Raw genomic sequence first — 72,089 nt, forward strand, 5'->3', positions numbered from 1 at the left:
GAGAGTATATTAGGGTTTCCTTGGTTTTTGAAGATGAATAAATGGTGATAAAATCGTGGAAAAAGTGATATATATGCAAGGGAAAAAATTAAGCCACCGACTATGCCCACTATTCCCGCAGCAGTTTGCACCCTTGGACGGAAATGCAAATATCTCTCTACTTCGACGTCATATCAATGAACGGTAAAACGCGCTAGAAACTAGACTCGTAGGCCTTCAACTTGATAGGTGGATCACCCTTTAACTCCAAGTATATTGAGAGAAAAGCTCCAAGACATCTGACCCAAATTTCAGTGAAATTTACAAACTTAACTTGCGACGCCCTTTGTCGGCTTTCGTATTACAACTCGTTTGACTTCCAAACTTAACAAGCGACCATTATACGATTCAAATACTTCATATCATTACTTGCTTAGCATGTGAAACACTCCTAATCTCACCCAAAAGTACAAGTTATTGTATTCCCAGCTTGCCGACTTTTAACGAAACTCATCCTTGTTTGATTCATTCACCCTCCAAACCTTCCGCCACTTACTAATATTATTTATAGACTCTTATAACCATTTATATTAATAAGCTCAATCCCTTTTAACCTCAAGATAATTTCTTTTGAACTTGCATCAACTAACTCATGATGCGACTTTAACGTGCGAAAATCCAGGGTGTAACACTAACTTAGCTAACTTTGTAATCTAAAGTTATGCCTTAAGGACTAACTTGGCTAACTTTGGAATCTAAAGTTATGCCTTGAGGCCTAACTTGACTAACTTTGGAATCTAAAATTATGCCTTATGGCTAACTTGACTAACTTTGGAATCTAAAGTTATGCCTTAAGGCCTAACTTGACTAACTTTGGAATCTAAAGTTATGCCTTAAGGACTAACTTGACTAATTTTAGAATCTAAAGTTATGCCTTAATGCCTAACTTGACTACCTTTGGAATTTAAAGTTATGCCTTAATGTCTAACTTGACTACCTTCGGAATCTAAAGTTATGCCTTAAGGCCTAACTTGACTAACTTTGAAATCTAAAGTTATGCATTAAGGCCTAACTTGACTACCTTTGGAATCTAAAGTTATGTCTTAAGGCCTTAAAGCATAACTTTACTAACTTTAGGATTCTAAAGTTATGTCTTAAGGCCTAACTTGACTAACTTTGGAATCTAAATTTAGGCCTTAGGGTCTAACTTGACCAATTTTGGAATATATTAAGGTCTAATTTGACTAACTTTGGAATCTAAAGTTAGGCCTTAAGGGCTAACTTGAGTAACTTTGGAATCTAAAGATATGTCTTAAGGCTTAAATGACTAACTTTTGAATCTAAAGTAATTTCAAGTAATTACCCTTGATTTTTGGTGCTGCCCATCCAATCAAAGATGCAAAATTTACAGCTTTCTTTCTCTTATAGTCAACTTCTTTGTTCTTCTTTAAGTCACTGAGAAAATGGAAATTTAGTAAACAATTTACATGTACATTACATAATTGCAACATTATAACTTATCTTTGACATTCCAACAACACTACTACACCCTAACCATGCCTTGACCAATCATAAAGGGACAGATAATTATAAGCATATTATAAAGAGTTGTTGTTGGTGAATATAATCATGTTAATGAGCTAATTTCCAACAATTAATCTAAGTTATAGTGTATTTCAATCATCAATAACTTATTTAAGACAATTGGAACCAACACTAACTACAACTAGTAGTGAAAATATTTAGTAAATCATAAGTTACTATCTATAATGTGCATCATCGCCTATATATATATCGCCTATATATATGTCAGTATCAATCATTGGAGATATTTTTCACTAAATAATGTAATCATGTCTCTCTGAGGTACTTCTATTGTTCTTCGAAATTTAATATGTGAAACGATTCTAATCTAACTCATAATAATAAAGATTATGAAAGGAATTAAAACTACTCAACCTACAAATGTCAGAAACTAAAACTTCTAAAACACGGTCCCATTAATTGTTATTGTTAAAGTGGCACTATCTCTATTGTGACATTTTTATCAAATACCAAATAGGCTTCTTATATTTGTCTAAGAAGAAAACATCTAAAGTAATATAGTATAAACAAATGCATTAGATTCAAACCAAACCACAAGCAATACAGTGAAAACGAAAATGATCACAAATGTACAGAAGTCCTAGGATTTATATGCATGCTTGTGGATAGGTAACTGGGTTCTCGTAGGTATTAATAATTGATGTGTCCTTCAACTTGAGAAAAATACACAAAGATTAAGAGTTTACGTATTTCCTCTAAATCAATTGTTACATCATGAAGAAAGGAAAGCCACCTGTTAATCTTGTAATCGGGTAATATCAACAGCAGTCTAACCAAGAAAAGGATCACTGAGATCAAACACTAAATTATGTCACCAAAATAAGTTTAATGAATCAAAATTAAACCCTGTTTCATATGATTACAAAATGAGTAAAAACGGTTATCAAGACTGTGTTCAGAATCGAAGGAAACAGAAACCAGAAACTGGAAAAAACCAGAAAGTAAAAGAAAACAGAAACTGTGTAAAGTTGGAAAAATTTTCAGAAACAAAGAAATATCCGAGAACACAGAATTCACTGTGTGTCCTTAAGGAATTTAATCCCCTCACTGTACCCGAGGTTATGGATTACTTCCTCCCAGGATAAAACGGATATACCTGTCGCAGGAGTAGCGGTACCTCAAACGCCTACGACTTCGACGAACTCAAATCAGGCAACGAACCACACACAGAGACTCGATAGTTTTATTTTGGAAAAGAAGAATGCAGAATTTGCAATGCAGGAAAAAATTTCAGTTGTCAAAAAATGAGGCATTGCCTCAGTTTATATAGCCGTGAAAAATACCTGTTCAGAACAGGTTTGGTGACTGTTCGAAAAAGCCTTGCCTTTTCTGAAAAAATAAGAACGTTGGGATTTATTTTTATTCCGCGAAATTAATAATAATTTTGGCGAAAATAATAAAAAAATATCAGAAAATGAAAATTGAATTTAAATAAATTTGGTCTAAAAAGATTATCAATCAATCATTTGACCAAATCCGAAGCCGAAGCCGAGCCGAGCGACGACGACGGTGCGAGGGGAGTCCCCCTTCTCAACCCTTTAAGAGCTAGAAGAAGTACTTTCTAATATAAGCATATAACTTTCCCTTTCTACCACCAATGTGGTACAAAACTCCTTTTCAAAGGAACTTTGCTTTAAACTTCATTTTCCTTCCATTGTCTTTTTTCCCTCCATTTCTCATTCACACCAACTTAGCTAGCTTCAATCATTGACTAGCTTTAACAATCCCCCACATGAATGGGGAATGACTATATGATGAAAAACATGCATGCCAAAAAACTGTGTGATTCGTAAGCAAGGATTAATCGCATCTGGATAAGTAGATTTCTCTTTGAACTTTCCGTAGTGAACATATGTCGGATATACTCGGTCAATCGGTAGATTTGATATCTTTGAACCGTTGAGCTTTGGTGTATACCTAGACAACCACATGTCACACAATTAACCCTTTAGCCGTGTTCTCATTGTTTTGTTTGTTTCAGCCATGAACACTGCCTGGTTCATAAGTGCGTAGAGAATTGGCCTTACAGAATTCTCCTTGAAGCGCCTTACACTTCACACTTACATAGGTGATTCCTAAATGTGTCATCCCGTAGATACACTATTTGATATACCCCGTATCAAACTTAGAAACCATTAAAAAGCCTTAATGTTTTATCCTGGTACTGAACGTTGTCTCATCACGAGAATGGACCAAAAGGTTATTGTGACAATGTTGAACCGTCATCAATGACTTTGTTTGATCTCTTTGAACCTAGATCTTGGGATCTCCAGTCTTCTAGGTAGAGTTACCGCCAAGATGACTTGTCCTCGGCCATAGTCCCATTCCCTTTGATAATCTTTCAACCACCTCTCTAGTTAGGCCTTTAGTTAGTGGATCCGACACATTATCTCTTGACTTAACATAGTCAATTATGATAATTCCACTAGAGAGTAGTTTTCTAACGGTATTATGTCTTCGTCATATGTGATGAGACTTTTCGTTATGCATAACGCTCCCGGCCCTTTCTATTGCCGCTTGGCTATCACAATGTATGCATATAGGAGCCAACGGTTTGGGCCAAAATGGAATGTCTTCTAAGAAATTCCGGAGCCATTCAGCTTCTTCACCAGCTTTGTCTAAAGCAATGAACTCAGACTCCATTGTAGAGCGGGCGATACATGTCTGTTTGGATGACTTCCAAGACACTGCTCCTCCACCTATGGTAAAAACGTATTCACTTGTGGATTTAGTTTCAGTTGAACCGATGATCCAATTTGCACCATTGTATCCTTCAATAGCTGCAGGATACCTGTTGTAATACAAAGTAAAGTTTTGAGTATGTTTCAAATACCTCAAAACTCGTTTCATTGCCAGCCAATGATTTTGGTTGGGATTACTAGTGTAGCGATTTAGTTTACTTATTGCACACGCAATATCAAGTCGTGTACAGTTCATGATATACATCAAACTTCCCAACACTCTAGCATAATCCAATTGAGAATGACTTTCACCTTTATTCTTAGCAAGAGAAAGGTTTATATCAATTGGTGTCATTGCAACTTTAAAATCCAAATACTTGAACTTTTCAGGTACCTTTTCAAAATAATGAGATTGAGACAAAGCTAGACCTTGAAGAGTCTTATGGATTTTAATTCTCAAAATTAAATCGGCAACTCCTAAGTCTTTCATATCAAACTTACTAGCAAGCATGCGCTTAGTAGCATTTATGTTAGCAATGTCGTTACTCATTATCAACATATCATCCACGTACAAACAGACAATGACGACGTGGTTCGGAGTGTTCTTAATGTAGACACATTTACCACACTCATTTACCTTGAATCCATGTGACAGCATCGTATGATCAAATTTTGCATGCCACTGTTTGGGTGCTTGTTTTAGTCCGTAAAAAGACTTAACTAGTCGACACACCTTCTTCTCTTTCCCGGGAACTACATACCCTTCGGGTTGTTCCATGTAAATTTCTTCCTCCAACTCTCCATTTAAGAAGGTTGTTTTCACATCCATTTGATGGATTTCAAGACCGTATACAGCGGTTAACGCTACTAACACCCGAATAGATGTAATCCTCGTTACCGGCGAGTATGTATCAAAGTAATCAAGACCTTCTCGTTGTCTAAACCCTTTAACAACTAGTCTTGCCTTATATTTATCAATAGTGCCATCAGCTCTCATTTTTCGTTTGAAAATCCATTTGGAACCTAAAGGTTTGTTCCCTGGAGGAAGATCAACCAATTCCCAAGTATGATTTTTCAATATAGATTCTATCTCACTATTGATTGCCTCTTTCCAAAATTGAGCTTCCGATGAAGACATAGCTTCGTTGAAAGTTCGAGGCTCATTTTCCAACAAAAATGTTAGAAATTCTGGTCCAAAGGAAGTAGACGTCCTTTGACGTTTGCTGCGTCTTAGATTTTCCTCATCGGGAACATTTTCCCTTGTTTCTTCCCGATGTCATTTAGATTCTTTGCTAGACGACTCACATTCCTTTTTATACGGATATATGGTTTCAAAGAAGTCAGCATTATCTGATTCAATTACCGTATTCACCTGAATGTCGGGATTTTCTGTTTTGTGAACCAGAAATTGATATGCCTTACTATTTCTGGCATATCCTATGAAAACACAATCAACGGTTTTAGGTCCTATTTTTACCCTTTTGGGTTTAGGAACTTGGACCTTGGCCAAACACCCCCACACTTTGAAGTATTCCAAATTGGGCTTCCTTCCTTTCCATTTTTCGTATGGAATAGATTGTGTTTTGCTATGGGGCACTCAATTGAGTATTCGGCTAGCTGTTAGGATAGCTTCCCCCCACAAGTTCTGGGGTAAACCAGAACTTATTGACAGGGCATTCATAATTTCTTTTAGTGTTCTATTTTTCCTTTCCGCAATTCCGTTCGATTGTGGCGAGTAAGGGGCAGTTGTTTGATGAATAATGTCATATTCCAAACATATTTGTTCAAAAGGAGATTCATATTCACCGCCCCTATCACTCCTTATCATTTTAATCTTTTTGTTAAGTTGAGTCTCAACTTCACTTTGTATTGCCTGAATGCTTCAATTGCTTCATCTTTACTATGAAGTAAATAAACGTAGCAATATCGCGTACTATCATCAATAAAAGTTACGAAATACTTCTTTCCACCGCGAGATGGGATTGACTTCATGTCACAGATATCTGTATAGATTAAGTCTAAAGGACTTGAATTCCTTTCAACAGACTTATAAGGATGTTTAACATACTTAGATTCAATGCAGATTTGACATTTTGATTGATTGCATTCAAACTTAGGCAATACTTCCAAACTAATCATTTTACGCAAGGTCCTATAATTGACGTGTCCTAAACGTGAATGCCATAAATCATTTGACTCAAGCAAGTAAGACGAAGCAGAAACTTTATTATTATCAACGACTATTACATTCAGTTTGAAAAGGCCCTCTGTGAGGTAACCTTTTCCTATGTACATCTCGTTCTTACTTATTACAACCTTGTCAGAAACATAAACACACTTAAAACCGTTCTTCACTAGAAATCCGATAGATACTAATTTTTTCCTAATTTCAGGAACATGGCAGACGTTGTTGAGAGTCACCACCTTGCCAGAGGTCATCTTCAGCAGTATCATTCCATAACCTTCAATCTTGGCCGTTGCAAAATTTCCTATATATATATGGTCTCGTCGGGCCCGGCGGGAGCATATGAAGTAAAGGCTTCTCTAACAGTACAAATGTGTTGAGTGGCGCCAGAGTCAATCCACCACTCTTTCGGATTTCCCACTAGGTTGCATTCAGACAACATAGCGCGCAAGTCATCAACTTCCTCGTTCGTTTCAACCATATTAGCCTGACCCTTCTTCTTTTCCCTTTTCGGAGCACGGCAATCTACAGCTTTGTGTCCGATTTTCCCACAATTGTGGCAGTTTCCCTTGAATTTCTTCTTGTTGGGGTAGTTCCTTGGTCCCGATGCCATTTTCCTCTTTTTCAGATTCGTTGGGGCAGTTTCAACAATATGTGCTCCCCCTATGGTTGATATCCCATTAGCCTTCTTCTCTGCTGCCTTGCTATCTTCCTCGATTCTCAACCGGACGATGAGATCTTCCAGTGTCATCTCCTTTCGCTTGTGTTTCAAGTAAGTTTTGAAGTCCTTCCATGAAGGAGGCAACTTCTCTATCACTGTCACAACTTGAAACGAGCCACTAATAACCAAACCTACAACAAACAATATGTAAGTAATGGCATCCTTAATACTTTTGACTGAAGTATTAATTAGACCTATACCTTCAGCGAGGAGATCGTGGATGATAACCTGCAACTCTTGAACTTGAGTAAAAACAGACTTGCCATCTACCATTTTATAGTCCAGGAACTTGGCAGCGATAAACTTCTTTAATCCGACATCTTCTGTTTTATATTTCTTTTCCAACGCATCCCATAGTTCTTTTGATGTTCCCATATTACTATAGACGTTATAAAGATCATCCTCCAGTCCGCTAAGAATATAATTCTTGCACGAAAAATCTGAGTGCTTCCAAGCCTCGGTTACAACAAAACGTTCATTCTGAGGTGTTTATTCTGGCAGAACCGGAACGACCTCTTTAATAAACTTTTGAAGGCTTAAAGTAGTTAAATAGAAGAACATCTTTTGTTGCCATCGTTTGAAAGCAATCCTGGTGAATTTTTTGGGCTTCTTTGCCGGAGCCGGTGCTGGTGCAGTACGACTGGAGGACGCCGCATTGCTCGTAGAACCAACCGCAGGGGTTGGTGTGGCAGTAGCAGTAGCATTCAAATTTGGAGTTGGGTCTCCCATTTCTGTCGCAAAAGAAACAACAGAAAGCTTTAATAAACGGTGAAGTTTTTAAATATTCGAACTGAATCAGTTTTGACAGCAACAAATATAATACACAACGGTGAAGATTTTATTTCTTCAAACCGAATCAAGTTTACACAAACAGAATTTAAAAAAACTTCAAACCGAATGTAGCAAATTGTATGTTTTATACTTGATGAAGTTTTTATATCTTCAAATCAAGTACCCAAATGAGTAGAAAGTTATGAAAACTTTAATCTCAACCGGAGTAGAAAATCCGAAGATTTTAGTCTCTAAACAACATACAAGTTCGTTATAACCAAACAACAAACATACAAGTTTCTTTTATTTTCTGGAAAGCACTGTTATTTCTTAAAGAAAAACTTTTTTCCTTTCTTTCTTTCTGATAACGTTCTGTAATATCCAAACAAAAACAGATGAACACAGAAATAATTATTAAATTCCTTGAGCTTGTTATCAAGAATGTGTTCAGAACTGTAGGAAACAGAAACCAGAAACCAGAAACTGGAAAAAACCAAAAAGTAAAAGAAAACATAAACTGTGTAAAGTTGGAAAAATTTTCAGAAACAAAGAAATATCCGAGACCACAAAATTCATTGTGTGTCCTTCAGGAATTTAATCCCCTCACTGTACCCGAGGTTATGGATTACTTCCTCCCAGGATAAAACGGATATACATGTCGCAGGAGTAGCGGAGCCTCAAACGCCTACGACTTCGAAGAACTCAAATCAAGCAACGAACCACACCTAGAGACTCGATAGTTTTATTTTAGAAAAGAAGAATGTAGAATTTGCAATGCAGGAAAAATTTTCAGTAGTCAAAAAATGAGGCATTGCCTCAGTTTATATAGCCGCGAAAAATACCTATTCAGAACAGGTTTGGTGACTGTTCGGAAAGGCCTTGCCTTTTCGAAAAAAATAAGAACGATGGGATTTAGCGAAATTAATAAAAAAATATCAGAAAATGAAAATTGAATTTAAATAAATTTGGTTTAAAAAGATTATCAATCAATCAGATCATTTGACCAAATCCAAAGCCGAGCCGAGCGACGAAATTATTAAAAAAAATCAGAAAATGAAAATTGAATTTAAATAAATTTGGTCTAAAAAGATTATCAATCAATCAGATCGTTTGACCAAATTCAAATTCAAATCCAGCGACGACTACGGCGCGAGGGGAGTCCCTCTTCTCAACTCTTTAAGAGCTAGAAGAAGTGTTTTCTAATATAAGCACATAACTTTCTCTTTCTACCACCAATGTGGTACAAAGTTCCTTTTCAAAGGAACTTTGCTTTAAACTTCATTTTTCTTCCATTGTCTTTTTTCCCTCAATTTCTCATTCACACTAACTTAGCTAGCTTTAATCATAAACTAGCTTTAACAAAAACAACAAACGCCAAATTAAAAATCAAACTAGCATATATCATTGTAAAATTGAAAATGAAAGAAAGAACAGAGCGTACTTACACCAATGCAATGCGGGTCAAAGAAAAAAATGTTCTATTTTAGGTTGGAGGGCTTTTTGGTCAAAAAAGATTCATTAAATGAAAGGAAGGCCAAAAATTAAAGACTAGCCCATTTGAAAGACAAAAATTAAAGACCAGCTCATTTGAAGGGCAAAGTGCGATTTTTTGAACTAAATATTGCACAGTTTGCTCTTCAAATAGGCTCAAATTAAAATTGAAGTAAGGGAAAACAACATAAATTACCCATAAAATCTCAAGGGGAAAGAATTACCTTTACCCTTCCATGTCCCCTTACTTTCATACCCCCAAAACTATTTACCCTTCTTACCCATTGAAGCTTTTGTATGTAATTGTCTCTTTTTTCTTCTTTTCTTTTTAATTTCTCTACTTCTTATCTTCTTTTCTTCTTCTTTTTTCATTTTCTTTATTTTTTCCCTTTTCTGTTCGTTTATTTCTTTCCCAAATCATACTATTTTTATTTTCTTTTTCACCATAATTTGATTCCATATTTAATTCTAGCTCCTTTATTTTTTATTTTTTACTATATTTTTTAATTTCATCTATTTTTTTTTTCTTTTTTATCTCCATAATCTAATTTCATTCACCTTTCTTGTTAGTTTTATTTATTCTTCTTTTTTTATTTCTGGTGATTTTTATTTGTTTTTTCTCTTTTTTTTTTATTTCATTTTTTCAAAAAAAAAAAAAACTTTAGTTCCTGTTTTTTTTTCATAATCTAATTCTACCTTTTGGCTTCTTTATTTTTATTTTTATTTTTTTCTATATCTCAAAAAACAACATATTTTAGCATATAGTATGCCAAATCAGTAGCAGTTGAAGTATACTATTGCAATATACTATGAGACCCACATGGTATATACCATATACCAACATCGTATCAAAGGGGACTGCCAATTCATTCCTTCAAGAAAAACACTCAGTCCTCTATGATACCCACATGATATATATTATATATAGATAAGATATTATAGAACGTTGGATCATTCCTTCAAACAATACTACTCAGTCTTCATTGATACCCACATTGTATATCATATACTGACATGGTATCATACAAGACTGCTAGTCCATTCCTTCAAGAAAACATTGAGTTCTCTATGATACCAACCTAGTATATCATACACTAACAAGGTATCGTAGATAGAAAAATCATTCCAACACTGCTCAATCCTCTATGTTGCCCACACGCTATATTCATATACTGTCAGGGTATCATAGAGGACTGGTTCATTTTTTCAAAAAAACAAAACCATCATCGGTCCTCTATGATACCCACATGGTATTTCAATTACCGTCAGGGTATCATAGAGGACTGGTTCATTTTTTCAGAAAAACACTTCTCGATCCTCTATGATGCCCACACGGTATATTCATATACTGCCAGGGTATCATAAAGGACTGGTTCATTTCTTCAAAAAAAAAAAAAAAAACACACCTATTGGTCCTCTATGATACCCACACGGTATATTCATATACTGCCAGTGTATTATAGAAGACTGGTTCATTTCCTATAAAGGACTAGTTCATTTCTTCGGAAAAAAACACTCCTCAGTCCTCTATGATACCCACACAGTATATTCATATATTGCTAAAGTATCATAGAGGACTGGTTTATTTATTCGGAAAAAAAAACTCCTCACTCCTCTATGATATCCACACGGTATATTCATATACTGTCAGGGTATCAAGGAGGACTGGTTCATTTCTTTGGAAAAAAAGGCTCATCGGTGCTCTATGATACCCACACGATATATTCATATACTCCAGGGTATCATAGACGACTAATTCATTTCTTCGGAAAAAACACTCCTCGGTCCTCTATGATACCCACAAGGTATATTCATATACTGTCGGGGTATCATAGAGGACCAGTTAATTTCTTCGAAAAGAACACTCCTCGGTCCTCTATGATACTCACACGGTATATTCATATACTGCTAGTGTATCATAGAGGACCAGTTCATTTCTTCGGAAAAAAACACTCCTCAGTCCTCTATGATACCTTCACAGTATATTCATATACTGCTAAGGTATCATAGAAGACTGGTTCATTTCTTCGGGGGGGGGGGGGGGGGGGGGGGGGGGGGGGGGGGGGGGGGGGGGGGGGGACTCCTCACTCCTCTATGATACCCACACGGTATATTCATATACTATGAGGGTATCATGGAGGACTGGTTCATTTCTTCGGAAAAAAAAAAGCTCCTCGGTCCTCTATTATACCCACACAGTATATTCATATACTGCCAGGGTATCATAGAGGACTGGTTCATTTCTTCGGAAAAAAACACTCTTCCGTCCTCTATGATACCCACACGGTATATTCATATACTGTCAGAGTATCATAAGGACTGGTTCATTTCTTCGGAAAAAAAAACACTTCTCGGTCCTCTGTGATACCCACACGGTATATTCATATACTGTCACGGTATCATAAAAGACTGGTTCATTTCTTTGGAAAAAAACACTCCTCAGTCCTCTATAATATCCACACGATATAATCATATACCGCCAGGGTATCTTAAAGAACTTATGCCCCACTAAGCATAAGTTCTATTTGAAGGACAAAAATTAAAGACCTGCCCATTTGAAGGGCAAAACTTAAAGACCAGTCTATTTAAAGGAAAAATAGTGCAATTACTTCAACTTAATTTATAAACAATGATAGTTCGGTATTTTAATTAATCGATCTGGTTTTCTGATTTTTTGAATTTTGTGATCGCCAGGGGTGGCTAGTAAAGCCTCAAACCTAACTTTTATATATTCAAAACCAAAGACCGATGGAAACTGATTCAGTCCGATTTTTTGATTTTTCTAATTTTGTGCCCACCAGGGGTGGCTTAAGAGAGGCTAGTAAACCCTTTCTTTAGGCCTCCAAAAATTGGAGGCCCAATTTTTTAATTAATAGTGAATTTTATGATTTTATTTTTGTTTATATTAAAGTTCGTAAAAAAGAAAATGAAATCATTATGTTGTATTTCTGACTTTTTTTTAATCATAAAACATGTAAATTATATGCTTACACTATTCACTTCTTTTTCTTGGTTTGTCCAAGACCAAGTGTTGATAACTCATATGGGAGGTCTCCAATTTCATATCAGTTTCTCAATCACAATTACAATCACAAGTTAAAGCATGATATGACAAATCAATAAAGTATGAGTTTTCAACTTCTATTCTGTATAAAATAAATACGTAGATTTTCTTATAACTTATACATATATTAGTTATGCTGTTTTCTAAGTTATAAACCTAACGCCGCATTAGGTTTATTGAATTTTATACATAGCAAAAAAATGCTACCAAACATGGTATTACTTATGCAGGATTTAATACATAAATAACTTAGCTTCCATCCAGCTACCAAATATGAGTATGATTTATGATTAGAAAAAAATATAATTATACAAATTATCTATATATTTTAAAGAATTAATGTAAGTTGCTTTGGCTTTCATGCTCTAAATTATACTATTCTGTTTTAAATATTTAGCTCTAAATAATTGTAGTTGACTGGTCTAAAGAGCCTAAAAACATGGAAAGGCCATTATATCTTACTTCAATCTATTTTTTTCGTAAAGTGAGATTGTGTTACTCTGTGCGAGGCGATCTAATCTCTACAGGTTTGGCAAGGTAGAAATGGGGCTATTTTTGTGTTAGGGAAGTGAAAATGACCTTTGACGACAGGGACATCCATTCCTCGAGTTTAGTAGGCGTTCCACCCTAAAAACCAAATATTTTCCATTTTATTTGAAAATTTTGAAGTTAGAGTCGAAGATAGAGTTAGAGTCGAAGATGGAGTTGTGTTTATTTATAGTTTTGTAAAGAATAATTAGTTGTTTAAATATATTAAAAGTGAAAAAAGTGAAAATAAGATTTTAGATGTTTTTCAAATTTCAAATACAACTTCATATTTTATTTAAAATTTTAATGATCAAACGTTGATTTTCAAATAAAGTGAAAAAATCCGCAAAAACCAATAATTCCCATGACCAAACGGGTAACACTGTGACTTGTGATTACTCCATATGTCCGCAATGCTAATGTCTACATTCAATGCATCTGAGAAAAGTTGGTGGATCTATACACGTGAGCCAAAAAAATATGTTGGTGCCCTTTAACTAACCCTTAGGGTGACTTCTGAACCAACAATACATTAAAAGATCCTAAATTATTCATATTTATTGTTTTCATATTTAGACTATTTTTTTTAAAATTATTTTTTATTACATAAGGGGTAGGGGAAGGGAAAATGGAGAGGGGATTACAACGTGGGGATTCGAACCCTCACCAATAAAGTGAAAGTTCAGACAACCAACCAACTGAGTTACTAGATCCATACATACTTAGACTATCAAATATTGCTATTTCTTTTAAAACATATTGTTTCATCCAAAGTGTTAACCGGGCACGAAGAGTGACTTCACACTCTTTGTCAGAGCTAAAAAGTACACCACGAAAACAACCACGTGGCATTTTTGCATTCATTTTTAAAATTAACTAGTTTTTTAATTATTTATTTTTCCTTTCTTTAATGTTTTCAAACAGTTGAATCATAACCTTAAAGTAGCAGTGACACCAAAATTAATTATCAATAATAATACCCAATAGCAAATCATAGTTAAATTTTATTAATAATGATAGACTTACATGAAAAGAAATAACCATAACTTAGTTCCTGGTTTGGTTCTTTTTGGTAATTAACGTCGTAAATCAAAATTGATACCGCTCAACGTGTCTCTTAATGTTTTTACGCGCTTCGTGAAAGAAATTATTTAATAATCTTAATCGTAAAATCTTATTTCAATTATCTTTTATCTTTTATACATCTCACATAATTAATACTTTCTCTGTATCAATTTATGTGATACATTTTGCATTTCGAGAATTAAACAAGAAAATTTCTTACCACGATTTATTTGTATATCCTTTAAATATTTTAAATTGATAACTATTGTGACTTATAATACTTTTTATGTAGTTTTTAAATATGTAAATTATTATTTAAAAAATCTTAAAAATTGTATGTAAGAATTCACGATCAAAATTTAACTCTCGAAATCCGAATGGTATCACATAAATTGAGATAAAAGAAATTAAAAGGGGAAAAGAAGGGTTATAGACAGTATTAGTAGGTGAAGCCCAAGACTTTTGTAACCCAAAAATAAATTTTTGGAACCAAAATAACCCATTAAAAAAAAAAAAACCGAAATAGGCTTTACGCACAGAATATGTGCGTAAAAGGACCAAAGTGTACTTTTACACTTAAGTCTTTTTATGCACAGATTCTGTGCGTAAAAACTCTTAAATATACGGGCTCCTTCTTCTTCCCCACCACTGGTCCCCCACGATCAAAAGAAAAAAAAAAGCCATTAAAGGTGCGTTTCCGAGGTCCCACGCGATCAAAAACATCGTTTTCTTGTTGATTTCCAACCCAAAAGTCAATATTTTTAGTATATTGAAGTCTAGGAACAAGTTTTTTCGCAATAAGGCGGCATATAATTCAATTCAAAAACTCAAAATGAAAGCTTCAATCTAGGTATTTTATTACGATTTTTCTATTACATTATTAACCTAACCATTACTATTGTGTATTATTTGCGGATATGGACCCAAAAAAAAAACTTTTACGCACCTTTTTTGTGCGCAAAATGGGGTTGTTTCTGCCCGTTTTTTTTATTTTTTTTATTTTTTGTTAATTTTTAATTGTTTATTAATTGTTTATTTAGTATTTGTTAATTGTTAGATTAGTTATTTCAATTGTTAGACTAGCTAATTATTTATTTAGTTTTTGTTAAGCCAATTGTTTATTTGTTAATTATTTGATTAGTTAGTTAATTTTTTATTTATTAATTATATGCTAATAATTTGTTAATTGTTTGAATGGTTAGTTAATTGTTTATTTATTAATTATATGCTCATAATTTGTTAATTGTTTGATTAGTTAGTTGATTGTTTATTTATTAGTTATATGCTAATTGTTTGCTAGCTAATTGTTAATTTTTTGATTTGTTAATTATTAATATTTATATCTTTAATTGTTAATTTATTTATTTGCTAATTAGAAATTGAAAATCCTTAATTTAGGATTCAATCCTTTGTATAATTTCTCGATAAAAGATTACATAACTTAGACTACGTATTAGAGATTAATTAAAAGAATAATGATTACTTTAAAATGCGTAAAAAATATACCACTTTAATCCTTACTTCATGTATTAATGATTAATTTAAAATGCCTAAAATAGATAGCACACCTCCATGGAGCCGGGGCCCTTCGACAACAGAGGGATACTTTATCTACAGCATGAGCATAGGTCCCAGTATGTATGGGATGCACTAGTATCCTCTAGTAGAGTGGTCCGTACTCGTGCCGGGGAGTCAGCATGGGATATTCTAGAGGTTATTCCCCCACATCCTCGTGTCATAGATATACTACGTCGGGGCGGTATCTATCGATGCATCGAGGTTGCTCGGCTTGTGCACGATAGGGCTCTAGTGACGGCCATGATTGAGCGCTAGCGACCGAAGATCCATACATTTTATCTCCGCACTGGCGAGGCTACCATCACCTTACAGGATGTCGAAGTGATTTATGGTCTACATATTGATGGACAAACATTGTATAGAGTGGAGCCTCCGCAGCTGCCGTATCGCCAGGAGTTGACTAGGCTCACTGGTTTCGTGCCTCAGTAGAGAGATATGCGTGGACGGAGTTGGTTGTTGCGGTCCTCCCTCCATGCTCACTTGCGCCTCGTACATCTGCAACATCGGATTAGCGAGGCGACGCCTCAGGCTGATGTTGACCGACGTGCTCGCTTATATCTTCTCATCATATTCGAGGGCATCATGTTCCCGAACACGTCGGGTGCGGATATGAACATGAGATATCTGCTTTTTATTGAGGATCTAAACCAGCTGGGATTAGGGGTGTTCAAACGAGACCGAAAAACCGATCCGAACCGATAAACCAAGTCAAACCGATTTAATAAACCGAAAACCGGCTCGGTTTGGTTTGGTTTGGTTTTAGATTTTTAAAAACCGATAACATTTGGTTTGGTTTGGTGTTACTCATAAAAAAAACCGAACTAAACCGAACCGAACCGATAAATATGTACATATTTAAAATATTATATATATTTATATATGTTAATATTTATATATGTTAATTAAACTTTATCTATTTTTTAACTTCTTCATAATTTAAGACCATTCCAAGAGAAAAGTCTAGCCCATGTTCCCCAAGCCCATTTACAGTTAAAGTAAAATAAAAATCTCTTACTAAATAGTTAACATAAATAAACTCTCCATGATTACATTTGTCTGTTAAGAGGTTTCTCTGCTGAATTTTCTTATTCTACTTTTTGGTAATCTTTTTTTTTTTTAATACAAACACATGCTAAATATTCTAAAAAGAAGTTGTGTTTTGTGAGTGCACCATGCACTATCTTTTGTTCCTTTTTTCTCTTTTTCATGATGTCCATTCTTGTCTGTTGTGGCTAGGCTTGTTAAGTGGTACTTTGTGTTGTTGCGTGCCAGCTTCACCACAACTCCACATCAGAATCATCATCAAGGCAACAGAGCTTCGTCCTTTCAAGATGAACAGCAACCGCTCTTGCCGGTTGGCTTGCCATTCTGTTCTTGATTGAAGCAGCCATAGCCATGAAAGCCTGTTCTACATTAGTGGCACTTTTTGCACTTGTTTCCATGAAAGGTATGCCAATTTCATCAGCAAAAGCCTGAGCTGTCTCTGTGGAAACTACCTTCTGTGCTGTGAGATCACACTTATTTCCAACAAGAAGTTTGTTCACATTATCACTTGCATATCGGTCTATTTCACTCAACCATTGCTTGACATTGTTGAAGCTCTCTTGGTCGGTTACATCATAAACCACAATTATTCTGTGTGCACCGCGATAGTACAAGAAGCTTTAATCCCTGTAAGTCTGTAACTTTTTCTTCCCTTTTATTTTTTGGTTACTTTTTGTATGTTCCCTACTCTTTGTTTGTGTAATTATTTTTCTGTCTTTGAAGTTTTACTTGAATGAATTGCTTCTCTAGTCTTTCATCTTGTATGTGTTTTTTATTTTATTTCTCTGTTATTTTAGATTTTCTCCACTGATTTAGATTCTGTTGATTTAGTTTTTATCTAATGATTTTGAATTTCTCTATTTATTTAGATTTTTGGATACTTTTTTTCAGATGGAAACTACAACTACTCAAAAGTGCAAGTTTGTAAATAAGTTTGTCAATTTTTTTGCATTATAAAATATATTATTACAACCCGGAAAAACCAAACCAAACCGATAAAACCGACAAAACCGATAAAACCGAAACCGATAGAATTTATACTATAATGGTTTGGTTTGGTCTGAATATTAAAAAAAACCGCCTTGATTGGTTTGGTTTGGTTTTAGCCAAAAACCGAGTCAAACCGGACCATGAACACCTCTAGCTGGGATGTTACAGTTGGGGCGCCGCTGTCCTGGCTTACATGTACAGAGGATTTGATCGAGCCTCTATGGGCGAGAGGCTTGAGGTCGCTGCATTTAGCCCTCTTCTCCAGGTAATATATTTAAGTGTGTGTAATAAAACACTAAATATATTTTTTCGAAACGACGACTGATAAATAATTTTTTTGATGACTATGACAGATATGGGTGTGGACTAGGTTGAGACCTTTTCAGCCCATAGCTGCTCACCCTCCCGATGACTATGTTACTGAGGATATGCCATACGCGCGGAGATGGTCGCGAGGCCGTACCAGAGGTGTGGAGACGCACTATGTCATTCTCTCGTTTAGGGATCAGTTAGACCGCATGACGGCGCCCGAGGTAAGTTTTTTTTATTTAACATTAGTTTGTTATTTTTGTTTGTTTTTATTGTTAACAAGTTGAATTCTTTTTATAGGCTTTCATATGTGATATGATCCTACTTGACACACCTCATTTCAAGACTTACTTCCAAGGCCAAGATATGGAACTTCAAGCTCTACAAGCGGCATGGATGATAAGGATGACGTTGAAGGCCTTTAGAGGCCCATACAAGACCCACAATGAGGCCTATGATATGTGGGAGGTGGCTTGGGTGAGGCTTGAAGAAGAAGCTACTAGAAAAGGGACCAAATGCGCAAAGTGGCCAAACGTGCAAATAGGGACATTTCTGCAAATTGGCTACATGTGCAAACTTGGACAAGGTCAGGAGTTGGCTATTTGTGCAAAGAAGGTTATGCTTGCAAGAAGGCCATGCATGCAAGGTTGATTAGAGGGCCATCTATGCAAGGAAGGGCGTGTTTGGCCCTTGAAGGCCAATTCTTGAATTGAAGACTACACTAAGAAAACTAGCCAAACAAGGCCCTTACTTCATTAAGGGTAGCATTGTAATTGCCTATTAGTCTTCTTTACTTAGCTTGTAAATATAGCTTGTCTTTCATTTCATTACCTAGATTTTGATGATGAATATTTGAGTGATGATAGGATTATCATAGTTTGTTTAGCTAGGGTTTAACTTAGTTTAGTAGATTTAATGGTGGATTCCATTGTTGGTCTTTGAACCGTTTATTTCCAGTGATTTCATGAAGATTGTTCGTTGGTGGATATCATCCAAATATCTTGCCTTGAATTCATATTGCTTTGGTTCTTTTGGGTTGTTGAATTCAAATTAGAAGGGTTAGGTTTCATATACCTAGATTTGTCTATAGGATTCCCCCCATTTGGGTCAAGTATTTATCCTTTTTTTCTCATCCTTTTTTTTCGTATCTTTAAATTCTGCGTTTTGGATTGATTTGATTTCACCCCCAAATCGATCCGTATCAATATGGACGCCGTATGATCAGATTTTGGGTCAGCTGCCGGTGTTTTGTAGGGCTGGTGAGCACATGTGGATGGCACGGTGTCCATTGATCCATATGGACATCGTTGAGCATCACGTGCCCGACCGCGTGTTAGGGCATGTACAGAACATACCCGCGGCTACACGTTGGGAGCACGCCCACTATACCAGGGACGAGCGTTCGATCGACAATATGGCATGAGGGGAGCGTATTGACTAGGAAGTTGATGCATGGAACGCAAGGATGACGACTCTAGCGGCGGTCGGACATGACACTCCGATCCATGAGTACATGACGTGCTACATGCATATCACTCGCTCCTTGATTGCCAACCTATCGACGCCTCGTCCTGATGGCCGAGGATATGCATCACTCTCAGGAGCGTATGAGGCGCTGGTAAGTTTTATTAGTCTTAAACTTAATCCATCGTCTTATTATGTATTACTTTACGAATTTATTCAATTCTTAAAATTTGCAAATATATGCAGCTACTGATGACTCTGATGATACGCCATGAGAGCATTCCCCTTACGGAGTCCACCTACCCCGGGATAGCGGCATATGCAGCACGGATAGTTCAGCTTACCGACACTAGTATGACACGGGCACAGAAGTGGCATCGTGTAGATGAGGATGTTCCAGAGCCTTCTCCAGATCCTGTACCAGAGGGTGTTCCAGAGGGTGGTAGGGCTAATAGCGGTGGTCGGGCTGATAGAGGTGGTCGGGCTAGCAGAGGTGGTCGGGCTGGCAGAGGTCTAGTAGATGAGCCTGACGATATAGCCCGTAAGGCTCTGTCGGCTATAGATATCCCGTCGACTTCTTCTTCCAGGCCGTCGACTTCACAGAGACCTGGATATACGCCAGAGATGTTCGCACATTATGATCCTTGGTCATCATTTCTACAGGTGGAAGTTAGTGATCTATATATGGGAGACGGACATGAGGACTTAGACTTGGATATTATTTTCGATGACTACTCTCTTCGTCATACAGCCAGGCCTACGGCACCATCTGCATCTCCGGCTCCGTGGGCCCCTTAGAAGCCCTCTCACATGCTATCTCAGGAGCCCGTCGACACACAGGTTTTTTTTTACAATAAAATAATGTATTAATTAATTATTTTATTAATCTAAACTAAATTATTTACATGTATTATAGGTTCATTCTTCTGCGCCTGTGGACCCGTCTCCTCTTGTTCAGATTGGCCCGTCTCCACCTCCAGCTACAGCTCCGGGTAGCGCTCAGGAGACCGTTGAGGAGCCAGCTAAGGAGCCCTCTGACCAGCCATCTCAGGAGACCGTTGACACACAGGTTTGTTTTTTTACAAAGAAATAATTTATTAAATAATTGTTTATATGTTATTTCATGTTTAGTTTATGAAACATTAAATTGTTTATATGTTATTTTAGATTCATTCTTCTGCTCCTGTGATCCAGTCCCCTTCGATTGAGTCATCTCCTGAGGCATCTAATGAGGCTACTCAGGTTTCGACCGCCGCCGTCTCCTACAGGAAGCATATTTTCACCCAGGGCCTGACGAAGGGAAGAAAGGATGATCATGGCATAAATCATCCTGTCACTAAGAGGAGGAGAGAGGATCCCGATGATAGTGAGGGTGGTGGGGTTAGGAGGATCCTTAGGCCTTAGGAGATTGTGTATTTGTAAATAAAATGTACATTTTATGTTAATATTATATATATTTTTGGGTATTATTTTTTTAATGATAATTAGTTATTTTAGTATTTATTATCGATTAATAATAACTCGTGCGACGTCCTATATTAATTAGAACCCTATAAAATATGACAATTAAACTTAAATATATCAAGTTTCCAAACTTACTTCGGAGCACTTTACAACGCCTAAAACGACGATCCAAATATATATGTATACTTGATGTAACGAAACAACATTATTGTACGCTAAAAAAAGGGAAAATACATAAAAAAAAACCCCAACGTATAGCCAGATTAATTATGAAGCACCCAACCTTTGCGGGCGACCTATTACCCCCCCCCCCCCCCCCCCCCCCGTCTTAATTTTTCAGTATTTTAGTACCATTTTCTGACTGATGTGGAAAAAAAAAATGAAGCCCAGTTGCACAGTGGAGAGTGTTGCACACTCTCCGCCACATTAGTGCCACGCTGCTGCCACGTCACTGCCATTTTTCCTTTTTTTTTTCATTTGATTTTTCTTTTATTAATTATATTTACGCTAATTAACCTCTAATTAACTATTAAACCATTAATTTTGTCTTCTTCATCACTAAACTCTTCTTCTTCATCACTAAACCCTTCTTCTTCTTCTTCTTCATTTCAAGAAATCCATCAATCCATTTTCTTCCTCCATTAGCACACACACATTCAACCCATTTTCTTCCTCCATTAACACACACACACACACACATTCAACCCATTTTCTTCCTCTATTAACAACACACATTCAACCCATTTTCTTCAACCCATTTTCTTCCTCCATTAACACACGCACATTCAACCCATTTTCTTCTTCCATTAACACACACATTCAATTTAATCATCAATCATAAAGAGCTTATTTTCAAGAAACATTCAACCCATTTTCTTCAACCCATTTTCTTCCTCCATTAAAACCCATTTTCTTCAACCCATTTTCTTCCTCCATTAGCACACACACATTCAACCCATTTTCTTCCTCCATTAACACACACATTCATTTGAAGGCAAATCAAACACCAAAATATTTTTAACCATTTTCTTCAACCCATTTTTAATATTTTATGTACCTCCTGTTGCTGCTGCGTTGTTGCTGCTGCTGCTGCGGAGGAGGCGGCGATGTGGCGGCGGCGGCGGCGGCGGCGGTTGAGGAGAAAGAAGAAGAAAGAGAAAAATAAATTGCATTTAACAATTGAAATGTGGAAGAGAGGGAGGGAAGGTGTCTTCAATGTCTTCTTTCTCAATTTTAAGCATCTGAGTTGCAACATTTCATTTTTTTCAATTCACTCGTCATAATTTTTTTTTGCCACGTCAGTCGAAAATGGTACTAAAATACTGAAAAATTAAGACTGGGGGTAATAGGTCGCCCGCAAAGATTGGGTGCGTCATAATTAATCTGGCTATACGTTGGGGGGGGGGGGGGGTTGGTGGTTTATGTACTTTCCCCTAAAAAAAATATTAAGCTCTATATAAAATATTTATATTCCGATGTTTTGAAACGTGACTACTCTTCGGTCAAAGTACGAAAAAAAACTTAAATATAACAAGTTTTCAAACTTACTTCGGAGCACTTTACAACCCCTAAAACGACGATCCAAATGTATATGTATACCTGATATAATGAGCCAATATTATTGTACACTAAAAAAAATATAAAGTTCTATATAAAATATTTATATTCCGGTGTTTTGAAACGTGACTAATCTTCGGTCAAAGTACGAAAAAAAGCTTAATTTTGAGTTTGATTTTCAAAGAATAAAGGCTGGGGGAGACCGGGGTTTCACGCACAAAATCTGTACGTGAAAGGGCCAAAGTGTAAATGTACACTTTGGCCCTTTCACTTGGTTCCTTTTTTTTTTTAACAGATTAGTTTGGTTGCAAAATTATTTTTTTTTGAGTTAAAAAAGTTGGGGACCCTAGTAGGTGAGACCGAGAATCCGAATATGCTTGGGGATCAAAGAAGGAAAGTTTGGAGTACATGCAAATGTGGCAAAAATGAGTAGTTTGGGGTCTGATTCACCAGTTTGGTGAAACAACTTTTGACCTGTTCAAACATATGACTATCATAATCATATCATGGAATATTGTCGAGTGAAGAAGAAGCAGATGGATGAAGCAAAAGCAAACCCCAACAAGTCCACCTTATCTCCACCTAATTCCTACACATCAGTAGTTCTTGGAGGTACTTTTGATCGTTTACACGATGGTCACCGCCTTTTTCTTAAGGTACCCTTTTCCTCCTTAATAATAATAATCTCATTCATCAAAACGAAAAATCTTACTAATAAGTTATGGGTTTTTCTTTTTCTTTTGTAGTCGGCTGCGGTATTGGCGAAGGATCGAATTGTCGTTGGTGTTTGCGATGGTCCAATGTTGACTAACAAACAAGTAATTTTCATGTTTATACTTAGTTTCTTTCTTAAGCTTTGCTACTACAGAATTATAAGCTGTCATGTGATTGAGTCTTGCCGTTTCCTCTATGTAAATTTTGTTAAAAAAAAAAAAGAAGTGGCTTTTACACAGCCACGTGAAGTGAGAATTGCGTCTTCTTGTTCTTTGTCCTACTATTCATTTGCGTCAAAATATCAAAGACCCATTTCATATTGAACCGAAATGAGATAACCCTTTTCGTTTGAGCTTTGGTGCTTTTGGCTAATGGGTATTGGTTTTCTTGACTTTTATTCAAGATTTAGTTTGGTGGTATTTTGCTCTTTCTCAAATGAAGTTTTGATTTTTCGTTAACATAGTGTGTCGTTGCTTGAGTGTAGATCAAGAATGTTTGGAATGATCAGAAATTGGTGTTGTGCTGTGATTGGTTGAGAAGTGTTTGTATATCTGCTGCAAATCCTCCAAAAGAACTTATTTTTCTGTGGTTTCGAGGTAGCTTGAACTTGTAGTCAATGTGATTATTGAGCATATTTTTGTGAGAATCAGATAGTTTAGCACATGAACCAATCAGGAGTATTTGTCTAAGTGTAATCCCACAAGTGGGGTCTGGGGAGGGTAGTGTGTACGCAGACCTTATCCCTACCTTGGGAGGTAGAGAGACTGTTTCCGATAGACCCTTGGCGCAAGGAAAAGCATTTCAAAGCAGTTTGAAAAAAGAAAATAACGTGAGTGAAGAAGCCATGGAAAAATACTAAAGAAAGCATGACATAACATTCTTAAAAAGGTAAGTACAAGAAAAGTTGCAAGAACTTCACTCTATTTCAGTAGATAAAACCTTCTGCTGTAATTGGGTCTATTCACATTCCTTCCTTAATCCATAGAAGTCCCAAGAAACGTTCTCAAGTTCTTATATCATTTAGTTCACATAACTTAGACAAGAAACCAACAAAAGATATACATAATGGATTTTTTTTTTTTAAAGAAATCATTACATACCAACTTGAGATTTGATAAAGCTTGATTAAGATATAGTATAAGCTTCAACTTGCCCTGGTGTGTAATCAATTCACTCCTCCTAACATTCAACTCCTCTACCTTTCTAGCAGAGCCTACCAAATTGTCATCCGAGAGCCTTATGGTCTCCTTCAATTCCGTTATCCTATCACACCCCTCAGCAATCTTTGAATTTAAATCCTCTAACTGCCCTTGTGCCTCGAAAAAGGAATTCGAACGCAACACAATCTCCGTGACAAGTGCAATTCCACTACATCGAAATACTGTGATAGCTTATCCTGCGTAACCGAATTTTCCACATTGGTCCTAAATGGGCACACAGCTTTAAAAGTGGCACAATCCTCTATCTCAAAATCCTCTCTGAAGTATAGCGCGGGGACTTCCTTCAAGCAGGCAACGAGGGCATTTTGGTCATTTTGATCGTGGAGGGACTCGAGTTTTTATGCTGTTGTGGAAATGACCTTATGGGTCGGAAATGGATTAGAGATAGGATTCGAAATTGGGGAGACGGGTATCGGATCCAGGTTTGGGTGATAAGGGAAGGAAGTCGGGTGTAGGGATAGATGATGAAGTGAACCACCACCAAAACCCGTCGGCTTTTCCGGCATGTGGGTTGTTGAGAATGGAGGCTAAGCTTTGGTTATGGGTGCTGGCATCGGAAATTGATTTGGTTAAGAATGGAGTATTGGTGATAGTAGTAGGACGACTTTTGAACCTTACCCAAAGTCAGGAGTATTTATCTGTTTCTGATAATATGAGATTATCTGATATGAGTTTGAGCTATGTACTCTTTTAGAAGTTGTGTTGATAATGATTTAAATTGGAAAGGACCTCTAGGATTAGCTGTGCTTGCCAGCTGAAGTGAAGGTAATATTGGATAACTCTGGCAAGAGGGTTTTTCTTAAGCAATCAAAGGTCCACTTGATTTGTTGTAATGGCTTCAATTAGAAGAGCATTGTCCCCACTTGACAGAGATGCGAAGGCAACTGTTGCTCCTTCTCTAATGGGGTTTCACATGCTATGTCAGGATAGCAACACATATGTTCATCATGTGTAACTCAATATGCTCATTCACATCTGCTCTGTTTTCTTGACGCTTTATTAATTTCCCACAGTAAAGAGTGGTGTAAGTAGACTCGGCATAACTTCCACCGTGAATGCTATATTTTTCCAGTTATTCACATTTTGATCTTGTAGTCCATTGTGCTAGTCAAAGATGCTATATGCTATATGTTTTATTAATTTTTTTTTTCTCTCTTTGGATATTTTGATTATCATACTCCCTCTGTTTCAATTTATGTGAACCTATTTCCTTATTAGTCTGTGCCAAAAAGAATGACCTCTTTATATAATTGGAAACAATTTACCTTTATGAAATGATTTATAGCCACACAAACCATATGTGACTCATTTAACACCACAAGTTTAAAAGTCTTCTCCTCTTTCTTAAACTCCGTGCCTAGTCAAATGGGTTCACATAAATTGAAACGGAGGGAGTATTAGTTTGCCGCATTTACTGTTACTTTTCTTCATAGTGCTTATCTATGCTATTTTTTCATGACTTCTTTATTTTCTTCAATTCTTATCTAACTTTTTTGTCATGCTTTCTCTTGAGCTGAGGGTCTTCCGGAAACAGCCTCCCTGTCTTCCAGGGTAGGGGTAAGGTCTGCGTACACTCTACCCCCCAGACCCCACTTGTGGGATTACACTTGGTATGTTGTTGATATTTTTAGTCCTTAATTTCTTCTTGTTGGGAAACAGGTATGAAACTGCTTATCAACTTATGATACTTTTGAAGTAAATACCAAAAAGAGGCTACTGTCTGCGGTGCCAAGTTATCCCCTTGATACCATCTTCAATTTTGTTGAATGATATTGCTTAGAAGTTTGTTATTTACATGGAGGAGCCTTTTACAGGATACATTTTATGGGACATCTCTTTATGTTCTCACATTTTCCTGTGTTCTTTGGCCCAAGGTTGTAGTTGCATCACTAGGTTACCATCACCTTCCTAGCCAAACATTTCTTTCTGCCTTATTATTTATCTAAACAGGACTTACAAAAAATTCCAAACCGTGTCCTTGCAAGAGGCGTTAATAAATTTCTAGGGCTTTTAAAGCTATTTCATAATCATCTCCATGGACATTTGATGAGCCAAGGTGTTAAAAATCCCGTGATTGATTTATCCAATAAGGACGGTTTTGAGTTTTAAGTACAATATTATCTTATGTTTTCAGATGAGTCCAATCCTCTTACTCTAACATAGTTAAATTTCAATGTTTCACTCCATTTGTAACTTTTTGTAGTCTTCCTCCCATCATAGCTCTTCATGCAGTGCTTAAATATTCATCTTCCTTTGGCAGTATGCTGATCTGATAGAGCCAATTGAGCTAAGAATGCAACATGTAGAAGATTACATCAAGGTACTTGAAGCTCAAAATTTTATGTTCATTTATTCTTCTATCAACTGGTTTGGAAAGTATAATTTGATATTGAATGTCATAGAAAGAGCCTTCTGTACTGGTTCAGCTGAGATAGTGGGTTTGAATGGAATATGTCCAATCTTTTTCTGTGTCGATGTGAATCTTGCCTAGAGCTACAAATGCTTTTTCTTTCTGAAGGCTTTGGCTGAGAAAAGTGTGCTGTAGCTGATGCTTTGGCTGTTAGTAGCATACTAGAGTTTGATTTGGAAGCAAATTAGTGCACCATCAAACCCACATCACATCATCCATCATGCAGAAGGCTTTTCCTACTTGTATTGTGATGACAATGACATGTTCCTTGCTGCAAACCGTACATCCAGTCTATAAAACCTGAGCTGATAGTGGAAGTAGAACCAATAGTTGATCCCTATGGTCCATCTATCGTCGATGAGAATTTGGAGGCCATCGTCGTCAGGTGCGTAAAAAATCTTTACATGTCTGCTTCTACTGATTTAGATCTGTTTCTCCTTTTTCCAGCGAAGGTTTAGACATGCATTCTCTTATACCCAGAGGCTACTATGGAATTGTTACCTAGGCATCTCATCATCAAGTTCTTTCTACAAATTATTGCATTTATATATTGCTTTTGAGTTTCCTCGCAACATTATGAAAATTTTAAGTTTTGAAATGTTGAATCTTATGAACATTGCTCTAGCAGTACTCATTTCGTCATTACCAAATTTAGTAAAGCATAATTTGACGGTGATAGCAAGTTGTAATTTCTCAAAATTACTTTGGTAGTTTTTTTTTGTTTTTTTTTGAAATGGCAAGTGTATTACTTTAGTGGTAGTGTTAGGTTGCTAATTAAAGTTATTTTGTGATAGCAAGGAGACATTGCCTGGTGGACTGTCTGTTAATAGGAAGAGGGCTGAGAAAGGACTCTCTCAGCTAAAGGTCCGACTCGTGCCTCCTAAGAGCACTGTCCTTTGGGTTACTGTATTCGGCTTTCTATCATTTGTTTTATTTTGTCAACTATGAAATTGTATGTTGAAAATGTTCTGCAGATCGAAGTTGTGGATCTAGTCTCTGAAGAATCAAGTGGAGACAAACTGAGTTCCACTGCTTTGAGAAAGATTGAAGCTGAGAAGATCAGGGAGGATCATCCAGAAAGCCAAAGTTAACTTTTTTCTTGTCTAGACTTCTGTCAAAGGAGTTTCTCTTTACTTTATTTCAATTTGCTTTGTTAGGATTCACAAGGAAACACTGTAGCCATCATAGATGTGAAATTGTCTTGGAAAATAATAATTTCTTCAGAATCATAATGGAGCTGTTTCCACAGTTGGTTGTCAATCTATAAAATGTGTTTATTGATTCGTGCGCCTACTCGCTTCCTCTCAACCCCCCAACCGCCACCTCTTCATTTTGTTTTTTCTCTGATTCCCCTTTTCCTTTCTATTTATATATACATTTATCTTCGGAAAGAGGAATGGGGATCCAACTATAGTAATTGGACTTTGGTGAGCTTAAGAAGCCAGTTACAGCCTTTCTCTTAATCGGACTTTGGTGAGCTTAAGAAGCCAGTTACAGCCTTTCTCTTAATCTTGAGAACCAAGAGAGATACAAGGCTTTAATGAACATCCAGAGAAGTTTGGACAAGCTTCATCAAGTCTTTCTTGATATGGCTGTTCTTGTTGAGAAACAGGGTGAACAAAATGATGATATTGAGCATAATATGGCTGCTGCTAGAAGCTTTGTTAGTGGAGGAACTAACAGTCTGTTCTACGCTAAGCGGATGAAGAAAAAGGAAAAGATGTGGCTATGTTGGATATGGACTGTGGGATTGATCATCTTACTGGTTTCTTCATTTCATTGTTGACCTATTGATATTTAGTGACTTGAAAAGAGAAGGTTGATTTTTGGTTAATATTTTTTGGGATTTTAGTCTATAACTCTTCCATTTGGGTTTTCTGAGGTCAAGAGATTTTCTGTTATACACTGAGATAGGTGGACATGTTGAACAGAAATCTCCTAATGCTTCGTTCATCTTATGACCAATAAGAAATATTTCATAGATAATTATCTTAAATTAATAATTGTAGTCAGTGTTGTCACGCCCCAACTCGGGAAACATGCGGGCACCTATCATTTTTCCACCTCGGTAGGCGAACCCGTCCCTTAAGCAACACCCAAACAAGTAAATGAAATCAACTCCCAACAATAATATAAATAAGTCTGATATACAAGTAATAATAAATGCAGAATAATACATGCCCAAATGAATCTGGTCTAACTCGTATAAGAGCTACTACATAGATGAAGTCTGAATACATAGTCTCATAATGAAATATTGTCTCAAGGATAGAAATAAGCCATCCGGACTGCAGATCTGCCAAGTGCTCACCCTGGATGCTAGTGAATCAGGCCTCGGGATCAGTCACGAGGGGTGGAAGTCTCTCCAACAGCGTACTCTGCACTCATAGAAAGAGTACAACAAGGTAGCATCAGTCCAAAACATGATATTGAGTAAGCATCATAGGCCGACAACAATTAGATCATGCATGCAAACAAGGAAATAGAAAGATAATCATGCTCATAGATAGATACAAGTCAACAAGTCCAAGTAGTACAATCAATTACCAATGATGTCTCAAATATTTCATGAGTCCAAACATAACCAAATAATCACCTAATAACTCAAATATCACCGAAGATCAATTTCAACCCAAATGACAGTAAGAACATGTAATGTGTATGCAAATGAAATGCAATGCAATGCAATGCTACACACATGCTCCGGGGGGACGATGTCCACCTCTCGACAGTCATGACCCACAGGGGACCGCTAAGTCCATGTACCGTCATTCCGTATCACACAACCTAGAATGACTCCTTGATGTGCCGTGAAATTATGGCACATCTAATGCTTTTTAACTCTAAGTTTTATTTGTTTTCGAGCAAGTTTGTGTTAGTTTGATGAGTTTTGTGTGTTGTGCAGGTATTCCGAAGTTAGAATGCTCGGAAAGCAAAAAATGAGGAAAAGAAGTGACCTGTTCTGATATGCATTAAGGACGGACCATCAACATGCTCGACGGTCCGTCGAGTTGCCTCGTCGATAAGTTCCTGCAAAGTCACAAAGTCATCAGATTGTCGACTTGCACCGTCGACATGATCGATGGTCCGTCGAAGTGCGTCGACGATAGAAGTCATGCAAAGTGAAAAATATGTCATCAGATCGTCGTCATGCTTGTCGAACATGTCGACGACCGTCGAAGTGCAACGACGACCCGTCAAAGTGCAAACCGAGCTGGAACAAGACTGGGATTGATTATTCCGAGTTTAACCTGTGTAAATACCTGTTTAGGTTTTATTTTTCGGACATCTGGAGTTTTAGAGTTGTAGTAATTACTTTTGAGTTGTTATTACTTTTGAAGATTTTCTAGACAAATTACATTCGTTACTTTCAAGTTTTATTCGAAAGTTCAATACAAAATTCAATTATGCAATCTTCAATCTTTTATTGTTTTCTTGTTGCCATGAGTAGCTAAACACCTTTACTAAGGTTGTGAACCCAAGGATGGGTGTGTTGTGATTGGGGATCGTGCAAGATATACGCATAATGGATTGTTAGGGTTTATTTGTTCTTCGTTTTCATCATATAGTTAGTGGTTGCAAACATTAGCTAACGCCATAAACTTTAGTTTATTTGGGAAAATAGCTAAGGTTAGGTAAGAACAAATAACAAGAACTCAAGGCTTTGAACCTTGTTTAATAAATTCACTTAGGAATAAGAGGAATTTACTTGGCATAATTAACCGTTCTTCATGCATACTTTCTTATCTTTGGAAAAAGCATAGAAAGAAATAATCTTTTCTTATTGGAAAATAGTTCAGATTCACATAGAGGTTAAGTGCATCCATACAAACGATCCATTAGAAGTATATCAAGATCGATACCCATGATCATACACTTTATCTGACGGGGACACAACCTTGGTTTTTTTTACCCATATATTTACAACTTTAAATTTCTAGTCACTTTAAATTAGTCCACAAACCAAAACAACTATAAAACCTTTTTTCTGGAATACACCAGAAGCGCAAGATTAGTATAATACTTGTTTAGTAATTTTTTCACACCATATTCTCTGTGGGATTCGACCCCAACCTCATTGGGTTACTATATTTGACATCGTCTGCTTTACGTTATTAAAAGTGTAAATTTGAGAGTATCAAATTTTGGCGCCGTTGCCGGGGAATACGGTTTTGAAATTAGTAAATAGTGTTTACTCTTCTTAAAATATTTGTCATATTCCAACACACCTTGTTTGCTACCTTGTAAACCAGGTAATCATGGCCAATAACGAACTTCCAGGCGAGAATGTTTTTGCTAATGAATCAGAAGCAGATGAAGACTTTGCATCTGCAATCATTCATTCGAGGGTGATTGCTTCTACTATCAAGTTTGATAATTCCCTCTATCATATGCTCAAACAAGAGGGATACTTTTGGAATGCATTCGATGATGACCCTCACCAATATATAACAAACTTTCTGGATGTGTGCTCTCAGCATATCCAGCGGGGTGTGACTCAAGAAGTGGTACGGCTGAAACTCTTCAAATATTCGTTAGCCGGAGAAGCGAGAAAATGGTTCACAAAGCTGTCCCAAAACTCTATTGCTACATGAGAAGAGATGGTCAAAGTGTTTTTCAGGAAGTGGTATCCCCTGAGCAAAAGAGTTGAAATTCGTGATCAAATTTATGAGTTCAAACAACGTAATGGGGAACAACTTTTTGAAGGTTGGGAGAGGTATAAAGAATATTTGAATAGGAGTCCGAACCATGGGTTTCCGAATCAGATTTTAAAGGAGAAGTTCTACAGAGGGTTGGATCCTATGACCCAAGCGATAGCCAATAATGCTGCCAGCGGGTGTTTCGTGAATAAGTCCTATGCTACTATTACCGATATGCTTGATCGATTGACTACACACAGTCAAGCATAGCATTCAAGTAATTCTGATGGGCTATCACTTGGAACACCGTTGATTCAAAATATTGTGAAAGATAGCCGGGAAATGCAGCAGACATTGGCACAATTGGCCACTAGTCTATCTTTACTGACAAAGAGGCTTGATGAGAGGGAATCGAAGAAGGTGAACGTGTGTGAAGATATCTTAAGCATGCCGCCTGGAATGTACCAATACCAAGAAGGTCCATATCAAGAGGGTCCCCCTCAGCCAGTTGAGAATCTTCAATATGCAGATTATGTAGCGAAAGGGGATGTTTCTGGGCCAAATCAGAGATATTGAAGACCTCAATAAGGGCAAGGTGTATACAACCAATGGAACTACAACAACAACCAAGGGAACTACAATAACAACTATGGTGGGCCGAACCAAGGTAGATACAACAACAACAATGGTAACTTCGGGAATAGAAGTTCCAACCCTTACATTCCACCAAAGGGTCAATCTAATGATCAAGGTAGTTCGAGGTTGGAGTCAATGCTTGAAAAAGTGTTGGCAAGTCAGACAAACACTGAAAAGACATTATCTAGACTATTAGAGACAGTGGTACACTGAAAAGACATTATCTGGACTATCAGAGACAGTGGTTTCTCATTCAGCAGCTATTTAGAATCTTGAACAGCAGATGCGTGATCTTTCTAGAGATCAGCATCCTGCTAGAAAAGTTGGGCTTCCTGCTTGAAAAGTTGGGCTTCCTAGTGATACTATTCCAAACCCGATGAATGGTGGGGGCGTGGAATGTACTGTTGCTATTAGCACGAGGAGTGGTAAAATACTTCAAGGTGCTGACAAAAAGATGGTTGATCTAGATCCAATTATTGAGGAAGAAGAGGTGCATTTTGATGTGCCTATTATTGATGAGGAGGTTCGTGGTGAAGAAAAAGTTGATGATATTCCAGAAGTTGCTGCTGATACAAGGAAACACACGATAAAAAGGGCTCTTTCCTCTTTGACTCAGATGTACAAAGCAAAGCCTCCCTTTCCTTAAAGGTTGGCAAAGAAGAATGATGATGCTAAGTATCAGAAGTTCTAGGATCAGTTGAAGCAGTTAACAGTGAATTTTCCATTCTTAGATGGTGTCAAAGAGATGCCCGGATTTGCTAAGTTTGTGAAAGACCTGCTTACGAAGAAAAGGTCTGTTCAACATGAGACAGTGAATTTAACTCATCGTGTGAATTTGATTACTGCTTCCACCACAGTTCAGAAGAATGGAGATCCAGGGGCGTTTACCATTCCGTGCAATATTAGGCTTCATGCATTCGCCCGTGCTCTGTGTGAAGATGGGGCAAGTATCAGCTTGATGCCCCTTTCTATTTTCAAACAATTCGAATTGGGGACTCCTAGACCGACCTCTATGCGATTACAGATGGCAGACAGATCTATCAAGAAGCCAGATGGGGTTATAGATGATGTGTTGGTGTAAGTGGGAAAGTTCATGTTGCCCGCTGATTTCATTATTCTAGATTGTGCGGTGGATAGAGATATTCCCATCATCTTGGAAAGACTGTTCCTTGCTATGGGCAGAGCGCTTATGGACTCTGAAAAGAATGAAATTAAGTTCCGAGTGAATGATGAAGAAGTGACTTTCCAAGCAAGCAAGAGGATGAAGTTGCCAAGCGTTTATGAGAGTATCTCGGTTATTAATTCGTTTGATGGGATTGATGATGATGTCGAACATAAAATGGAAGAAGAAAGTTTGGAAGAATCTCTTGCTGCGGTTCTGATGAACTTTGATGCTTATGATATGGAGGGCTACGTGGAAACTATAAATGCGCTTGCGGGTCAGGATTTCTACACTTACCACCCAAGAAAGGTTGATCTTGACCTTGCAAATAGAACTACTCCACCGGCTAAGCCTTCTATTGTTGAGCCACCAAAGCTTGAGCTTAAGCAGCTCCCATCACACTTGAGGTATGAGTTCCTTGGTTCGAACAAGACATTTCCAGTGATCGTTTCAGCATTACTGACTGAGGAACATATTGAGCGTTTAGTGGAGCTTTTGCGCGAGTACAGGCGTGCTATAGGTTGGACCATAGTAGTCATTCGGGGTATTCTTTCTGGTATTTGTGAGCATAAAATTCAGCTAGAGGAGGACAACAAGCCGAGTGTTGAACATCAGCGGAGATTGAACCAGAACATGCAAGAGGTCGTGAAAAATTAGATCATAAAGTGGTTAGATGCTGGGGTAGTGTATCCGATTGCAGACAGCAAGTGGGTGAGTCTTGTTCAATGTGTACCAAAGAAAAGAGGTATCATTGTGGTGCCTAATGCAAAGAATGAGACGATTCCCACTCGTACAGTTACTGGATGGCGTATTTGCATGGGCTATAGGAAACTGAATATTGCCACTTGTAGAGATCATTTTCCCATGCCATTCATTGATCAGATGCTGGATAGGCTGGCTGGGACGTCTTACTATTGCTTCTTAGATGGATACTCGGGCTATAATCAGATCAACATTGCCCTAGAAGACCAAGAGAAGACGACTTTTACTTGTCCTTATAGGATGTTTGCGTTCAGCCGAATGCCCTTTGGGTTGTGTAATGCACTAGCCATTTTTCAGAGGTGCATAATGTCGATCTTTTCTGACATGGTAGAGGAATTCCTGGAGGTATTTGTGGATGATTTCTCTATTGTGGGTGATTCCTTTGATGATTGTCTTGGCCATCTGGGTCAAGTGCTGAAAAGATTTGAGGAGACAAATCTCGTGCTAAATTGGGAGAAGTGCCACTTTATGGTGAAGGAAGGGATCGTTCTCGGTCACAAAATCTCTGAAAAAGTAATTGAGGTCGATCAAGCGAAGATAGATGTGATTGCAAAACTTCCTCCACCCATCTCAGTTAAAGGTGTCCGAAGTTTCTTGGGACATGCAGGGTTCTACAGGCGCTTCATCAAAGATTTCTCCAAGATTGCTAACCCGATATGCAAGCTTCTTGACAAAGAGGCTAAGTTTGTGTTTGATGACAAGTTCTGAAAGGCGTTTAATGAATTAAAGTAGTGCCTCACTGCTGCTCCTGTTATTGTTACTCCTGATTGGTCCTTGCCGTTTGAGTTGATGTGTGATGCTAGTGGTTTCGCGATAGGTGCTGTGCTTGGCCAGGGGCACAATAAAATTATGCACCCGATCTACTATGCTAGTAGGACACTTAATGAGGTGCAGATGAACTACACAGTGACTGAGCAAGAACTGCTTGCAATAATATATGCTTTTGAGAAGTTTCAATAATATTTGCTGGGGTCTAAGGTTGTGGTGTACACTGACCATGCTGCGTTGAGGTATTTAATGGCCAAGAAGGAAGCTAAGCCGCGACTGATTCGTTGGGTCCTTTTGTTGTAAGAGTTTGATTTCGAGGTAAAAGATCGAAAGGGATCCGAAAATCAGGTCGCAGATCATCTCTCTAGGCTTGAGGAAACTGGGGTGCCAACAGAAGAATTTGATATTGAAGATGCGTTTCCAGATGAGCAAGTTTTGGAGGTTTCTATGCAAGTGGCACCCTGGTATACGGATTTTGCCAATTACTTGGTGACTGGTGTCATTCCTGACGAGATCAAATCTTATCAGAAAAAGAAGTTTTTGTGGGATGTTCGTCAGTACTATTGGGATGAAACATACTTATTCAGAACTTGCTCCAATTACATTATTTGGTGTTGTGTTCCAGAAAGTGAGGTATTGGAGATTTTGAAGGCTTTCCACGACTCTCCAGTTGGGGGATATCATAGTGGTACGAGGATTGCTGCAAAGGTTCTCGAATGTGGTTATTATTGGCCTACTCTCTTTCATGATGCTAATTTGATGGTGCAATCTTGCGATAAGTGCCAACGGCAAGGGAATATTGGTAGGAGCCAAGAGATTTCTATGAACTTCGTAATGAAAGTTGAAGTATTCGATGTTTGGGGAATTGATTTTATGAGTCCCTTTGTAAGCTCTTATGGCATGAACTATATCTTGGTGGCTATTGATTATGTTTCTAAATGGGTAGAAGCGGTAGCTTTACCTAATAACGAAGCCAAAAGTGTCATGGGGTTCTTGAAAAAGAACATATTTACTCGTTTTGGTACCCCAAGGGCGATAATAACTGATGGTGGTTCTCACTTTTGCAATAGAGCCTTTGCGGGATTGATGGAGAAGTATGAAGTCAAGCATAGGGTTGCAACCCCTTATCATCCTCAGACAAGTGGGTAAGTTGAAGTCTCTAATCGGGAGATAAAAAGTATTTTAGCAAAAACGGTGAATGCGAATAGAACTGATTGGGCCCGCAAGCTCGATGATGCTCTATGGGCTTACTAGGACTGCCTTCAAGACTCCGATTGGGACTTCGCCTTTCAAGCTAGTTTTTGGTAAAGCATGCCACCTACCAGTTGAACTTGAACATAAGGCCATGTGGGCTTTGAAGAAATTGAACATGAATTAGGAAGAAGCGCAGGCCTATGAAAGTGCAGTGTTATACAAAGAGAGGATGAAGAAGTATCATGACAAAAAGATCCTGAAGCGGGAATTCTACAAGGGTGTCCTATCCTGCTGTTTAATTCTAGATTGAAACTGCTACCGGGCAAATTGAAATCACGGTGGTCAAGTCCCTTTGAAGTGGTAAGCGTCTCACCCTATGGAGCTATTGAATTGAAGTCCGAAGATGGAACTCAGACATTTAAGGTGAACGAGTAGAGGGTGAAGCACTACCATGGTATGATTTCGGGGGATAAAATTGTTGACCGATATCAGTTGAAGCACCTGGGAACGAATTATGACTCGGCAAGTCCTGACTAAGAGTAAATTGGTAACACCGTCATGCTGCAACGTTAAATTAAGCGCTTCTTGGGAGGCAACCCAAGTTTGAAATTCTGCAAATTTTGTTTCTGTAGGTTTTAAGTAACTGGTGTTGAGTGCGCAGGAATTAAAACTCGGAAAACCAGCAAAGTTACGCCAGAGCATAAAGACAGTCCGTCGACATGTCGACGGACTGTCAATGTACAATGACGGTATGCAGAGCTGGACTTCTGAGAGTGAGCAACTACTACTCTGTAGGTAAGTAAGTCGACACGTTCGACAACGCCATCGAAGTGCTCATCAATAGGTCAGCACCTAATTAAGTATTTTGTAGTCGTAAATACGCTTTGACGAGTCGTCGACATAAAAAATTCGAAAATAAATAAATAAAGGCAAAAAAATCACGAATTTAAAAGAAAGTAACGGGTAGAGGTTTAATTTTTCCCACCAGTCGTATATCACTCTCCATCAACTTCCCATAATTTCCTCCATAAATCACCACCCACTATACTATAATCTCCCACCCTAAAAGTTCATACCCACTGATTTTCGAGACCCTCTGCCCTAGTTTCTCTGTTCTGTTCTGAGTTTTATTCAATTTTTAGTCAAGTTTTCTTCAAGTTTCTCTCTAAATCAGGTATGTTGCATAAATTTCGGCCCTTTCTTGGTTTTATGTTAGTAATTCTGTTCGGAAATCTCCAAAAAACATTACCTAGGGCTCCTAACTTAATGGATATAGAGAATGGGAACTTGGTGTGTGTTTACACCATGACTAAATCAGTTGGGGTTGTGTTAAATGGGTTGGGGTAGTGATATATGTGATTTTTAATGCAAAGGGTAGAGACTATGACTTAGGATTTGTACTTGTTGAATGAAATCAATGCTTAAATTTGCAGAATTATGAAATTGTTGGTTGGGGGTAGGGAATTTGGTATGGCTGCTGTTAGTAAGACTCGTGGGAACGAGAATATCGTGCCCCCGTTGAGTCGGCGGGCATTTTGATGAACTTATTGGTTCATTATACATGCCAATGGTCCGTAAAAGAGGAATTCTATTGAAGCATGAAATTTGAGGAGTGAAGACTGAGTAACTCTAACGGGTTGGAGGGTATTTCGATTAAAAATCTCGATTTGATATCGCTATGCCCACCAAACAAAACCCGGATAATTACCAAAAGTTGAAAAGGTCAAAAATAAGGGTGAAGTCTGAGTAAGCCGAAGCCCCAAAACTACAAATGTGCAAAATAGTTGAATATGGGTTCTCTGATTGATTGGAGTTGAAAACGCAAAACTAATTTTTTTTAATCTGCAGAGTTACATTTGCTGCTACCAGGGCTGCCGTCGATAGGTTCGACGGTCCATCAAAGCGCAATGACGGTCTACAGACTTCAAACATCAGAGAACTGATAATTTTTTTTTGAAACTAACTGTGTTTGATTTCACTCATACCGATTAACTAGATTTTGATCTTTGATGATTACAGGTATAGCGCCACCCAAGTTGACTACTAATCGATGGGGTAGCTCGAGGCAAACTCAAAGAACAACTTGTCGAAGGAGGCCCAGTGGTTAATCCACACTTAGAAACGAGGATGATGAGCTTGAGGTTATGCCCGTAAGGAAGAATAGGGTAACCGTGCCTCTTTGGAACAAACAGGTCACTGTACCGGCTCCTACACCACCCAGTTCCTCCCAGTCTAACAAGAAGGGATCATCTACATCTGGGTCCGGTGATGGATCCGAGGAAGAGAGTTCAGAGGCTGCTTCTGGAGATGCCTCACCTGCCACACGGGCACAGTCTACTGAGGATGCTGCTCAGTCCTCTCAGGCACCTTCTAGATCCCAGACCTGTCAGATCTCACAGCCTGGTGATGATGAAGATGATGCTGATGCTGATGCGGCTAGGGCTCGGGAAATTAAAAGCAAGAGGCTTGAGGACCGTTTTACTGTTGAGGGTACCAGGGAGCTGTATGAGTATGGCATCGAATTAAAAGGAGACGACACCCAGCATGAGAACCGCACCATAAATGAAGAGCGGTGGATCAGTTTTGAGGGGCTAGAGATCTTACCCAGGGCCAGAGAGCTCATTCGCCATTATCAGCTAGAGTTTATTGTCCGATTTTGGTACGAGAGATATATGTCGCATATGGGGCCTTGATCAAGAAAGTCAGAAAGAGGTGCCAGAAACTGCGGGAGTTAGAGCCACTGAGAGAGGTTGAGATCAGAGGGGTAAGTGTTGATATATCTACCCAGGCCATCAACAAAGTATACTTCGGCGATAATTACACCGCCCCGAGGCAAACAATTGAGTTGGAAGACAAGTTGCTTAGACGCAAAGAGCAGTCCGTCAGGGAATGGGTAGCTACAGTGGTTGGTCGTCCGAGCAAGAGGGCCGAGTGTACTAACTTGGCCAAGCGGATAGTGAAGAGATGGTTGACATTAGAGGGCAAGTTTTGGTGGAGCGGGGTGCATTTGCGGCTTCTCCCCACTCAGGCCCATAATGCACTTACAGCTGACAGACAGGTTGTTGTTGTCGCATTGATGTCTAGATATCCGATTAATTTTGGGGCTTTGGCGAGTACTAAGATTCAGTTGAGGGCCTCTCAGCCCAACACTTCACTGATATATCCATGCATGATTATAAAGCTTGTTCGGAGGTCACATGTGCATTTTATCTATGATATCCACCACCGGATTACAACTTCGTTAGTTTATTCTGTAGAGAAGAGCAAGAAAGAGGCCGTCGATGATGGCCAAGGGGAAGCGGATGGGTTCCCAGTGGCACTTAGAGGTGTACCCCTACCTCAGGAGCTGGTTCATCCAGGGGCCGCGGGTGACTCTACATAGGAGTTACCCGCTACTGCTGCCCCTATTACTGAGACTGTCCAGGCTGCAGATTCTGAGATTCCAGCTACTGATACTGGGGATGCTGCCGCTGAGACTCAGACTGCTGTTCCTGAGCCACAGACTTCGGCTCCACAGCCTCCGAGGTCAGCCTCACAGCCAGTGGACCCAGCTGCACAGCCCCAGGGTACCGCCAGAGTTGTTCCCTATGCCTTCTCGATGGACAACTTTAGGAAATTTGCAAAACAGGCGGCTACAGCGGACCAGTAGTCGAAGATCATAGTGGTCCAGCTCGATGATTAATTGAGAACGAGAGTGGACGAGGCAGTAGAGCTTGTGAGGTCGACACTGTCAGCTCGGCTGGATGGGTTTGAGATTAGATTGACAGCATTGGAGATGGCCCGCCCGACCACTTCCACTGATGATTTGAGGGCAGAGTTGGAGCAGCTTAAAGCTGATGTTTTATTGTTGAAGGTTCGTGATCCGAGCCTAGTAGCAGCACCACCATCTGGTGCGGCGGAGATTGAGGAGGAGCTTCCAGTGGTGTAGTTAGTTGCGCCTACCGCGGCAGGTGGTCCAGGAAAGAGAAAAAGGTTAGTTCTTGATGAGGAAGAGGTGGTAGAGGAGGTGAGATAGGGTTCTCGGCCGAGAGGGTCGAGTCTAGAGGAGCAGCACATGGCAGCGACCATTCAGAGATCTCTTGTAGATAATTTTCCTTTTGGGACCACAGGAGCCACTTCGAGCAGTGCTCCATTTGGCGTGCCATTGCCACCGCCCCTTCCCATTCCAGTGCCAGCAGCTACTGGTGCTACTACAGATGCTGCTGCTGATGCAGCCACTGATACTACTGGTGGTGCGGGTGCACCACTTGATGACTCGCAGACCGATGAGTTGCGAGAGGAGCAGCGCGCCTAGTGCGCCACAGGTATTCCTACTCTCTTGTTTTGCTTTTACTGCATTGGGAACATTGCATACTTTTTCAGTTGGGGGTGGGAGTGTTTGATTTGTTTATATTGTATATATGTGTTTAGGACCCCCTCGGCTTTTCTTTGCCATGGTTCAGTTTCGTGAGGTGTTTATTTCTTATTGAACCTGGAATGTTTAGGTCGTGTTTAGATAAAATAGAGAAACGTTGACTTATTTGGTGGTGGTTTGATTAACTAGGGCAGTCTTGTTTTGATTTGAGAAAAAAAATACTCCCCTCTGAATTTTTGGAAAAATTGTACTTGGTTGTTTAATTGATATGCATGCTTCTTTGTGTGACATTTAGATTATTGGGTTACCTTGTGTGCGAAATTATAGCGGGGAGACTAGTGTGTTGACAATTCTGATGCCATGTGTTGTGAGGTTTTGTAGATATATTCTCTAGTTGTGTATGTAATCTAGAACTTGCCTAGTTAGTCGTGCCTGCATTCTGAAGATAAGTGAAGCTGTGAAATGATCTTAGGCCTTGTTTGTGTTAGGAACCCCTGTTTAGCCTAAATATAAGCCTACCCATAGATTAATATCCCTTGTTAGCCATTTTGAGCCTTATAACTTATTCTTTGACTAGCCGTAATACGCCAATACCCGTTCTGAATATCCATCTCTTTGTACCCGGTCCCTCCTTGGCACTAAAATAATAAGATTAAGGCTAAAAGCCTAAGTTGGGAGTGATAGGTGGAATAAGGGGAACATGATGCGTAAGCCTAAAGTGGGGTAGAAGTGAATTGCCTAGTTAAAAGATATCAGTGTGGTAAGGGTAGAGAAAGAAAAAAAAATAGAAAACCAAAAAAAAAATTATATAGAAGTAGAATAGCAATAAATCCACACCGAGGCAATAAAGCCAAAAAAAAGGGAAGAAAACAAAAGGCGAAAATGGTTAAAAAAAAAAAAGAATAAGGTGTAGTGTTCAAGGAGGGTGAGTCACAGTTATCCAAATATACATCCTACCCATCCCCGAGCCTACATTACAACCCTGAAAAAGTCCTAGTGTGATCACAACCGAACTGTCCAAAGTTGAGGGTACTGAAAATAAGGGCAAGCCTATGGTATTTGCATGCTTAGCTAGAGAATTTCTTTGTGAGTGTGAGTGTTTCTCTTCTCCTTTGTCCTTTGTCCCATTCTGTGTGTATATATATGTTGAGACATTCTTTGGTGTTTATGAGGGCATGAGAATTAGTTAAGTGACTGGTTTCCCATGAGTCTTGATTCGTATGTGCTATGGTTTCTTTGATAACTAGATGTCATAAATTGAAGCCTCATTGTTAGTTGCGACGAGTCCTTGATTGGTTTTGTCTTTATTGGGGGGGGGAGTCATTGTGATACATATGATATGCCGGAAGTTAATTGCCACAACAATTGTAGACAGTTTTACTTTGTAATATCGAGACATTTGTAGATTGAGTCTGTTAGTTGACTTGCTTGAGGACAAGAAAAGACTTTAAGTTGAGGGTGTTGATGTGCCATGAAATTATGCCACATCTAATGCTTTTTAACTCTAAGTTTTACTTGTTTTTGAGCAAGTTTGTGTTAGTTTGATGTGTTTTGTGTGTTGTGCATGTATTTCGACTTTAGAATGCTTGGAAAGCAAAAAACGAGGAAAACAAGTGATCTGATCTGATATGCATTAAGGACAGACCGTCAACGTGCTTGATGGTCCGTCGAGTTGCCTCGTCGATAAGTTCCTGCAAAGTGCCAAAGTCATTAGATCGTCGATTTGCACCATCGACATGATCGACGGTCCGTGGAAGTGCTTTGACAATGGAAATCCTGCAAAGTGAAAAATATGTCATCAGACCGTCGTCATGCTCGTCGAACATGTCGACAACCCGTCAAAGTGCAAACCAAGCTGGAACAGGATTTGGATTGATTATTTCGAGTTTAACCTGTGTATAGGGGTGTTCATGGTTCGGTTTGGGTCGGTTATTGATTAAAACCATAACCAAACCAATTTAGTCGGTTTTTAAATGTCTAAAACCATAACCAAACCAAATAAAATAATAACCACCAGTTTGGTTATTATCGGTTTGGTTTGATTTTTCGGTTTATGACTAGCAGTCATGAGACTTATCAATAAAACATTAAAAAGTTGAAAAAGACATGTCTTTTTTTTTTGTTCAAATGATAACTTTTATTTATAGTTTAAGGTAAAACATACATCATAGAAACATTTTCACTATTAGTGATAGTGTAGTACTTAAGTTACCCAAAGTTGCTAAACTATTACATATAGAGCTAAAAACTAACTTAGTAGTGGCTGCACCATTTTTGTCATCTTAATACACATACCTGGATATAAAGTAGAGCATAGGAGCTTTTAGTTGTTGTTTACAAACATACATATTAACTAAACATAAAGACTACCTAAAATTAAAATGAAAATATATGAAATAAAAAAACTTTGTGTAATGATCCCAAACTTTGGGGCAATAATTGCATTTTACCCTCAATTCTCCAATTTTATTAACAAAACTTTGTGTAAAGATCCCAAACTTCAGATGTTTTTCTATCATTATCCCCAAGGCTAGGGTCTCGATTACAAGGAGTTGTTCTTTTCTGCTTTTTAGGAGGATTACCCACGGAAGAAGTATTATGGCATTACCATGTGCTTGAGTTACAACAAATGCTGATGTTACTGAAGTATCTTCTATAGGATCCTCCAAATCTACAACCTCTGTCCTTTTCATATGAAAAATATTAGAAGGTTAGGACTCATTCAAACAAGAAAAAAGAAAGGTATAAATTCGAAAAAAAGAAGAAGAAACAACCTAAAATCAAATGGCTGACAAAGAAAGGCTAAAAATTTAAGTTAAAGACATTAGACTCTAATGTGAGCTTCTGTTAGTAGGTTTACACTTAACACTTAAAGAGTTAAAAGACTTAAAGACATGGGCCTGGACATATTCTTAAAAACATGGGCCTTAAACAATTCTGTCAAATAAGTAGACCAAAAATCAAATTAATGATTAAAAGGTATAAAATATTTATAATTATTTATGAAAAACTAATATTATACATATAAATAATTATAAAATTTATGTATATAATTTATCGGTTTGGTTCGGTTATTTATTCGGTTATTTTTTAATAGAACCATAACCAAACCAAATATTATTGGTTTTTAAAATTTAAAACGAAATCAAACCAAACCAAACCAAACCAAATGTCGGTTTTTTTATTCGGTTTGGTTAAATTTTCGGTTTGGTTTTGGTTTTAACCGTGAACAGCCCTACCTGTGTAAATACCTGTTTAAGTTTTATTTTTCGGACATTTGGAGTTTTAGACTTGTAGTAATTACTTTTGAGTTGTTATTACTTTTGAAGATTTTTTAGACAAATTACATTCGTTACTTTCAAGTTTTATTCGTAAGTTCAATACAAAATTCAATTATGCAATCTTCAATCTTTTATTGTTTTCTTGTTGCCATGAGTAGCTAAACACCTTTACTAAGGTTGTGAACCCAAGGATGGGTGTGTTGTGATTGGGGATCGTGAAAGATATACGCATAATGGATTGTTAGGGTTTATTTGTTCTTCGTTTTCATCATATAGTTTGTGGTTGCAAACATTAGCTAACGCCATAAACTTTAGTTTATTTGGGAAAATAGCTAAGGTTAGGTAAGAACAAATAACAAGAACTCAAGGCTTTAAACCTTGTTTAATAAATTCACTTAGGAATAAGAGGAATTTACTTGGCATAATTAACCGTTCTTCATGCATACTTTCTTATCTTTGGAAAAAGCATAGAAAGAAATAATCTTTTCTTATTGGAAAATAGTTCAGATTCACATAGAGGTTAAGTACATCCATACAAACGATCCATTAGAAGTATATCAAGATCTATATCCATGATCACACACTTTATCTGACGGGGACACAACCTTGGTTCTTTTTACCCATATATTTACAACTTTAAATTTCTAGTCACTTTAAATTAGTCCACAAACCAAAACAACTATAAAACCCTTTTTCTGGAATACACCAGGACCGCAAGATTAGTATAATACTTGTTTAGTAAATTTTTCACACCATATTCTCTATGGGATTCGACCCCAACTTCATTGGGTTACTATATTTGACATCGTCCGCTTTACGCTATTAAAAGTGTAAATTTGAGCGTATCACTCCTCCATCCAATATCATTGCTAATCACTCAGTATCACACAATATAGAGATGGCTATGCAATTATAGTAATGTCGCATGAGTCATACTTACCTCCGTTATCACCATCTTCCAAAATCAAGATCAAGACAAATATATCATGGATATGAGAAAGTATGTCATGCAATGAGTATATCATAAATAACATATGGATTCCAGTCAATTCATATAAGGACAGCCATCATAGTACAAGTATCACATGAATCCGTTCCTTCCAACAGTCTCCCATAATACGTAGAAACCACCAATTCACATAAGAAAAGTCAAGTATAAACCTAGGGATTCTATAGGCCACGAGCCCGAACACACAAGTCACACAACAGTACCAACCTAAGAATTCCATCCCAAACTTCATACCCGAAGGTTCACATGATGTCTCCAACAATTCCCTAGTACTACATACGGTCGCTAACCGGAATCTAACCAAAAAGGTAAGCCATAACCTACTTGGAGTGCCAAACAGGAATCCCGAACAAATAACGCGAGTGCCTTTCCATTTCTTAATGCCTCCAATTACTCAAGGTCTATTTTATAATGTAATCTAGATTAGAAATCATGAAGAACAATACCCATATTGCTAGGCTTTTAATTTGGTCAACTTAAGCCTATGGAATTTGGGGAAACAAGCCCACAAGGGCAAAATGGGAAATTCAAAAGTGAAACATGCAATTCAAGTATAAGTGATCAAAACCCACTAATCAATTCCTAAAACAACTCAATATTAAGCTAAGTTCGTATTTAAAGTGAAACCCCCAATTTTGGGTATAAACCCTAACTCTTAAATTCGTAAATTGGTTACTAATAATGAAGGATTCATGTTCATAATAGCTAGGCATAATACATAAACAGACCCTTAAACTTGGCCTTAACTGGCAAGTATGCTCTCCAACTTTGGGTGTGCACAAGTAGGCACCTCAACTTGTATAAAATTGAACATGTAAACACAAATTCTGACGTGGCAATGATGTGCCACATAAATTTTGAAGGGACACGTTAGTGCCAAGTCAAAGCCATGTCAGCATTTGTGTTTACATGTTCAACTTTATACAAGTTGAGGTGCCTATTTGTGCACACCCAAAGTTGGAGGGCATACTTGACAGCTGAGGCTAAGTTTAAGGGCCTGTAGTTGATTGACGAATATCCTTGTATGATTGTTGAAGGAAGTATAAGAGGCTCATATGAGATGTTAGTTATTGTTGTTAGCATGTTATGGCTGGAATTCTATGGTAAATGGGTAGTAGGTGATGGTGTTATCATGTTGTTATGATTCTGCTACATAGACATGAAAATGAAGAGAGTATAAATAATCATTTATGAAGTATATTTTGGGTTATTTGTTATGTAACTTTGGAATACTTGTTGAAGTAGGTTTAAGGAACTTATGTAAATTTATTATGGTGTTGTTATGTAAATTTATTATGGTGTTGTTGGCTGATGCATATGTTATTGTGACTAAGGATAAGGGGAAATGCTACCCGTTTCTTCGTAAGAATCGAGTTATCGTTTGATATACTAGCACCATCTAAGTTATGTATGTGTTCCTTTGTTATAGGATTGGCGTGCTAGTTGTGATAAGCTAATTGTTAGATTGCTTGGACGACTTGAGGTATGTTAAGGTTAACTTTCTTTCTTTTAGCATGATCCTTATGAACGAAACGAAAACGTAACGCTACTCCATAATAACTTTATTCTTAGTAGCTAGGGATGTCCATGTTGATTCATGTTCTAGAATGTTATTCTTGCTAAGTCCTTCTTCAGGTTCAGTGTGATTCATAGAGTCACTTGTTGATGGAAATGCTATCTCATAACGGAAAAGGTCCAAAAATATCCCTGAACTATTGAAAAAGGCTCATAAATACCCTCCTTCCACCTTTTGGTCTAAAAATACCCTTCCATCCACCTTTTAGGTCTAAAAATACCCTTAAGGTTTGTTTTTGGCTCAAATATACCCCTCAAACTAACAAGTTAAAATTAACTCTTTTAAAAAGCCAAATGGCAATTTGTAATTGGTCAATAATAAAATTCCGTAATTTAAAAAAAAATTGCCAATAATAAATTTCCAGTAATTTAAAATTTCAGATTTAAAAAAAAAAATTGCCAATAATAAAATTCCGTAATTTACATATTTTTTTTAAAAAAAATTGTGTGGAAACTTAAAAATTTAAAAATTTAAAAATATGAACGAAACTGTTTTTTTTTTTTTGCATTTCGTGAATTAATCAACGAAATATGTTTTTTTTTTTGCATTTCGTGAATAAAAAAACGAAATAGGAAATTATAATTTTTTTTTGCATTTCGTGTATTAAAAAACGAAATAGGATAAAAAAAATTATTTTCGTTCATATAAAAACGAAATTGGAAATTTGGACAAAATATATTTTCCAATTTTGTTTTTATATGAACAAAATTAATTTTTTTATCCTATTTCATTTTTCAATACACGAAATGCAAAAAAAAAATTATAATTTCCTATTTCGTTTTTTTATTCACGAAATGCAAAAACAAAACATATTTCGTTGATTAATTCACAAAATGCAAAAAAAAAAATCAGTTTTGTTCATATTTTTTAATTTTTAAATTAAATAATATATGTGTCTAATCACAAAATGCCATTTGGCTTTTTAAAAGAGTTAACTTTAACTTTGTTAGTTTGAGGGGTATATTTGAGCCAAAAACAAACCTTAAGGGTATTTTTAGACCAAAAGGTGGAAGGAGGGTATTTATGAGCCTTTTTCAATAGTTCAGGGGTATTTTTGGACCTTTTCCGATCTCATAATGATGTTAGAAGGTGTAACGACCTTATGTCACTCGGACTGATTCAAAATGTACTCTTATCATATTCATGCGTTGCATTATATATATATATATATATATATATATATATATATATATATATGGGGAAGGTGACAGCGTTACATACGCGCTACCACCTAATCAGCTGGTCACATGATTATGATGATACCCGCAGAGGCTGATATGATACGATGGGATGCCCACATAGGCTTGACAGGCGTTATATATGCATATATATGTATGACCCTTATGCATGCATGTACAATATTCATGCTTATCATTGGCCTACAGTGGCAGTTTAGATGTACAGGTTGATTCTCTCTTGTCTCATGTTACTTTCATCTCTCTATTATGCTGTTTTTCCATGCCTTACATACTCGGTACATTTTTGTACTAACGTCCCTTTGCCTGGGGACGCTGCGTTTCATGCCCGCAGGTCTTGATATACAGGTTGACGGCTCTTCCAGTAGGATATTAGCTCAGCAGACAGTGTTGTTGCACTTCACTTGTTTCGGAGCTACATTGTGAGTCAGTATGGTTATATATGCATATGTATGGGTATGGCGGGGGCCCTGTCCCGACCACGTTATGTCATGAACTCCAGTAAAGGCTTGTAGACAGTTATGTACAGTCAGATGTTGTACGGCCTCGTCGGCCCGTACAGTATGTCCAGCTTGTTTATGTAGTTACGTCCTTTCAGACTTGTCTTATTTCAGTCTATCAATTCTGTGAGTCAGCAGACTATCTCATGGCGGCCCTAACGTCCCACCTATCCTTATGATTAGCTTACGGATGTATGTCTAGTGGTACTCGACAAGTAAGGCCAGGTGTCCGTCATGGCCCTCCAGTTTGGGTCGTGACATGAGAATTAATTATTCAACAAATATAGTTGTTATCAACGGGGAAAAGAAGATGGAAGAATACTAATATCATAATTTATGTGAAGAAAAGTTTAAATAAGATTTTCTATAAAATATTAGATAATAATACGATATTTTACAACTTATTATTCCACTTGAGCTAAATTTTGATATGTAAAATGGCATCAAGCTGTTCAAACTTCAAACATAGTCATGATTTTGCCATGTTACGAGCTTACACATATGTTACAAGCTTACAGATACTCCATTATTATTGAGGTCTTTTTCAAGTATCAAAGTCTGATTAAGAATCTTCATACCTTTTGCAACTATGATGGTCAAAGTTTGCCCCTTTATTCCCCACATTTTAAGTCTTTATGTTTTCTTTTAGTCTTATTTAAATAAAATAGAAACCTCCATGAAATGTCTAAAAAAAGAAAAGGATAAAATTCTTGAACACCCATTAAAATAGGTTTGAGATATAAATTAACCTTTTCTTGGTGATTCAGCAATCAAAACTATTGGAATATGGATGTGTTTGGTGTGGAGGAACCATTTTCCAGAATTATTTTTTAAATCTTTTTCAAGTTTGGTTGGTCAATATGTTTTGTAAAACAAATTCCTTAAAAATGTGAAAACGACTTCCCTAATGAAAGTAAGGAAAACAATTTCTTTCAAGTTCATGTCTCCTCCTCCACCCACCCAACGCCCCCAACCCCATCCCTTGACCATCCCACCCCCCGCCAACGCCAAACCCCACCATATTCCACCCCTATGTGTTTTGCTAGATTACATATAAATATTCTTGGGATAATTTTTTTTTTTTGCTCGCATACCAGACACTAGAAAATAAGTAAGAAATTCACTTATTTTCTAAGAGAATATTTTCTAGAAAATTTTTCTTCATACCAAACACTCTTTTTCTTCACAAGATTAATAGGCGAAAAAACTTAACCGTACCCTCTATTTGTACCAATTTCAATTACATATCAGATGCGAGTAAGTTTTTATAATACAACGCTTTGAGATTTAAGTACTTTCTAATTTGAATCAAATTACGGTATTTTGATTTATGAATTGTCTGTTAAGACATTAGAAAATCATCATTCTAAGATGTAAAATAAACATCAATTTTTAGAAAATTCACATCTCATATGAATAGATACGCCACATGACTCACTCGTGGCCGAAGTGGATGTTCAAGAAGCATTAAGCTAGCTAAAGGAACACCTACATCAACATCTAATATTGTGGAGATTGACAGTCTTTTGGTTTAATAAGCGTTGGTGAAATTTTGCGCCAATAACTCTTATTTTGATGTTATTATTCATGATTGTAACGCACTCGTGTGTTACTTTACTTCTATTTCTTTATCTTTTATCAAAAGATCAGTGAACCAGTGTGCCTATCTATTAGCTCGGACTTCGGATTCTACGTCTAGTTATGAAGTGAATACTAGATACTCATCTTTAATTCATGACGTACTCAACTTTGATTTGATTAATAATTGATCAATTAGCTCATTTATTAGGATCCACTAATTTTAGAGAGAGAAAACATACACATCCATAATACATATCATTTGGTACCACAACTAGGGGTGTACATGAGTTTAGTTTGGTTTTTACCAAATTTTTGTCTGTTTTTCCAATTTCAAAACAAGAAATTAAAACAAGAAAAAGATAACAAACTCTAAATAAACTAGTGGATTAAATTAAAGAGAATAATAATGAGTAAGGTCCCTACATTTGCTCAATAATAATCCTAACTTAAGGGCGTTGGTTGGGGGTGTACTTTTGCTACATACGCTAATAGTTAAACTGTATCTATCTATCATTTTGACCCTTTTCTTCTACATTGGTTGAAACGGCGTTTACTGGTGGCGATGTGGGAGTTTAAAGAATGGAAAAAAAAAGGGATAACGCATAGCTGATCTGATAGTACATATAAGGTGGCATTTTGTTTGTTGTTTTCTTGATTGATTGTTTTATCAGCTCTAAAAAGCTTTGTTTTTTCTTCATATCTTGTTTTTTTTTTTTTTTGCTCCTTGTTGCTTGTCATTTGTGCTTTGATTTACCTTCTGGGTGCTTTGAGATCCTACTTTCTTGATTTGGGGTTTTATATTGTTTCTTTTTTTGCTAGGGAAACTGGCATTTTTTTTAAATTATTGAGTATTGGAATGAAATGGGTAGGGAGAAATGAATGTTGAGGATTCTCAATTAGTTTGCGATTGAGGCGTAGCTGTTGTTGTTGTTGGCATTGTTGCTTTTTTTTTTTTTTTAAAAAATGTTATTACATAGGGGGTAGGGGGGTGGATTAGTGGGCAATCGAACTCTCATCGATAAGGTAAAAGTTCAGGTAATCAACAAACTGGGCTACTGAGATTTCCAAAGAATAGAGAAAAATATAAGGAACTGGGTTTGATTGTTTTGCCAGCTCTAAAAAAGTTTTCCTTTTTCTTCATTTCTTGTTTTTCTCTCCTTGTTGCTTGTCATTTGTGCTCTTATTTAGCTTCTTGGTGCCATGAGATCCTACTTTCTTGATGTGGGGTTTTCTATTGTTTTATTGTTAGGGAAACTGGCTTTTTAAATTTCTGAATTGGTATTACTTGATTGATAAAGTTTTGATTTTTATTCTTGAAATACACAATTAATCGTGGAAATATCAATGGTTTGTGGGATTATTTCTTCCAACTTACTGGAATCTTGATGCTGATTGTTGGGGTGGTTATCAGTTCATGCCTTTTTGCCAAAAAAAAAATATAAAAAAAAAAAATATACATATATATATATATATATATATATATATATATTGGGTTTAATTCTTTATTAAAGACATTTAGGTAATCTATTTTAATTAAACAGAGAGGGTGAACCACATTGTTAAGATATGCTAGCTGAAGACATGGTATATGTAGTTAGAAAGGGGAAAATTGTAATTCTTTTCCATAAATGTTTGCTCGAGATAGACAAGGAAAGGATAGCCTAATCGTTAGGATTATAGTTGGGGGTTCGAGTACCAAAAGAGCTAAGTGAGAAAAGAATTACTGATAGGGTTTGGGGAGGTGACGTTTGTCATGTCAAAAGAATATGTGGTTGATGTTTGAACTTGGTGCCACTCCATTGAAGGAAAGACTTGGGAGATTTTTTCATTTTTGGCCCTTGTCCAAAATTAATTATGGGTGTTAGCCAAAGTATACAAAACCTATACACTGATTATGTGTATTACAAGTATATTTTATGTATACAATATGTATATTTATACTTAATATAATATACAAAACCTTTACATTTGCGGGCTATTATTATTTTGAGTGGTCCAAAAATTTAATTAATCCCAAGACTTGGTTGATGTGATCAACAGAAATGTCCTTCAAGAGCATTGTGCGTGAGCTCCGCGAGATGAAAGATGGGATAGGGAATATATCAAGGAGGAGGGGAGTGGAAGGAAGGAATTGGCGCAACAGAACCCGGTCACATATAGCCCCAGATGTGGCCCCTTTTGAACCAAGTGAAGAAGGGCAATGGGCAAATTTACCACCTGAACTACTTTGGGATATAATTCGCAGGGTTGAAGAGAGTGAGACAACTTGGCCTGCTCGAACTGTGGTTCTCTTTTGTGCATCTGTTTGCAAGTCATGGAGAGAAGTTACAAAAGAGATTGTCAAGACTCCTGAGGAATGTGGTAGACTTACCTTTCCCATTTCACTGAAGCAGGTGACTGTTCCTACTCTGTTCAGTTATCATCTTATTCCTATTGCCAATGTGTCAAATCAAAATGAAGAAAGTATTTTTTTTTCTGTTTCTGTTTCTGCTTTGAACCAGCCTGGTCCCCGTGAAGCCCCAATCCATTGTTTTATCAAACGGAGCCGAGATAATTCAGTTTATCGCCTCTACGTAGGCTTGACTCCATGTAAGTCTCACTCTTCTTCAAGCCTGTTCTTTTTTTCCTTTTTGACACTATTATGAAATTGATTTCCTCTTCAATGATTGTGTGCTTTGTTGCCACCTTGAAGATGTACCTTGTGTATCTGATCGATAAATCGATTTTCATCTCGTAAATCTCGAAATTCTACTTCGATGAGATACTTACACATGGGTTGATGGGTCTTTTGTGATACTTTTCAAGTTATTGCACTGGAATAGAACTACAAAACTTTTAAAACTTCTGCTTAATGTTTGTGGTCTGTAATTTTTCATTGGAAAAATAACACATGAATTTTTTATAAGGAGGTGCACATCTGAAATTCTTTTTTGATTGTTAAAGGACATTTTATTGAGTATTCAGCAACAAGAAAGTACTGTAGAAGTATTTACAGAAAGATCTTCATTGTTACAAGTGTAAAGAACTCAAAAAGTCTGTCATGGCTTTTATTTTATTTGCAGTAGTCGTGGTACACCAAAACAATAGTAAGAGAGATATATTTGTACTTAATGCTAATTAACAATTCACTTTTGCTTTCAAAAATTCTTGCTTGCAAATTTTCACTTTTGTCTTTCCCAACCGTTTAATGCACTACCACTCTATGATGCTCGGACTCTTCAAAAGTTCCGATGGGTGCGTGTCTGATCCTCCAAAGTAGATCCGACACGGGGACAGCAAAATTCTTGAGAGTCCGAGCAATATAGACTGTAGCAGTTCCATAGTTGTCTTTGGCATTATCCAACTAACTCCCTAGACATTTGAATTTTTACTTACAGCTGGGGATGAGAGTGATAAACTATTGCTGGCTGCCAGAAGGATCAGGAGGGCAACAAGCACAGATTTTGTAATTTCATTGGTTGCATATGATTTTTCTCGAGCGAGCAACACATACCTTGGGAAATTGAGGTAAGTCCTCTCAAACTGCTAACTATCTTCTCATCACTTGTGCCTAAGTGTGTCAAAGTGAGCCCATGAAAACATGACCCGCCCATTTATTTGCTCAGCCCAATTCAATAGTCCAAATCAACCCGTAGAAACTTTGTCAAAACAATTTCAAAAAGATATTTTTTATTTGATAAATTACATATAGCCATAATAAAGAAACAGAGTTACCTGGTATCTTTTGTTGGTGGGAGGTGGCAGGTATCCCGTGGAATTAGTTGAGGTGCGCGCAAGCTGGCCCGGACACCACGATTATAAAAAGAAAAGGATAGTTTAAATAGGTACTTAAAAAATTATACAAGTACCTTTATAGTTCTAGGTGTTTAGCTACTCTTTATAGTTGGCATTTTTTTGCTCCCGTAAACAATGTGGGTAACTTTCTAGATTTTGTTAGCTCCCTTTCTCTAGTTCGGTAGACATGGACTATCTTTAGATTGCTTTTCTACAAGTTTTTGCTGAGTCTGCTTCATGTTTCTGTTTGAAGCAGCTTCTCACCTCTGTAACCTTGCATCTTCTTGATGCTTTACTAATGAAATTTTATTACTTTACCAAAAAAAAAATTATACAAGAACAAACAAAGAAATTTAAACTTCGAAATAATTTGGCGGACTGGGTTATGACCCAATTTTTAGCCCAACTTTTGGGCGGGTCACTTAACTCAGCCCCTTTTGACCCGTCCAAATCCAGCCCAACCCGCCCATTTGACACCCCTACTTGTGCCTAACCATCCTTCCATAGTACCCATCGAAGTTTTTGTCCTTTCATTTTGCTAATGTAGTGTTGAAACAACTTGAGCAGGTCTAACTTTCTTGGGACGAAGTTCACCTTATATGATAGCCAACCTCCGAATGATGCATCTATTCAAGAAAGTAGTCAACATAATAGGAGATTCCGTGCAAAGCAGGTATCTCCAACAGTACCTGCATGCAACTACAGTATTGCCAATATCTCCTATGAACTCAATATTCTCCGTTCAAGAGGACCTAGGAGAATGCTTTGTGCCATGCATTCTATTCCTTTCTCTTCTATCCAAGAGGGAGGCACTGCTCCAACACCAACATCGTTTCCCCAGTCTTTTGGTGAGAAGACATCTCCATCAGTTTCAGATGTAAAAGAGACAGCTAATGATGCCGGCCCTCGAGAATCACTTGTGCTAAAAAACAAGGCTCCTAGGTGGCATGAACAATTGCAGTGCTGGTGCCTAAATTTTAAAGGTCGTGTTACAGTGGCTTCTGTAAAGAATTTCCAGCTAGTGGCAGCGGTTGATCCTTCTCACAATATACCTGCCGACGAACAAGAGAAAGTAATTATACAGTTTGGAAAAATTGGAAAAGATATATTCACCATGGATTACCGCTATCCACTTTCTGCCTTTCAAGCCTTTGCAATCTGCTTGAGCAGCTTTGACACGAAACCAGCCTGTGAATGATTTCATGCAGATTCTATTTCTTCCCAAAAGTGCCTCTCTACCCCACAAGAGATAGGGGTAAGATCTGCGTGCACCCCACCATCCCCAGACCTTACTTGTGGGATCACACTAGGTATGTTGTTGTTGTTGTTGTTCTGATTTAGTGTTTTCCATTTTCAGCTATATTTATAAATAAATTAGGATTTTCGTAGTGCAATGTGCAGCTTCTCTAAAAGTAACTGTCTAGATAGAAGCACCTGTATCAATTTGTATTTGCAAAGTATATTTATCATGTTAGCTTTGCCTCTTAAATTTTGAGTAAGCAGCATTAATCTCTATAGCCACTTTGAGTTATTGTGACTCATATGATATCTTCTGAATTTGATGTATTCCGAAACTCTCGAGTTCTATGCTTTCACTGTAGATATTAACGCAATCAAGTTACCTATTAGGTTATATGTATAATTACATTAATTTAATTAGTAATATGATAGAAATAGTAATAACGCCGTATAAATATGTTTTACACCATCATTTTGTGTAATTTAAATCCAATCAGCTTGTCCCAGGCTGTGATGTTAACTATGATACTGTTAAAAGACATACAGGGAGTGTGGTGCTCATGGTGCACCTCACTACATTGTATAGTAGTAGCTAAGTTACTCGGACTGTTCGGAAGTGCTGCCACACCCGGGTCGGATCCTCCAAAAATACACTATTTCTGAAGGATCCGACATGCACCCGATGACATTTTAGGAGAGTCCGACTGTAGTAGTACTAGTCGACATAGCCTAAATTGTTGTGGGGGTAATATCCGCGACTGGATCATTACAATGAGGACTGGCTCGTGCACTGTTTAGATTGTGGATCCTCTGATACAGGATTGTGATTTTCCCTATTAACATAGCGGATTTGGGGGGGGGGACCCAAAAGTTGTTCTTGAACAAAATGAGGCGGAAGAAAAGAAAAAAAAAGACAATAATGCTTCCTACTTCCATTTTTGATACTTTATTTGGCTTCCGGCATGCGTGGCTGATGAATGCATTATGTAGTTGGTGGATAGGGAACCTGCAATCATTGAAGATGTTTAAATCTGAATTGAGAAGTGACTATTAATTACCTCTTGTTAGTCGATGTTAATTTCCAATGTAGTAGTGAAAGTAATTCCATGTGTAAGATAGTTGCACCTGGTTTTGAGCCTGCATAGCGTAAGATCCAATTACCTGATGAATATTTTTCCCATTGAATCAGTGTTGAGCTTATAACTATCTTGTTGTGGTGGTTAACCAAAAAAAAAAAAAAAAACGGATTTTCAAATTTTCCATAGGGATGAGGTATGATCAAAATATTTAATAAGGGTAATTTGAGTTTTGGTCCTTTCTTCCAACTTTGATTCATATAAAATTTGACTAAAAATATTGACCTTCAAGTAGAAATTTGCAATTTCGTCTCCTTTCCTCGCGATTTTTCATAAATTTAATCGGCTTTCATACGACTACATGCCAGAAATATGCAATTTCATCTCACTTCCTCCCAGTTTTCACAAATTTAATCTGCTTTCATACAACAACATACCTAGTTTAATTCTACAAGTGAGATCTGAGGAGGATAGTGTACATAGATTTTACCCCTACCGGCTCAAGAAAAATCTTTCATCTATTACTTCACTATACTTAAAGAGAATCTCTAAATTTTGTAACAACGTGACATGTCAAAAGAAGCAAAAAGCACACAATTCAAATAATTGAAGGCTTAACTAAATAACATGTGAACAAAAATCAAAATTTGTTAAAACTGGGAACCAACTGCAATTGTCTCTATATTACTAGGGGATTATAATATTTTATGAATCATTGAATTGTGGATAATTATTTAATACGTATATAGCTTCTTGAAGAAGTTTGCAAACAATACAGTGTATTGCTAGTTGCTCATGCAAGTAGCTTCTTGAAAAACTTTGCAATAGTTTTTTAAAGAGACTTGAAATCAAATAACTCATACAGGCAACTCCTGAAAAACCTTGCAGTTTCTTAAAAAGCCTCAGAACAATTTAGTCTATATCTAAGATTTCCTTTGTTCTACTTGCTTTTTAATTTTTATTTTATCACATGATATTAGCACGGAACTCTGTCATCGCGAACAAATATTTTGAAAACATCTAAGGTACGAAATTTCTTCCTCCTACATAATGGTAAATCTTACTAAACTTAAATTTATAGCTCCAGCCATTTAGGGCAAAAGTTACCTGTCAAGGGTTTTAGATGCTAGAACCAAGATAAAACTTAGGCATCCGACCATGCCAAAGCAATGATAGTCCTTTACAACACTACCAGCTCGATGAAAGTTTTAAAATAAAATATGTTATTATGAAGATCCATTTATGTTGTGCAATAACCTGAAAGATTAATATGACCACCAGAACATGATTGTTTTTTCACAGGCACATTATGATTAAATCCATTCGAGCTACAAGATTTTAAATCTATCTGTGAATATAATTCGCTATGCAGAATTATTTCTCAATTAAATTATACGAAGAAATTAACACTATTATTGGTTTGCCGAAGAATCTCCTGCAGTGGAAAAGCATGGACAATTTACATCATATCTTTATTAGTGATATTTTCTCCTTTCAATTTCAATTAAGAATAACTCTAAACATAGCAAAGTTATACTCACTGATAAATTCAAAATCTTGTAGCTTTTAAATGAAACCAATCATAATGTTCTTATGGAAGAACGACTATTTTCTAATGATCATACCTATTTTTCAGGTTATTCCACCACATAAAAAGATCTTTTAAAGTAAAATACTTCATATTTAACCTTCATTAAAGTGGTCATGTAAAAATTTCATTGCTTCGACATGATTTTGGTTTGATGCCTAATTTTAACTTGGTTTTAGCATCTAAAGCCCATAATATGTACTTTTGTCCTAAATGTCTAGGGCTATAAATTCAGATTTAGTAAGATTGTCATTATGTTGGAAGAAAAGAAAGTATCTTAGCTGTTTTCAAAGTATGTCTGCTCGAGACGACAAAGCCTATTATTAATAACGTTATAAAATGAAGATTACAAAGCAAGTAAACCAAAGAAAAGTTAAGAGAGTGATTGATATCATGATTCACTTGAAACTGATGTATAAATGAATTGATTTAGCACCCTATTTGTAGAAGAAAGCAAGTTGCTGCAAGACTTTTCAAAAAAATTGTTCTAAGGCTTTTCAAAAGCTGCTTGCAAGCTCCCTGTATGGACTACTTGCAAGCTGCGTGCCTAATTGCAAGCCTCACGAAGCTGCTTCAAAACTGTTCAGTAAGCTGCCTATATGAGTTACTTGCTTGGTTGCAAGCCTCTTTCGAAAATCGCTACAAGGCTTTTAAGAAAGTTGCTTGCAAGCTGCCTGCATGAACTACTTAAAAGTAATTTTAAGAAAAACATAACTTGTAAGCTATTTGTTTGTTTGGAAAAACATAACTTGTAAGCTATTTGTTTGTTTGCAAGCTTCTCAGGAAGCACAAGAGTACCAGATAGACATTTATAATTCAGTATATTCATAATACATTTTTATTATGAGACAATTTTGGACCCATAGAAAACCTTGGTCGTCGTACTGTCCAAATAGATTTAGTGAAGTCTCCTGATAGTTCACTAGCCTCACAGTCACATTCAAATTCTTAAAATAGTATTCGATTTTTACCCCTTTGAAACAGAAGACAACAGGTACAAATGAGTACTAAATAGAAGTAACAAAGAAACTATCTGATGTGAACTTGGAAACTAGTTGTCTAGTGTATTTGTAGAGTAATGTAACACCCCGTATCTTGGAACTAGGTTTAGACTCATATCATTAGAGTTTTAGTGGAAAAACTGAAGGTTTGAACGTTTTGCGAAAATGGTTGATAGGTCTACTTCGGGCAGCCATAAATCCTTGATTAGTTGGGAATTTGGAAAAGTACCCTTAATGAAATTTGTAGTATGTAGAAATACCTTTCTAACGATATAAGGACCAAGCCAATCAGAGATCGTACCAAGGAGATATGATCGTCTCAATATGGCTAATAGTAAGACACTTAAAATTCTATAGAATCGGCTAAGTTTTCGATACGTCTGCCTTCCAGTAAAATTTCGTGAAATTCCATTGGGAATTTGAGGAAACCTAAAACATGAAAGTCTTTCCAACGGTATATTGTGGAGCCCAAACAGAGCTCTGTAAAAGAAGTTATGACCATTTTACCGAACACTGCGTAGAACCAACACACGCCGTTTTTTGGGCGCATGGGGGGCGCGTGCGGTGGCCCCGCATCGCGGGCCGATCGCGCAAATCTGAGTATCGACCTGCAGAATGTTGCGCGATGGCCCCGCATCGCGGACCCATCGCGTAACAGGTCGGGTTCGGGTCAAAAAGTTGGGATTTCGCATTTTAAGTTATATTTAAGCTTGGGGTTTATTTCCCTAACACCCCTAGTCACGAAAAATTACCCTAAAGTCAGGAAGAACAAGTCCCAAGCCTCAAGAACCCTACAAGGTAAGTTTTATCATTATTCTAGGTTGAATACAAGTCCTTAATCTCTTCCTAACTTAAGTAAACCCTTCTAATCATTCCAAGTCAATTCTAATATATATCCTTGTAATCTAAGCAAGAAATCATTGTTCATAAACTAGGGTTTTCAAGAAAACCCATCTCAAGGTTCAAGAATTCAAGATTTTGGAATTCTTCTTCAAAGATTCACACTTTTCTTCAAGTTTTGGAGCGATTAAGGTATGTAGAGTTACTATCTACGTGTGGGAACATCATTGCTCTTCTCCACGCCTCCTAATCCATAAAGTATGAAACTTTATAAAACTAGGGTTTCTATTCTATACTATGCTCATGATAACCCTAGGTCCATGTCTATGACTATATTATGGTTGAATTGATATTATTCTATCATTGTGTTCTTGATACTCATTATGATTATTGAGAATCTGTCCGTAATCCATGAAAACCCATATTTTGTATTCCATGGGTTCTTGCATGCATGTTTTTGACTAAGAATGATTATTTCATGAATATCCTACATGTCTACAAGTTTTCATGCAACTATATTATATAATTATTTTCATGCTATGATACAAGATACATACATGCTAAATACAAGTTATTTCATGAAACTATAATTACAAGTTATTTCATGAAACCATGTTTACAAGTTATTTCATGAAACCATGTTTACAAGCTATTTCGTGAAATCATGATTACAAGTCAAGTACAAGTTAATTCACGAAAATCATGGGCTTCTTAGCCAATTATATCATGTTCATGTTTTTGGGAGTTGCTTTAATTACCGAGGAGGGCCTCCGATAGCCTGAAACTACGTAGCTACCGTAGGATGAGGATCGCTCCACCCATGTCCCGGACGATCTCTCATAATGACTGGATCCTTTCATATTTTATTAAATGTCATGTTACCTGGCAAGGACTGAGTGTTCTGCTGGCGGGACGCAAGCACCAGACCATGGATCGGTTATAAGTTATTGCTCTCCCTACTTATGATATTTTTACCATGTTATATATATATGTATGTATTCATGTTCATGACCAGGTTTCAGTTCTTATCATGTTATTCCATGTCCCATGTTATTTATTTCTGTTGCTTTACATACTAGTACATTCAATGTGCTGACGTCCCCTTTTATTGACCGGGGGCCTGCATTTCACGATGCAGGTACTGATATACAGGACGACACATATTCTCAGTAGGACAGCATTCGTATCAGCTTATTGGTGAGCCCCATCTCATTCGGGGTTTAGTCAACTTTTGTTTTGTGATTAGTTATGCATCTAAGGTATGCTGGGGGCCTTGTCCCAATAAGTATGTTTTCCAGTCAGACTCATGATAGAGGTTTCATAGACTAGACAAGTCAGTTATGTTATGTCAGACATTCGGAGTAGTATAGCCATTTTGCCTCATTCATGTTATTGCCGCACTCATGTTTAAACAAGTATTTTTATTAAGTATTATGACTTACTACGTTTTATAAAGGCTCATCATGCATTCACGTTATATTCCGCTCATGTTATGCCTCATGATGATTCAACAAACCATGTGATTCGCTCGGTCACATGCAGTAAGGCACCGAGTGTCGTGTTTCGCCCAGGCCATGGTTCGGGGAGTGACAAAGCTTGGTATCAAAGCACTAGGTTCAAGTGTCTTAAGGAGTCTATGAAACCGTGTCCAGTGGGGTCACTTTTATATGTATGTGCGTGCCACACATATAAATAGTTGACCACCAAGACATCTAAAATTGTCTCACTTCTTTCAACTCTAGATCGTGCAATAGAGCTATGTTATCAGAAACCAATTGAACTCGTGCATTATTTCCCATTCTACCGAATACGCCTTGTCTCAACGGATGAGGGAGATGTAAATCTAATCATTATCGATATGTTGCTTTTAGATGGAGTCATCAGGAATTATTTTAACTCGTGCTATGAAGCTTAGAGCAGTAAATAACATTCTTTTTCCGTCCAATTCTGAACGTATCGGATGCGTAAGCGATGAGAATGAAATTTAAGACCAAGACTCGCCAAATGGGCCTGGTGTGTTTAACATGCGGTAATACCATTTTTTTTGACAAGTTTCAGTATGGTAGTACATGTAGGCTATTTACCTTACGTAGTAAGTTTATTTGGGTTCTTTGACCATGGAGCTATAGTATAAGGATGATAGTTAAGATTCAAGACCCTACAAGGTAACATGTTATGAAGTTAACCACGAGCAGATGATATTAAATTTCTAGGGATAGTTTTTAGATTATTTAAGCTTATTCAAATCAAACCTAGAAAGTATGACGTTAGTAAGTTACTACAAGAAGTAAATATTTATATGAGATAAAAAGATATGACAGTTCCCTCTTAAGGTTATGTTATTAAGTATTTTATCCCTGATGTGTATAGTATGGTATAATTTTGAAAGTGGGAGTTAGTTGTTCCAATTTCTCGTTTGAGACAGATGAAATTTCCCTAAGTGTGATATATGTCTATAGTTCAGAAAGATAGTATACAATCCAAGAATAGCGTCAGATGAGGAGGAAAAGTTAGAAATAACCTTATGTTTCACTTTAGTACTCAGAGAAGAATTAGAGAATATGATACTAGCAAGTGGTAACAGAAGCTTAGTAAGTAAGTTTGAGTAGATACAGTGAATTAGAAATTTTCAGCAGAGTTAGTAGAAGTATGATTTGAGTTACTTAGTCAAGTTAATACTAGTGAGTGGGCAACCGTCTAAATACACTGAAGGTGCGTTAGAACCCAAAGGGTTTAAGTTAAATTCGAGGTATAGACATGGGTGAAAGAAGAAAACCATCTAAGCAGTAAGAGAGCAAGCTACAAAAGAAGAGCCTTTAAGAATTATCAGAAAAGAGTTTTCCCCAAGACTGGCAAAGCCAGGTTATGCCATTTATGTACATTAGAAACCCATTCATTTAAGTAATACAATTTTCCCACTAAGTAAGACTTGCTTGAAGTAAGCTAAATAAATGAGTCGTCAGTATTTTAGAGGAAATTAACGGAACCACTAGATGACCACTTATCGCTAACTTAAGGGATCCACAAGCTTTAGACGTCTACTTTTGAACTAAGGGGGAGATAATATGATGAGTGTCGATATAGATGTTGTGTTTCGTAAGTTGATAGGCATCAGAGGATAATGTCATAAGATCACAGTTTCATGTAGCCAAGATAAGGTGCGTAGAAGACGATTTTTGTTATGCCCGTTGAGATCAAGTACTAGGTACTTATGTTATGAGATAAAGTTCTAGATCGAATAGCGGGTTTTAAGAGTGTAACGTTTCCAATTCCAGAATAATTCATGCACTATGTAGTACCAATGCCCAAACGTACTCTACACATACATAGCATACCTATCTTATGCCCTTGTTAAAGCTTTACACTTCATGTTTAAGATACAAGAATCAAGACTCCATACGATAGTAAGCTATGCAAGGGAATGTTCTTTCATGTTTCTCACATCAGGTTATACTCATGTCCAAGGTTAAAGGCTGCATTCATGTCTCACGTATCTATCATTCTTTTATACCCATGACCACGTTCTAGCTTCTAAGTGCTTTCCGAATATGATGTTGATTTTGATAATGATTGAGGAGAAGGTAACACAATAGTTTAAAGACTAAGAATCCTATGGAATTCCCACCTGGTCCTTGAACAAGGGGAAAATGCCTTAGGTAAATAATTTATTTCAACTCCAAAGATATGCTACCTACGTTCTCACGTACTCGTGCCCACGACCGACTTCTTTGAGCATCCACATATAGAAATAGCATAACAGTGGGTTTGGTAGGTAATGATAAGAGTAAGTCAAGATGGATGTCCTACGCATGATTCTACGTAACTCATGCTTATGTCCCTCTGGCTACTATTTTAAAGCAACTCGTAGCTTGGCACAAAGGATGCCATTTTCTTTTCCAAAGTACCTATGCCCTGTTTAAGTTCAAGGTAACTTTCTACTTATTCCTTAGGTGCTTGACGAACGAAGCATTCATGCCTATGATCATTTCCTTCACGAGTCTTATTTTATAATAAGGGTGTTGACTTACAGTAATAAGAGTAAACTATGTTGAACCATGTCCCATTCTGTAAGTATAGCTAAGTTCCAAAAGTGATATCTTACCCATCCCTATGTCTCTAAGTACTCAAGAGTGAAGCCTACAACTTATACTCCCTTTAAGTCACACTTAGGTCTTATTCACACTTCAATATTCATGACCTAATGCCCAAATGTCAGGGTATGTAGCTTCGAAGTACTTATGTAAACGCCGTGTCTCTCATGCCCCATTCCATGCTACTCATGTATTCATGTATTATGCCATATTAGTCCCATTTCCATGTATACATGTTCCATGTTATGTTCTTCAGTCTGATGTACCCATGCCACTTCTATCTTCGAAGATGAAGTGTCTGATTCGTATGAATGATCCCTTTCTCTCACTCCTTAATGATCTGCTTACAATAATAAGCAAAGTAAGCCAATATTTTCATATCTATGTTTCAGAGCGAACAAGGTAAGGTTCGAAGAAGGTATGTTCTAAGTTCATAGTGAGATCCCTTCAGGTATTCTATGGTACTTATCTCAAAAGTATTCTACTCGGATTTGATGTATCATGTCATGCCTATGCTAGAGCTTTATGAATACCTATGTTAGAATCATATTCCTAGTATATGACTCAACTCTATCTCATTCGTACGGAGTTGCACTTACATTCAGAGCCTAAGTCGTACTCTTATCTCGTATGTCTATCGTGGTAACACATGAACATCTATGATCAAGTCTCTAAGTGTTCAGATCCTACCTGAGCTCAGTATTCATGTTAGCCACATTCAAGATTCAGTAATTAAGATTATGCCGCATCATACGTATTAAGATACCCTGTGAGGTTTATGTTGATACTTTAGTTAGCTGACAGGCATTTGAGAAATGTCATGAGAGTCCGAATTACGAAGGAAGTCCTGCCATAATTTTCATAAATTCTAGAGTTAGTAGTAGCTCTTAATCATTATTATGAATCAAGGACAATGGTTTCATGATTCTAGTTCATGTAGGTGCTACTCAGTTTCATGTTCCTATGTACATGTTTATATGTAATCACGTATTCGGTTCTCATGATCCATGACCATGTTTTCATGTAATCATGTCAAGCTCCTATGTTTCATGTCATTTTCATCACGTTCATATATTCATGCCATGTCTAGTCCCATACCTAACCAACACCCATAGTTCGAGGATGAATGATCCCAAGGGGGAGATATTGTAACACCCCGTATCTTGGAACTAAGTTTAGACTCATATCATTAGAGTTTTAGTGGAAAAACTGAAGGTTTGAACGTTTTGCGAAAATGGTTGATAGGTCTACTTCGGGCAGCCATAAATCCTTGATTAGTTGGGAATTTGGAAAAGTACCCTTAATGAAATTTGTAGTATGTAGAAATACCTTTCTAACGATATAAGGACCAAGCCAATCAGAGATCGTACCAAGGAGATATGATCGTCTCAATATGGCTAATAGTAAGACACTTAAAATTCTATAGAATCGGCTAAGTTTTCGATACGTCTGCCTTCCAGTAAAATTTCGTGAAATTCCATTGGGAATTTGAGGAAACCTAAAACATGAAAGTCTTTCCAACGGTATATTGTGGAGCCCAAACAGAGCTCTGTAAAAGAAGTTATGACCATTTTACCGAACACTGCGTAGAACCAACACACGCCGTTTTTTGGGCGCGTGGGGGGCGCGTGCGGTGGCCCCGCATCGCGGGCCGATCGCGCAAATCTGAGTATCGACCTGCAGAATGTTGCGCGATGGCCCCGCATCGCGGACCCATCGCGTAACAGGTCGGGTTCGGGTCAAAAAGTTGGGATTTCGCATTTTAAGTTATATTTAAGCTTGGGGTTTATTTCCCTAACACCCCTAGTCACGAAAAATTACCCTAAAGTCAGGAAGAACAAGTCCCAAGCCTCAAGAACCCTACAAGGTAAGTTTTATCATTATTCTAGGTTGAATACAAGTCCTTAATCTCTTCCTAACTTAAGTAAACCCTTCTAATCATTCCAAGTCAATTCTAATATATATCCTTGTAATCTAAGCAAGAAATCATTGTTCATAAACTAGGGTTTTCAAGAAAACCCATCTCAAGGTTCAAGAATTCAAGATTTTGGAATTCTTCTTCAAAGATTCAGACTTTTCTTCAAGTTTTGGAGTGGTTAAGGTATGTAGAGTTACTATCTACGTGTGGGAACATCATTGTTCTTCTCCACGCCTCCTAATCCATAAAGTATGAAACTTTATAAAATTAGGGTTTCTATTATATACTATGCTCATGATAACCCTAGGTCCATGTCTATGACTATATTATGGTTGAATTGATATTATTCTATCATTGTGTTCTTGATACTCATTATGATTATTGAGAATCTGTCCTTAATCCATGAAAACCCATATTTTGTATTCCATGGGTTCTTGCATGCATGTTTTTGACTAAGAATGATTATTTCATGAATATCCTACATGTCTACAAGTTTTCATGCAACTATATTATATAATTATTTTCATGCTATGATACAAGATACATACATGCTAAATACAAGTTATTTCATGAAACCATATTTACAAGTTATTTCATGAAACCATGTTTACAAGTTATTTCATGAAACCATGTTTACAAGCTATTTCGTGAAATCATGATTACAAGTCAAGTACAAGTTAATTCACGAAAATCATGGGCTTCTTAGCCAATTATATCATGTTCATGTTTTTGGGAGTTGCTTTAATTACCGAGGAGGGCTTCCGATAGCCTGAAACTACGTAGCTACCGTAGGATGAGGATCGCTCCACCCATGTCCCGGACGATCTCTCATAATGACTGGATCCTTTCATATTTTATTAAATGTCATGTTACCTGGCAAGGACTGAGTGTTCTGCTGGCGGGACGCAAGCACCAGACCATGGATCGGCTATAAGTTATTGCTCTCCCTACTTATGATATTTTTACCATGTTTTATATATATGTATGTATTCATGTTCATGACCAGGTTTCAGTTCTTATCATGTTATTCCATGTCCCATGTTATTTCTTTCTGTTGCTTTACATACTAGTACATTCAATGTACTGACGTCCCCTTTTATTGACCGGGGGCCTGCATTTCACGATGCAGGTACTGATATACAGGACGACACATATTCTCAGTAGGACAGCATTCGTATCAGCTTATTGGTGAGCCCCATCTCATTCGGGGTTTAGTCAACTTTTGTTTTGTGATTAGTTATGCATCTAAGGTATGCTGGGGGCCTTGTCCCAGTAAGTATGTTTTCCAGTCAGACTCATGATAGAGGTTTCATAGACTAGACAAGTCAGTTATGTTATGTCAGACATTCGGAGTAGTATAGCCATTTTGGCTCATTCATGTTATTGCCGCACTCATGTTTAAACAAGTATTTTTATTAAGTATTATGACTTACTACGTTTTATAAAGGATCATCATGCATTCACGTTATATTCCGCTCATGTTATGCCTCATGATGATTCAACAAACCATGTGATTCGCTCGGTCACATGCAGTAAGGCACCGAGTGCCGTGTTTCGCCCAGGTGTTGAGAATTTCCCTCTAATATTACTTTTGTTTCTTTTAAGACTAAAATATCACCCAACTTTTATTATTTTCCTCAGAATATACTAAACACACAAAGCTTTCCTTCTCTACTAGTTGGCATGCCATGTCACATAAAATTCTGATTTTTTAATGATAAATTTATCCATTTAACTCAATCCAAACCCGTTTTAACCAACCCACCCATATCTTAGACCCATTTAACCCATCAACCAAGTGTAACTTATAGAAAACAAAAATCAATTCTGCTAAATTCATACAAGCTTGTGCTTATATTGACTACTACTGTCTATTACTTGAAACGAGTGTACTTGGACCAAGGAAAGGCAATACACACACTGCCTGTTAAAGACACAAATGTTTCATACCGCTCCTTTCCTCTCTTTCTGTTTTCTTTCCTATATTGCCGCTTTTCTTCCAAACAGTTTCTCTTTAATTTCTAATGCTACTTGGACCTGCCAGTGGCATGGCCCCTGAGTCTTTTAGAAGATCTGAGTAACAGCAATAACAGTAAAATAGGATTAGCTTATAACCAAGGGTAGATTGATTATATGATCTAAAGAACCAACATTAGAAAGAGGGTCATTAAATAACACAGCCCCAACTCCCTAGGGATGACTAAACTATCAAAGAATTGGAATGTCAATCTTGAAAATTATGGTTCAAATTCCAACCGAAACGACGGTAGGTGAATGCTCCATTTTGCCCAAATTTTGTGTGAAGAATTACTGCCTTATATTTATGTTAGTGGAAGGTAGTAGACATTAGCCGTGACGCGTGAAAACTGACTCAGACACTAACATAGTACCGTTATGAATAAAAAATTTAGATCCACTAATGTTTATATACTAACAAAGGCCCACAATTTAAAATCACACTAAATTAAGCAATTTCAGTCAGCTTTAAGCTTCAAATTGATACAAAGTTATCTATTAATAATAAGTTCAGTCCGTCCCTAGGCTTTGGTTCAATGGTAGGAGCGCGTCTAATTTTAGGCGTTTGATTTTGTTTTCTATAAGTTACGCTTGTTTAATGGGTTAAATGGGTATAAGATATGGGTTGGTTGGTTAAAATGGGTTTGGATTGAGTTAAATGGATTGAATGAGTTAAACAAATTTATCATTAAAAAATAAAATTTTATGTGACGTGACATGCCAACTAGGAGAAAAGGAGGATTTTGTGTGTGTAATATATCCTGAGGAAAATAGTAAAAATTGAGTGATATTATAGTCCTAAAGAAAAACAAAAGTGACATTAGAGGAAAATTCTCAATGAGTAACTTTTTGGGGAATTTACTCTGTATTTCTACTACAGATGAAATGATGAAAATGAGATGCCAGCACGCAGATACACGATACAGGCTGATTTCAGACCTTGGACTCCTATCAAGCCTACTGTCTTAAAGAAGTATAACTTGTATAGTTACCAAGGTCATGTCTAGCAATATATCTACATAACCAACATAAGAACATCCAATAATTTCTCAAAAAGCTAATAATCGATAACTTCCAAAGGAAGTCGTAATTCCATTCTCAGTTGGAAAGACTATTCACTTTTGATGCCGCACCAGTGTCAAATTCTCCAAAAATACACTATTTCTGGAGAATCAGACACGCGCTCGTTGACATTTTTAAAGAGTCCAAGCAACATAGGTTCCAATAGCTATGTAGCAAGACCATTCTTCAACTTTCATGAAGAGCAAATTATGACTAGAAATCATCTTAGTGCGCCATGTTATAGATCTCCCCATTCTTGCTGTTTTTTAATTGGTTGACAAATACCGAGAGTCGGGAAGGATACAATCAAGAATGAAACATGTCGAAAGTAGATCAGACCAAGGTTTACAAATATTTAGCCAATATGCTTGCGAACAAAAACCTCTTAAAGAACAAGCAGATCCACAATCATTCTCTTCCAGTTAATAGCAGACAGACTGCAGAGAACTGGGAGAAATACAAATTAAACAAGACACTGCATGGTTGTTAGTTAGAGGGTTTATATGCAGCCAAACATGGATTGTGAACAGGAAGTTTCTACAATAACACAAACCAAATATAGATATCCGATAGGCCTACGACTAATCAATATCATAGAGAAGAAAAGGAAGTAGTAAGCCTGATTCATGAGGTTCTACCATTGCAGGGTCCAATTGCCATTCTCCCATTACTCAAGTCATCCAAGGGACAGGATCTCGGATTTGGTGAGGATTGGTCTCTTTCAAGAGAAAAAGGATCCTTTTTGTACCCCCAGTTTCCATTTTGATATCAATATATATTGTTGGCATTTTTCCTCGTTGAGATAGTCCCTTGAGCTTCATCTCACAGCAGAATAAGTAATAAACTCTGTAGAAGTGAACTGAAATGGCTGAAGAGGGATAGGGTTCCTGCATAAGCCATCTAAATCAGATTCTTTGCACAATTACTGGAACTTATGTTTTACATTAAGAAAAGAGGAAAAACACAGAGAGTAATAACGCACGGTCTTGGCCCATAGACTTTAATCTGGCGGATATGAGTGTCCCTTCCATTAAGATGATTTGAGAGCACAGCAATTTGCAGCATGAAAGTGTTGACAAAAGTTTCACTGTCACATAAATTAGGATATTATTAGTCAATGAACTTATGCTGAAAGAAACTGCTTTCACAGGCACATGATAGGTCAACTGATGCTTTTTGTTGATAAGGACATAAGGTATACATAATATTTTATTGGTAATGGGATGATAAGTCAACTGATACTATTTAATGTCCATCCAACAATTTTTCAGGTTAATAAATGAGAAAATTGAGATATTGTTTTTTTATATGGGAACCCTGAACAATTTAAACCCAAGATGTGGCACAGACAAAGTTCGTCCCAGCATGCGCAGGAAATTCGCCAACACAAACTAACATGCTCCTCTGTTCCCTCCTTTAGAATGATAACTTAGTTGGCTTGTATCTTTTCTATCAAAGAAACCGGATCAGAAACTCATCCACTCTTCATAGAATAAAATCACCAGAGCTCGAGACATGACGATGGTGTTCAACACTTGCAGAACATATTTCCACAAGGCAATTGGAAGTCATTTGAAAAACAAACAGAAAATATGTTAAAAGTGATTATGACAATTTGCATTTGCAAGTTGTCCAGATCTTGGTTGACTCTTCGTGTCAGTGCAGAACAGAGACCCCAAATCCATAAAAGAAAGGGAAGAGGAAATAACATGTTTCGTCCCTCATGTATTTTAAACAAAAAACAAATAAATCATTTTAGTTTTGGTTGGATCCTCCATGTATCTCGACAAAATCAACTAAAACCCTTCATATTGGTTTCGTTCAGATTTGATGCCATTTGGACATGCCAATAATTTGCATATATTGAAAAGATATTTGCGGATCAATATTTGGACATCAATTTGCTGAGTAATTCAACTTCTAATTGAAATAGAGAAATTGAAGTTGACATAATGGTTTGAACAGTACTTCAAGTGAAATAAAGGTTTTTCAAGTGAAGTTCATGACCACACAACTTACACTTTCAAATAATTTGTTTCAACTTCAACTTCAAATACTCTTCTCTTTCTTCAACATCAACTTCAACTTCAAATACACTTCACTTTCTTCAACGTCAACCAAATATTGTCCAAACGACCTACTTAGACTTTCATGTATGTTCAAGAAAGCAACATTATCTTTCATTTTCAGTTTTGCTCAGACTTAGCCACTCACTTAAGCTGAAGAAAGAAACTTAACTCTTTCATATTAGTTTTTCTTGTACTTAATCCTCATCAACATTTTGTGATTATAACCATCTAAAAACATTCTTTTTACTGGGAATGTATCAGGTTAAGTATGTGATTAACATAAGCAAACACGGTATGTTATATCTATGATTAACAAGAAAGATAATGTCCTCAATAAATATAAGTTGGTACGAGAAATGAGAGAAATTTCATGTCATTTCTTATATTTGTTTCTTTCAACAGTTTTAGATCTTTAAAAAAAACACTTGTCTGTATTTATGTCCACGTGATCATCTGATTATAATTATAATAATTGGAATACCACATAGTGGCTATAGTCTAAACACACGCGAATTTGGTATCATACTATCATACAATCTTTAGAAGGACTGAACTATGTGTAGAACTACTGAATAACATGCAACATAATCTGGCAAAAGAAGAATAAAGGAAAAAGAAGTTAAATAACTTGCCAAAAACATGACATCAAAGTCTTAATTACTTACCGTGGATCATTACCAGATAAAGATATATGCACCCATCCAGCTGGCTTGACAAGCTCCACTGATTTTATCTCCTTTTAAAGAACAAAAACATAACATCTCAAGTTCAGAAAATGCAGTGGTATAACTATTCAGGACTTTGACAATTAATCTCAGAGTTCATTATAATATTACCTTCAAGTTGTGAAAGCCATCGCCTGCTCTGATAGAGAGCTTACCAGGTGTATAGCTTTCGTCAAGCTTGAAATCAACATACAGGAGTACTAACTGAGAATAATTAAAACAAGAAAAAAATTAAAACTAGTCTCAAGTGATTAGCCCCAAAGATTACTGCAAAAACTTATTCACAAACGGTGAATGCACCAAACCAATAAATTCATGACATATGCGATCCTTTTACACCCAAAACTTTATCCTAATAAACATAGTTAAGCTAAATTAAAATCTAAAAGAATTTCATACAACAGTAAAAAACTTCAAATCATAGCAAGAGTTGATGTACAAGAAAAGAAAAATTAGAGAACAAATTGAATGTTAATCCATAACTCCTAGAAGAAAGTGTTAAACCATCCCAAAAAGTAACCTTTGAAAAAAAATGTATACTATTGACCATAAAGATAACATCTTTTATTGTATTAATACTAGTGATGCATGCACTTGGTGCGAGTAAGTATTTTTCTAACAGGACTTCATAATAGCAAAACTTGTACATAAGATAGAACCTACTTGAAGCTTAACTTTCTTCTGAAATTGAACATTAACAAGATGAGGCTGTGCACCATCTGATCTGAAATATACAACAAAATAAAAACCCAAAATCAGCAAAAATAAAGACAACAACAATATAGTGAAATTAAGTGTAGACACCAGTGAAAGTGAATGTTATAGTTAAGGATAGAGAAGATGTTACTGCCAATAGGCATCAAGGTTATCACCGCGAAGGGAAAGAACGCCGTTGCGGGGGTTTGAAGTGGAGGGTGCTTACCACCTGAGCAACCCCCTCTTGTCTTAAATTTTATTAGTATTACATAGGGAGTAGGGGAAGGCGGAAATGGTGTAGGGGATTACAAGGTGGGAAATCGAACCCTCACAAATAAAGTGAAAGTTCAACTGAGCTACTATGCCTGTTTGGATGGGCTTATAACTTTTGGCATAAGTTAGGAATCTTAACTTACGGCTTTTGGCTTAAAAACGCTTTTTATCTTACCCAAATACTACCTAAAATAAGCCAATCCAAAGAGGCTCTAAGATCCC

The 72,089-nt window shown here is 37.0% G+C and overlaps 4 protein-coding genes across 4 annotated transcripts in view; 2 read left to right on the plus strand and 2 right to left on the minus strand.

Moving 5' to 3' along the window:
• Positions 1–16,795: 16,795 nt before the first annotated feature.
• Positions 16,796–18,350, minus strand: LOC132624276 (GTP-binding protein YPTM2-like). Its single transcript, XM_060339080.1, has 2 exons — positions 18,346–18,350; positions 16,796–17,330 (listed from the first exon to the last, which is right to left on the minus strand). The coding sequence occupies exons 1-2, from the start codon at positions 18,348–18,350 to the stop codon at positions 16,943–16,945; spliced, it is 393 nt and encodes a 130-aa protein (XP_060195063.1). The 3' UTR covers positions 16,796–16,942.
• Positions 18,351–22,889: 4,539 nt separating this feature from the next.
• LOC132621321 (phosphopantetheine adenylyltransferase) lies at positions 22,890–28,121 on the plus strand. Its single transcript, XM_060335543.1, has 6 exons — positions 22,890–23,152; positions 23,243–23,314; positions 26,691–26,750; positions 27,131–27,225; positions 27,635–27,704; positions 27,815–28,121. Exons 1-6 carry the CDS (start codon positions 23,003–23,005, stop codon positions 27,929–27,931), a joined length of 564 nt encoding a protein of 187 aa, XP_060191526.1. The 5' UTR covers positions 22,890–23,002; the 3' UTR covers positions 27,932–28,121.
• A 21,807-nt stretch (positions 28,122–49,928) lies between these two features.
• On the plus strand, positions 49,929–54,747 carry LOC132622246 (tubby-like F-box protein 5). Its single transcript, XM_060336820.1, has 5 exons — positions 49,929–50,127; positions 51,540–51,892; positions 52,001–52,088; positions 52,877–53,006; positions 53,841–54,747. Exons 2-5 carry the CDS (start codon positions 51,542–51,544, stop codon positions 54,469–54,471), a joined length of 1,200 nt encoding a protein of 399 aa, XP_060192803.1. The 5' UTR covers positions 49,929–50,127; positions 51,540–51,541; the 3' UTR covers positions 54,472–54,747.
• A 13,658-nt stretch (positions 54,748–68,405) lies between these two features.
• LOC132623003 (anaphase-promoting complex subunit 10) overlaps positions 68,406–72,089 on the minus strand; it is a 4,149-nt gene continuing 465 nt past the window's right edge. Inside the window, exons 2-6 of the mRNA XM_060337705.1 lie at positions 71,562–71,622; positions 71,010–71,102; positions 70,839–70,909; positions 69,087–69,191; positions 68,406–68,991 (exon numbers count right to left, since the gene is read on the minus strand). Of these exons, the coding sequence (XP_060193688.1) occupies positions 68,922–68,991; positions 69,087–69,191; positions 70,839–70,909; positions 71,010–71,102; positions 71,562–71,622 (400 nt within the window). The 3' untranslated portion in view covers positions 68,406–68,921. The remainder of the gene's footprint in view (positions 68,992–69,086; positions 69,192–70,838; positions 70,910–71,009; positions 71,103–71,561; positions 71,623–72,089) is intronic.

This window comes from Lycium barbarum, chromosome 12, assembly GCF_019175385.1.
Source record: "Lycium barbarum isolate Lr01 chromosome 12, ASM1917538v2, whole genome shotgun sequence".
NCBI classification, from domain to species: domain Eukaryota; kingdom Viridiplantae; phylum Streptophyta; class Magnoliopsida; order Solanales; family Solanaceae; genus Lycium; species Lycium barbarum.

What these genes read in the sequence shown, in the direction of transcription:
- LOC132622246 (XM_060336820.1), top strand. Translation starts at nt 51,542, where the DNA reads ATGTCCTTCAAGAGCATTGTGCGTGAGCTCCGCGAGATGAAAGATGGG. An exon ending in CTACGTAGGCTTGACTCCAT is followed by an intron (nt 52,089 to 52,876) that starts GTAAGTCTCACT and finishes TTTTACTTACAG; the next exon opens with CTGGGGATGAGAGTGATAAA. An exon ending in ACATACCTTGGGAAATTGAG is followed by an intron (nt 53,007 to 53,840) that starts GTAAGTCCTCTC and finishes CAACTTGAGCAG; the next exon opens with GTCTAACTTTCTTGGGACGA.
- LOC132621321 (XM_060335543.1), top strand. Translation starts at nt 23,003, where the DNA reads ATGGAATATTGTCGAGTGAAGAAGAAGCAGATGGATGAAGCAAAAGCA. An exon ending in ATGTAGAAGATTACATCAAG is followed by an intron (nt 26,751 to 27,130) that starts GTACTTGAAGCT and finishes CCGTACATCCAG; the next exon opens with TCTATAAAACCTGAGCTGAT. An exon ending in AAGGACTCTCTCAGCTAAAG is followed by an intron (nt 27,705 to 27,814) that starts GTCCGACTCGTG and finishes AATGTTCTGCAG; the next exon opens with ATCGAAGTTGTGGATCTAGT.